The following is a 72089-nucleotide window of genomic DNA, read 5'->3' as shown; positions in this document are numbered from 1 at the left end:
AAGCTGTGGCAAATTGTGTCTGTTTTTGGCAGTATTCTATATGCTGAAAACGCAAGAGATGATAACTTAATGAAAGGGCTGTTCCTTCACTGTTGCTGGGCCAAAAACCTGGGATTCCCTCCCAAATAGCATTGTGGGTCAACCCATAGCAGGAGGAATGCAGCGGTTTAAGAAGATAGCTCACCACCACCTTCTCAAGGGCAACTAGGGATGGGCAAGAAATGCTGGCCAGCCAGTGACGCCCACATCCCACAAATGAATAAAAAAATGAAGGATCAACATATTTTTTCTTGCTGATTAATCTGCTGTACGTCTCCACTATTTCCTGGATTTATATATACAAAATATCTGACTTTTTTGGGGGGCAATATGTTGAAACTTTCTTTGGTAATGTTATTCAAGAGTCAGCCTAATACAGATTAACTATCAATCTGAAACCTTGTTAAACTTGACAGAAATGAAAACTCTACTTTCCATTTATAGAGTTTATGCCACTATGACAACTTGATGTCCCTAAATCTTGTAGATAATAAAGAATTACCAACCCATTCTATAATGGTCATTGTTTGGTTTGTCAAAGGCCCAAGGTCCCAAATCTGATTGAATCAACAACTGGATAGGCCTGTTCAGGTTGCATTAGTAGATCTTTAATTAATTCTGTCTGAAATATTTGATTGCACTGCAAGTATATTACATGAAGGCAAAACAGGTGGTTTCTACTATGTGCGGGGCTGAGGGTTCTTGTCAGGAATGTTGTTAACTTGTTGAATCCAACATTTTTTTGTCCAGTCCTCCAAAGACAGTTTCCCTGTTTAGCCCTTAATAAACATCACAAACAGAGAGATATAGCTGGGACTTTTTGGTCATGTGTTCTGGTAGTCCATGATGGCCTGGATTTACTGTAAAAATATCAGTGAAGCTAACAGTGGGCTAAATTTTCCCAGGCTTTCTGGACGATGTGGGCAGTGCTGGATCAGTTGGAAAAAATATGACAAGATTAGAAAGAAATACTTGGCTTTGAGAAAAAAAGTCCAGTTTTCCATCAAAGGTTTCAATGGTGAGAGATGAGTTTCACTCGTGTGCAGCAAAAGGCATTTGTGCGAGTATTTGGATCTCATGAGTATCTAACCTCACCTTGAGGTGAGGAATTAGACAGTGACAATTACTGACATGAAAGTCAGAGTGGATATTTGCCAGCTGTTGCAACTGCTTCTCTCGCCTCTATCTTGGCCAGCAATTGTCAACATCGCAGGGTCTGCTCTCGGGGAAGTGACTGCTGGCACCCGCGTGAAGACAGAGTTTGGCTTTGGACAAACCTTCTACTGATATGCCTTCGACTTGCCTGGATTCACTCCCAAATATTAGGTCCAGAACTGTGCACACCCCGCCCACCGACCCCCCGCTCTGAATGCAATGCAACGCGAGTATTTTGCTCCCTTCCTACCTTGCAAAATTAAACTATTCCAGTGAGTAGTTGGGTAGTTAAAGTCCCCTATTACGGCCTTATTATTCTTACCCTTGTCTGAAATTTAATTATATTTCAATCCTGTATCTCTCAGACTGTTCAGGAGCACACAACAGTAAGCTTGCCCTTTTTATGTTTGTTGCCTCCTTCCATAGAACTTTGCTTTGTGATCTTTCCAAGTTATAATCCTTCTTCATTGATTCCTTGATCAATAGTGTGACCCACCTTCTTTACATGGCCCACTCTTCTGTCTGTCCTGCTCTCGATCTGGTCTGAATACCTGAAAACGACAAGTGATGAGCTGCCAATCATGCCCATCTTTCAACCACGCCTCAGTTTTAGCTATGATATAATACTCCCACATGCCTATCTGTACACTCAGCTCATCCGTCTTATTCTATACACTGCCCACATTAATGAAATACATTCTATTTAACCATATCAAACTCACTTCTGTCTTACATGCCATTTGGTTCCTCACCCTTCCAGACTTAATCACTCACTCGCTGACTCAAACATTTTAACTTAGAATTCATCTCAAAATCTATCCCCTCTGAACTACTTGTCAGGATCCACCCTCCTTCCTTCAAATGACTAATATCTGTTGTAAACAGTTGTAGTCCCACCACCGATTCCTGTAGAACCCCACTGGTCATGGGTCACCAAACTGAAAAAGAACCCTTTATCTCCAATTGCTGTTTCTTGCCTATGAACCAATCTGTATCCATGCTAATATGCTACCTCCAACACTGTGGGCTCTCGTGTTATGACCTAACCTTTTGTCAAAATACAAAGCCCAAAGACAACACATCTATAGAACATCGAACATTACCGCACAGAACAGGCCCTTCGGCCCTCGATGTTGTGCCGACCTGTCGTACCAATCTGAAGCCCATCTAACCTACGCTATTCCATGTACGTCCATATGCTTGCCCAATGACGACTTAAATGTACTTAAAGTTGGCGAATGTACTACCGCTGCAGGCAATGCGTTCCATACCCTTACTACTCTCTGAGTGAAGAAACTACCTCTGACATCTGTCCTATATCTTTCACCCCTCAATTGAAAGCTATGCCCGCTTGTGCTCGCCGTCACCATCCTAGGAAAAAGGCTCTCCCTGTCCACCCTATCTAACCCTCTGATTATCTTATATGTTTCAATTAAGTCACCTCTCAACCGGCTTCTCTTGAATGAAAACAGCCTCAAGTCCCTCAGCCTTTCCTCGTAAGACCTTCCCTCCATACCAGGCAACATCCTAGTAAATCTCCTCTGCACCCTTTCCAAAGCTTCCACATCCTTCTTATAATGCGGTGACCAGAACTGTACACAATACTCCAAGTGCGGCCGCACCAGAGTTTTGTACAGCTTCACCATAACCTCTTGGTTCCGGAACTCGATTCCTCTATTAATAAAAGCTAAAACACTGTATGCTTTCTGAACAGCCCTGTCAACATGGGTGGCAACTTTCAAGGATCTGTGTACATGGACACCGAGATCTCTCTGCTGAGAGTATTAGCAGTCCTCTGGCACCTTAGCTGTGGCCAGAAATGACTTGAAAATCTTTGCCAGGACCTCTGATATCTCCTTTCCTGCTTCATAAAGTCATGCAGTACAGAAACAGGCTCACTTAATCAACATCAATGCCAACTAACAAACATCAAACTACTAATCCCATTTACCTGCACTGAGTCATTACCGACCATACCCTGGCCCTTTAAATGCTCATCTGTTGCTTCTTAAATATTGCAAGCGTACCTGCCTTCTGCACCTTGCCAGGCAGCATATTACATGTTTGTATCACTTTTGGTGAAAACACTTGCCTCAGATCCCCTCTTAATAGCTGACAGTTCACCTGAAATCTATGCCCTCTGACTTAAACTCATTTACTGGTTCTCACAATCAATCTATGCCTCTCATAATTTTGTATACGTCGATCAGCCTCCTCTGCTGCATGGAAAACGCACTTAGCCTATCAGTTTCTCCTCATAAAACTTGCATTCAATCACAAAACAACAACCTGAAACATATACTATCAACAAACCTGGCCAACACCTCTGTCTCCGGCTTGCTACAGTGTTCCAGTGAAGCCCAGCGCAAGCAGAAAGAGCAACACCTCATTTTCCACTTGGGGACCTGACAGCCCTCCAGACTCAATATTGAGGTCTGTAATTTTAGGGCCTAAACTCTCCCATATCCCAGCCCCCGCTACCCCACACACCAGGCTTTGTTACCACACAGCCTGCCACGACACATTCCCTGTTGTTAGTGACTAACAGTCCCCATTCACAACTGTTCACCCTCCCAGCCTGATGGTTTGCAACTCCTTTATCTGTCCACCTGTCTTTCTCTCTCTTTGGGCTCTATCCTATTGTTTACTCCCTACACCACCCTCCTCCCTATTTTCTGCAGAGAAACCGATGTTTTCCCAGCCACCATCAGTTCTGGGGAAGGGTCACCGGACCGGAAACCTAAACTCTGTTTTCTCCTCCAACATATGCTGCCACACCTGCTGAGCTTTTCCAGCAACGTTGTTTTTGTTCATCATTTACAGCATATGCAGTTCTTTTGGTTTTTATCAACAAACCTGTCAGACTCACCAATGCTTTGAAATGCTCCCACTTGTTGCTCAAGACCCTGGGCTCAAGTTGCTCCAATAAGAGACACCTGCTGTACACATGGTCATGCAGACCAGCAGGAGCACTCAGCAGTTGACATGTAGTGTAGGATGCACCAATCATGGGTCAGAGCTTAATTCCAGGCATACCTTAGCTGAACAGAACACTGATCTTTGCTTTTAATTTACTCATCTGCCTGCTCAGTTGGAGGGAACACAAACCAGTGTTCCCACTCAGGTCTCTGCTCGTATGCATGCTTTTCAGTGAGAGCCTTATCTCACCCACTCCTCTCAATAACATTCTCTGACTGTCACTGGGCCATCACCAGCTCGTCTCAGTAAAACTGACTGACTGTGTCACAGGGCCCTCCCCTCCTCCTCTCAGTAACACTGCCTGTCACAGGGCCTTCACCCGCTCCTCTGTAGCATTGACTGACTGTCACAGGGCCCTCACCCGCTCCTCTCAATAACATTGACTGACTGTCACAGGGCCCACACCTCCTCCTTTCAGTAACGTTGACTGACTGGACATGGCCCTCACGCCCTCGTCTCGGTAACACTGACTGACGTCACAGTTCCCTCACCCGCTCCTCTCAGTAATACTGAATGTCACAGGGCCCTCAGCCACTCCTCTCAGTAACACGGCCCGTCACAGAGCCCTCAACCGCCGCTCTCAGTAACACTGAGTGACTATCTCAGGGCCCTCACACCCTCCTTTCAGAAACACTGACTGACTGTCACAGGCCTCTCACTCCCTCCTCTCAGTAACACTGACTGCCCGTCACAGAGCCCTCATCCGCTGCTCTGAGTAACACTGGCTGACTGTCACAGTGCCCTTACCTTGCCCACTTATCTGAATTAGAGACAATATCAATGTGGTTGCTTTATGAAGTACAAATACAGTGAGAAATTAATGTCACAATCAAAGTGAACTTGATTAGTAAGAGATTGTGATAGACTGTCTTTATTTATTTAATATAAGTATGTTATTACTGATTTTATGACCTGAAGTCACAGCCGTATTAAATCAGCTTCCCTGCCTATATTCGCAACACGTTGATATGAAGTATTTGGTGACGTTCAAAATTGATCCCAATGTTTCCTAATCAGATTTTTTGAAAAGTCAGTGCCAGACTTTGTGCATAACAATACCAGACACCAGGTTTATAGCTTAAACAAAAGATTTGACAATTTATTAACAATATAGTATCTTTTAAAAAAAAGTTTAGCAAAAAGGTATTCTGATGAATGCCCATGACTTAAACATCATCTTCTCTGACTGTAGCCCCCATTCTAACAAAGACAGAAAGACAGACAAACAGATATAATTAAGGCATATATTAAAGGGAAAGAAATAAATCAAGTGTAACTAGCCAGTTTACTTAACCAGACTGCATGACCTTTAAAACGGAAAGCCCTGTGGATGCTGTAAATCAGGAACAAAAACAAAGCTGCTGGAAAAGCTCAGCGGGTCCAGCAGCATCTGTGAAGGAAACAAAGTAAAATTTCAGATCTGGCGACCCTTCCTCTGATCAGTTCTGAGGAAGGGTCACCAGATCTGACATCGTGCCTCTTTTTTACCTTCACAGACGTTTCCAGACCTGCTGAGCTTTTCCGGAAATTTTGTTTTTGTCCATCATCTAAAATCTCACAGTCAGATGAGATTGTATCTTAAAGCTAAAATCTGAACAATCTACAGATGCTGTAAACCAGAAACAAAAACAGAATTTGCTGTAAAAAACCAGCAGATCTGGCTGCATCTGTGGAGAGAAAACAGAGTTAACATTTTGGGTCGTATTACCCTTCCTCAGAATTCCTTATTTCTAAGTGTCACAGGATCGGAAACGTTAATTCTAACTTCTGTCCATAGAAGCTGCCAGACTCGCTGAGTGTTTCCAGTAATTTCTGAGCTTCTGTCTTGGTTTCTGAAAACACTAAGCTATGCAAATACCTTTCAGTAGGCTTTGGGGGATATTTAATTATTACTTGTAACAGAGGACCTCTTCACTTAGAATAAGTTGATAATGGGAGGACAACCAGTTGGCAATCAAACCTCTGCCCTGTAGCTTTTGCAGGGACAACCCTTCTGATTTAAAGACAGTTCAATATTGGTTTCTCTTTGTTAGTGACACATCAATAGAGTTTTCTTGAAAGAAGAATTGACCTGCAATTAACTTGCAGACCTAGCCTCAGAAACAAATATCAAATTGTTTCTTCTTTTTTCACATAAGCTGCTGCTCACAATCCAAAGGTCACTCTCAGTTCACAGTTCACAGCTCCAAACCAAAAATGATAATGAACTTAAGTACTAGGAGGAGTAAGCCAATTCAGCTCCTTGAACCCCGCTGTTTGATATGATTGTGGTTGATCTTATCTCTGCTGCAACTTCAGTTTCCTACCTGCTCTCCATAATTCTTGAACCCATTATGAACTCAAAAATTGTTCTATCTCCTCTTCAAATTTGCTCACTGTCACAGCCCTCCAATGCCCTCTCAGGGAGTGAATTCCAGAGATTCATGACCCTTCCAGTATAGAAATTTTTCATCATCCCTTTAAACCTTCTTCCCCTTATGCTAAAACTATGACCTCTTGTTCTATTGCCCGCATGAGGAACCATCCTTTCCATGTCAACTTTATCAATCTGCTTGAACATTTTATATCCCTCAATTAGATCCCTTCTCATCTTTCTGAACACCTGAGAATGTCGGCCAAAATTACTCTGTCTGTCTTAAGACAGGTTCTCGTCTCTGGAATCATCCTGGTGAACCTCCACTGGACTGCCTTCAATACAATGGCATCTCTCCTTAAGTAAGGAGACCAGAACTGTACACAGGGCTCCAGGTGTGGTCTCACTAATGCCTTGCATAGTTGCAGCAACCTTCTTTTGTATTTTTATACTCTCTTTCTTTAGCAACAAATGCCAAAATTCCATTTGCCTTCCTTAATACCTGCTGTACCTGCTTACTGGGTTTCTGTGGTTCATAAAACTAAAAAAAATGAAGGTTTCAATGCTGTTAAAATGAAATCCATCCAAGTAAAATTAAAATAACGATAAGAGAACATTAATGGAAAATGAAAACATTTTTCTCTCTCTGGAGAGCAATATGGAACAGCCTTCACATAATAATGTTATTTGTGAGCTTGGGTTCTATACTGGAGGAATGCTGCGCAAGTTTTAAGTTTGATTTGTACATCTATACCGTGTGTAGTGAGAAGGACAAGACGTGGGTTTTAATCTAATAATTTTCTGTGTTCTTCTGTTAAAAATATACATAGGCATCCACTTGTGAGCATATTCAGTAATTGAATACCACAGTAAAGAGAACGAAAATTTATCTCACCCTGGGATCGGAATTGTCCAGTATCACCATCAACTGGGATCATAACACTTATCATTTCAAAGGCCAAACCTGATATTACCACTCGATTCCTCAACTAAAATGGAATTTGATTCATTCAATTGTCATACATCAATGACCTTGATAGGGTGTTGTAAATTACAAAGTGAAACAAAATAGCCCTTCACCATTTTTCTTGTAAAGCAAATCCATCATATTCGATTGTTGTAGTGGTATAAAACACAAGTAAGTCACACATTGCAAAGTCCTCCTGAATGTGAGCCAGACATTTACATAGATCTGTGGTTAACCTCAAGAGGCAACCCAATCTTGTATTTGTTTCCTGTTTATGACTTTTTAGGCCACTTTTCTGACAAGAAAGACTTCACCAGTCTCCTTAAACAGCTGAGATCAGACTAAATACAAAGCTCTATTTTGTCCATAACCTACCCTTGATCAATGCTAAAGAAGATACGCTAGCATTTAAATAAAATTGTATTTATAGAGCCATAGAGTGATACAACACGAAACAGACTTTTCAGTCCAACTAGTTCATGCTGACCATAATCGCAAACTAAAGTAGTCCTGCCTGCCTCCTGCACTCGGCCATATCCCTCCAAACATTTCTTATTCATGTACTTATCTGGATGTCTTTTAAATAGTGAAACTGTACCCACATCCACCAATTCCTCTGGAAGTTCATTCCACATATGAACAATCCTCTGTGTAAAAAGATTGCCCCTCATTTCCTTTTTAAATCTTTCTCCTCTCATCTTAAAAATATGCCCCCTAGTTTTGAAATCCTCCACAGTAGGGAAAAGACATTTGGCGTTCACCTTATCTAGATCCCTCATTATTTTATAAACATTCATCGGGTGACCCCTCAACCTCCTATGTTCCAGTGAAAAAAGCCCCAGTCTATTCTCACCTTAAATCTCAAACCATCCATTTCTGGCAACATCCTGGTAAATCTTTTCTGAACCCTCTCCAGCTTAATAATATCCTTCCTTGAACACTGACCAGAATTGGACGCAACAGTGTAGAAGAGGCCTCACTAATATCCTGTACAACTTCAACATGGCATTCCAACTCTTCTCCTCGAAAGTCTGAGTAATGAAACACCTTCCTAACTACCGAAAGAACTACAGATGCTGTAAATCATGAACAAAAACAAAGTTGCTGTAAAAGCTCAGGAAGTCGGGCAGCATCTTTGAAGGAAAAAACAAGTTAATGTTTCAGGTCCGGTGACCTTTCCTCAAAACTGGCATTTCCCCTCTTCGCTGTCGACTGTACCACCGATTTTGGTATCATCTGCAAGCTTACTAACCAGGCCTTCTATATTCTCATCTAAATCATTTATATAAATGACAACCAAAAGCAGACCCAGCAATGATCCCTGTGGAACACCGCTGGCAACAGGTCTCCATGATGGAAATTTCCTTGCATCACCACTCTCCATCTCCTGCCTTTTATGCAATTTTGTTTAGTTTCTTCTCAATTAATATTCCAGTAATAAACATCCCTGATGAGTGGCAGAATGGTAACCGCACCCGAAGTGTTAATGCTGTTGTTTTTTCCATCACAGATGTTGCCAGACCTGGTGAGCTATTCCAGCAACTTTGTTTTTGTTCCTGATGAGCTGCGACTTTGTACTTGAGTGATTTCCAACATCAAAAGTTCTAAATGTTGGAAAAGATTGGTTGACCTTGACTTCCTAGCTTGAAAATGTGCCTTTTATGCAAAGAAACTGTACTCTGGGACAGTGGTTTTGCAGATTTACCTGCAGGTCCAGCTGTGAATCGGAGTTGAAGAAGTTGCATGCACTGATGAATAGGCAGCTGTTGGCCTCTGGATGGATTCCTGTGGAAGCGACGAGGATCTAGGTCATTGACTCGAGAACTGATGAGGGAATGGCTTGCCCCAACCATCTTCCCTTCAGGGGAACACCAGACTCAGGTCGCTGCCCTCAAGGGGTATGTCATCCTGACCTTGCTCTTCTCATGCGTCGGCAGCTACATCTTTCTCCCCTCTAGCACTTAATAGACCGGCGGCAGACCTGGTGGGATGTCACTTTCCATGAGCTGTTGGCTAATCAGAACCCAGCAGGTGTACTGAGCAGCAGTGTCACTTGGGAGGTGATGATCTCTGTTACCATGGCAACCAACCTACGATTATTGCTCGATCTCGGGCCAGGATTGAGTGAAACACCATTAGCACACCTCTTCCCCTTCTTGATGTTGCACATTGAATGCCTTTGAAGGCCTGTTACATTTCTTAATGGTGACACCCCTGCCCACTGTTGAGTCAATACCAGTTGTTGTGGGATGATGTATGTGAGCGTCAGTTGCTCAGTTAGGGACTTTAACTTGCAATGAGGTTGGGAAGTTATGTATAAGTCTTCTCACCATGGATTTAATCTGGCTCTAAGCAGAATTGTAGGTGGTACCATCCTTCCACCTGATTAAATGTCCTCTATTTCCAAACTTGCCACAAGGGAAAGTACAAAATCCCGCTGTTTTTGTTCTCAATTCATGGTTTAATTTTGCAATCAGTGTTGTAAGCAGCAGATTAGTTCAGTCCTTGTGAAATTGAAGGCAATGCAACACTTTAATTGGTCACTTTTTAACATGGTAGGTTCTCAGACTGAGGAAATGGTGAATGTTGTTGATCTTTAATCCAATATAATGGAGGAGAGAAAAATCTGGACCACAGAGCCCACAGGAAGAAAATTATAATCTGTCAGTGCTGCCTCCATTAGAACAATGCCAAGTAAATACCCGTCCCCATATCAAACAATAGAAGTTTCCTGCATATCAGAACATACCTATTGAGTGGGGAACTGACGAATAATGCAGGAGCACCATCGGATTGAAATACTTTTATTCTAAGGATTTCAGAACATGCTGGGATTTTTATTGCAAGCAATACTTGTGATGGAATATTCTTTTTATGTCAAAATGCTGCAACAGTTTGGAAGAACCAATATTAAATGGATATTATTGCAGATAATATATGTGAATGAAATAAAATTGTTTGCTTAAAGTATTTTGTAATTCTAATTGAATGTCGCATTTTTGTATCTTAGTTGTCTTCTGTTTCTTATTTTTCTTATTTTTATGGAGCAGGTATTGTCCTGGTCACTTGTAATGCTGCCAATTCAAGATTAACTGCATGGATGGTCTTTATCAGTTGCTTAATCCCCGATGTCAGTTTGTAATCCTGAATCCAATATTGTCACTTCATCTTTCAGTTCTGTTTATAATCAAAGTTTGAGATCAACAGCTTTCATTTTACTATCTGGAAGTCAATCAGTGCAGATTTTGTTTGTAAACCAGCATTCTGTATGTAAAACTGCCTTGTTTAATTAGATTAGTTAGTTGAGATTCATTTTAGTGAAATGAATCCGAACTAAGTTTCATCTCTTCCTCATTCTGAACACATGCTATGTCACACAATGGCTATTCAATTTTGCATTGGTGCCGGTTCAAACCATGTGTATTCCAACTACGCATTGATACAGATGAAATAGTACCATTTCCTTGTTAGTACCATTCTCACCGTACAGTGTTTCGGCATTTCATTATGTTTCTGTGTACAGTTCTGAACCAGTCCCCTTGCCCCTGAGCTTGCCAAATGTCTCAATGTTGTCGTGACATTGTCAAAGAATTCATTTCTTGGCAGATTCAGAGATAAATTAATGTAAACTAGTACGTATTAATGCCTCTGCTGTAATCAGGCGAAACACTCAGGCCATTGTCTTAATTTTTCTCTCTTGTATTCATTGAAATGTTGACCATGCCATTTGCTCCACTTACTGGGATTGGACTTGTTACAGAAGTGCTGAATGTCAACTTGCCAAATACAATTGGCTAAAAAGTCTGAGGCCAATCAGTCTCTTGAAACATTTTGCTGTGCAATCAACATTCCAACATTAATTGACAATGAAAAATTACGTACGTGCTTCAGAAGATTAGATTTGAAACAGAGATTTGTGAATATGAATGGAGCTATATATGTCTCCATCTCGGGCACCACCCTCAAGTCCACCTGGACTATTTCCAACACCTCCCTCACCTCCCTGGACCCCTCTATCTCCATCTCAGGCAACCACCTAGAAACCGATATCCATTTCAAGCCCACCGACTCCCACAGCGACCTAGAATATACCTCCTCCCACCCACCTCCTGCAAAAATTCTATCCCCTATTCCCAATTCCTTTGCCTTCGCCGCATCTGCTCCCAGGATGAGGCATTCCATTCCCGTACACCTCAGATGTCCTCGTTTTTCAAGGACCGCAACTCCTCCACCACCGCGCCCCCCCCCAAACCCCCCGCAGTGGTCAAGAACGCCCTCGACCGTGTCTCCCTCATTTCCTGCAACTCATCCCTCACACCCTGTCCCCGCAATAACCACCAAAAGAGAACCCCCTCATCCTCACATACCACCCTACCAACCTCCGGATACAATGCATCATCCTCCAACACTTCCACCAATTGTAATCTGACCTCACCACCACAGAACTTTTTCCTCTGACCCTTGTCTACTTTCTGGAGAGACCACTCCCTCCGTGACTCCCTTGTCCGCTCCACACTCCCCTCCAACCCCACCGCACCCGGCATTTTCCCTGCAACCACAGGAAGTGCAACACATGCCCCAATACCTCCTCCCTCACCCCGATCCAGGCTCCAAGAAGACTTTCCACATCAAGCAGATGTTCAAATGCACATCTACCAATGTGGTATACTGTATCCGCTGTACCCGTTGTGGACTCCTCAACATCGGGGAAACCAAGCAGAGACTTAGGTGTTCTGCAAAGCAGTCCCTATGCTTGGTTCACAATAAACAACTGCACCTCCCAGTCGCAAACAATTTCAACTTCCCTTCCTATTCCTTAGACGACATGTCCATCCTGGGCCTCCTGCAGTGCCACAACAATGCCACCCGAAGGTTGCAGGAACAGCAACTCATATTCTGCTTGGGAACCCTGCAGCCCAAAGGTATCAATGTGGATTTCACAAGCTTCAAAATCTTCCCTCCCCCTACTGCATCCCAAAACCAGCCCAACTCGTCCCCACCTCCCTCACCTGTTCTTCCTCTCACCTATCCCTTCCTCCCACGTCAAGCCACACCCCCATTTCCGACCTACTAACCTCACCTCTTGACCTGTCCGTCCTCCCTGGATTGACCTATCCCCTCCCTACCTCCCCACCTACACTCACCTCTACTAGCTCCAGCCCACCTCTTTAACTTGTCTGTCTCCTCTCCAACTAACTTCTCCTCTATCCATCTTCGATCCGCCTCCCCCTCTCTCCCTATTTATTTCAGAGGCCTCTCCCCCTCCCCCTCCCCCTCCCCCTTTTCTGATGAAGGGTCTAGGCCCAACATGTAAGCTTTTGTACTCCTAAGATGCTGCTTGGCCTGCTGTGTTCATCCAGCTGCACACTTTGTTATCCCTATATCTCTTAACAACCTCATTAAGTGAGTTCTCGGGTTAACTATGCAGGGTAGACTTAGAGTTTATCATTCTAACTTGCCAGCCCTAAAAGATGAAAGTTGGTTTATGTTGGATGCTTGTTTCATAGCTGTGATAGTTACCCTGAAAAGATTTTTCATGTGTTTTGTTGAGAATTTTACCTATTTAGTCACTCTAATCCTTTTCCTTTTTTAAAGTTTCCTTGGTAGTCATAAATTTTTAATTAATAAAATCTTTAGTCTGATACTATATGTTCCCAATTTCAGAAGAAAGTCCAGAGAGACCTTTTAAAGGAAAGGGCTTGAGAAAGAAAACTTAAGTTCCATTGATCAAAGTCATGAATAGTTGATAAATTATTTGCACTTCATATTTCCAGAACCTACCCCGGAAGAGAGATCCCAGAGAATTGCCAAAGCTGTCCGCAAACAGTCAATAGAAATGAAGGAAAATTGGGAGCAATTGAAAACCCGTGCGAGCAACTGGCAGAAACAAGTGGAAAAGGCGTTGGAGAAACTTCAAGAACTGCAGAAAGCTCTGGATGATCTTGAGGCTCATGTGATAACAGCTGAGGGGGTCCACACTGATTGGCAACCTGTGGGTGACCTGCATATTGACTCATTGCAGGGTCACATTGATAAAACCACAGTAAGTGCAATTACATTACACTTCACTTCTGAACAGATGTAACCGCAATGTTGTATCGAGACGATCAGTAATATGAATACGTCAGTAATATTGATTGAATGGTTGTTAACTTAATTTGCAAATTAAAACTTAGTTGAGCATGCCTTCTGATGATATCACATCGGTAATATTAGTATAATTGAGGATTCTATTAGTCAGTGACATCAGCTGAGTTACCTGCTTGTTGCCATGTTATCAAGATTAAAGGAAAAGCCTTACCACGCCATTTGGCAACTGCTTAGAGAGAGACAACTGGTTATGATTTAACCAGAAGATTACCATGCCTCAGGCAAGTAGAGGGTTTGAGGTGAAGATCCTTTGTGGTAAGCTCACTGGTGTGGCAATTGAGCCCTCTCTGCAGGGCATCACTCTGCATCACAAACCAACCGTTCAGTCAACTGAATTTGAATAGAGTTTAGGATTGGAGAGTAATCCATGCAATTGTATTTTTTTTAATGAATGTTTCTCACTGTCAAACTTTTTAAAAGCCAGCTCAGCCATACAGGCTAGATCAGTTCCTGATCTCAGCTGAATTTTTTGATCTCAGGTGAGTCAGCGTTAGGAGTTCAGTGATTGGAATGAATTCACATGAAGTTAGCGAGAGGGATACTACACGTGAATAGATCAATGTTTTGAAAAGAGGATGAGATATGAGCAAAAGTTTAATTGATGTGGAAGACGAGCCAAAATCATCATCAACGGTGGAGCAGGCTTGAGCGGCCATGCAACATTGTGCTGCCGCTATTTGACTTGTTCTGTGAAGAGGAAGGAAAATGGTCAAAGTTTCAAAAATGCTGAAGATCTCAGCATTCTACAACCTCAAAATTTTATTGTGTTCAGTATATTATCACGACTGGTACCCCTCTTTCCTGGTCTATCATCTCAGCAACTCTACTCTGCCCAAAAGCTGGTTACTTGTGACATTTTTGAAGGATCTTCCCAAGTCTGAAAATCATTTTTGTGTTTGTAGAATCAGAGTTGCCGTGTGGAAGGAGGTCTTCTGCATATCATAGCTCTTTGAAATAACTCCTCAATTCGTCCCCCTCTGCTGTGCAATGACTTCAACCACTTATATAATCTCTTTAATGGATGGAAACTTTTGAAGGCATCCGGAATGAGTATTAACGATCCCAGTTTACAACTGAGCCTTATTAAGTTCTTAGTTCTGATGATCAAGAGCTTGATCAAAGAGGATTGTTTTAAAAAGTGCCTTAAAACAGGAAAGGTACAGAGGCTAAGAGGTGGAGGAAGTCTCTTGTTGGGTTTGAAGCCTACAAAATTAAATGTTTGGCAACCAGTAGTGGGCCATTTAAAATCAAGAGTGGGCAAGAGGATATAATTAGACGAGTGCAGATATCCTGAAGTATGGTTGGACTGGTGGAGATTATCCAAATAGCGATAGGCATAGCCAAGGAACAATTTGGAAACAAAAATGAGAATTTAATAAAATTACTGTTAATACTATCAGTTAGGTAGAAAGTACAGAGAATAGGATTTGGTTCAAGGTGAGACTCGGGCAGTGGAGTTTTGACGACCTCAAGTGTTCAATGGGCAAATGTGGGACTCGAGCAGGGAATGCATTGGAATTGTCAGGTCCGGAAGTGAAGTAGTTCCACTTGAAGGTTTCACTGCGAATGAGCCAAGACAAGAGACAGCTTTAGGGATTGCATGAATGTGTGGTCGGACGTTCATCGTGGGATAAACAAGATGCCAAGGTTGTGCTGAGACAAGCGTAACATTACATTGTTGCCAAGTCGGAGTAATGCAATCAGTAGGTAGTGAATAGAGATTGGTGTGGGGACCACAAACAGTGGTCTTTCCAGTTTTAAATTGTTGTCTCTACACAGGTCCGCAACTTTATGTTCTGTTCAAAGGGCATTCGTGACAAGAAAACAGAAGTTAGCCATTTGTTTACTTGTCAATATATCTTGATTTTTCCACCATGTTGTCCAATTATTTCCAAAACCTGTGCAGTGTACTAAGTGAACCATTCAAACCTTAAAAGGAAATGTTAAAGTTGTGGAATATAAAGTTAAATTTATTTTATTGAAAATTTAAATAAATTACATGAGGGTTTGACCAAGACTGAAAGGAATTAGATGGGACACCAGATGAATAAAACAAGCAGTAGTAAGGTGGTATCAGCTGGATGTTCCGGAAGAAAGAGAACGCAGCCAACCTTTCTTCCATCAGGGGGATTAATTATGTGGTGTCAGACACAGTTGATTAAATCATTCCTTCTGTCTTTACTACCTGACTGTACGATGGTTGTAATATTTCCTTTTTTAAAGGCTCAAGGTTAGACATACTTGTCATTTTATAAATTTTAAGAAGTTGGCTTATTGTCAAGTCACGGTAGGATTGAAGACACATTCTATAAGTGTTTGAAGTCAGAAGTCACATGACACCAGCTCATAGTCCAACAGGTTCATTTGAAATCACACAAGCTTTTGGAGTGCAGCCCCTTCATCAGATGCAGTTAGTGAGGTGACCACGCAGACAAACAATTTATAAGCAGAGAGATCAAAAGATCATAGAATTGGCGTGAGTGCAGTCTCAGATAATAACTCTATACAGGTGACCAAGAGTGTCAGAGGCAAGCAAAGTGTTTATAAAGTCAATGTCAGTGCTGTGCTGTCATGATAATCAGGCAGCGCAACAGGAATGTACAAAAGGTGACATCTCAGGTCAGACTCTGACTTGTAGTTTAGAGGCTTGTGTTCAGAATCTGTCTTAGAGTTTTAACCTTTATTTCAAAAGCAAGAATTTATAAGATGCCACACTGACTGCAACTACAGGTTGTGTGTTTCTTCAACAAAATATCTGCAAATAAACAAGCATCCTGGATGAAGACTTATTATCTGACACTCCACTCACACCAGTTGTATGATCTTTTGATCTGTCTGCTTATAAATTGTGTGTCTGTGTGTTTTCCTCCCTGACCGCACCTGATGAAGGGACTGCACTCCGAAAGCTTGTGTGATTTCAAATAAACCTGTCAGATTATGACGTGATGCCATGTGACTTCTGACTTTGTCTGTCCTCGTCCAACACCAGCACCTCCACATTATAACTGTTTGGAACCAAGTCAGTGCAACAGGTATATGTCGAACATTTGACTTCGGAAGGATGCCTAGTGCTGACAAATTCATAAATACAAAGGATTTCTCCATTATGCCATCTATCGTAACATGCTGCGTCTCACAGTCATACTGAAAGGATGCCCACTTGAATTTAGCAGGGCCAAGAACAGTTATGGGCATCTTTAGCATGGAAGGAGGCCACTCAACCTATTTTATCTGTACCAGCTCTTTCCCAGAGCAACAAAATTAATCCGTCTCTCGAACTCATTCCACATATTTCACAGAATTGAAATATATCAGTACATGCTTCAGAGATTTTAACATCAAGTGAGCAGTTCTCGCACTTCACCTTGTCACTAAAAATTGAAAACGTGACTTACAAAGAGTGAGTCTTTATTTTGTTCTGTTGTGATGATGAAGCAGATGCAAGTCCAAGTGCTGGAACTGGCCTCTGGAACTTACAAACTTTTAAATGTGTATAAAATGAATTCTGTGCACATCTACTAAAAGCAGTTTTATGGAAGGAAAAGGTACCAAAGAAGATTTGGTGTATTGTGCTTGATGCTATTATACTCCAACCTGTGAAAACAGAACTCTACGGCTGTGAGTGTTGAGTTCTGAGAGGGTGCTATCTTGTTTGAATTTACATTGCTAAGTCCAGGCCTATTTTCCCAACAGCAAAATTGATAATCCAGAAAGAAATGGATATTTCTCGCATTTGTTAGCTGTAAGTGTCTGTTTAAAGTTTGAGTACAGTTTCCTCATATACAGGTGCTTAACCTGCTTTTACAGTTTGAACATTTGTTGTGCCAATGAAAATTTTTTGAATGATTTCACCTCCAGTTTTCCTCTTTATACATATTTGGTATTTTTTCATGGCAAGGACTGCCTGCAAAATCTGAGATTGGGTTTTGAAAGACATCAGCCTTTATTTTGGAGAGAAAATGGGAACTGCAGATGCTGGAGAATGCGAGATAACAACGTGTGGAGCTGGATGAAGACAGCAGGCCAAGCAGCATCTCACGAGCACAAAAGCTGACGTTTCGGGCCTAGACCCTTCATCAGAAAACTGGGAGGGAGAGAGGGTTCTGAAATAAATAGGGAGAGAGGGGGAGGCGGATTGAAGATGGATGGAGGAGAAGATAGGTGGAGAGGAAAGCATGGGTGGGGAGTAGGGAGGGGATAGGTCAGTCTGGGGAGGCCGGACAGGTCAAGGGAGCGGGATGAGGTTAGTAGGTAGGAAATGGGGGTGTGGCATGAGGTGGGAGAGGGGAATAGGTGAGAGGAAGAATAGGCTAGGGAGGCGGGGACGAGCTGGGCTGGTTTTGGGATGCAGTGGGAGGACAGGAGATTTGGAAGCTTGTGAAATCCACATTGATACCATTGAACTGCAGGGTTCCCAAGCAGAATATGAGTTGCTGTTCCTGCAACCTTCGGGTGGCGTCATTATGGCACTGCAGGAGGCCCAGGTTGGACGTGTCCTCTCAGGAATGGGAGGGGGAGTTGAAATGGTTCGTGTCTGGGAGGTGCAGTTGTTTATTGCAAACTGAGCGTAGGTGTTCTGAAAAGCGGTCACCAAACCTCCGCATCGTTTCCCCAATGTAGAGGAAGCCACAACGGGGACAGCAGATGTTTTGGATATTTCTTAAGCATTGATTTTCATTCAAAGTTGGTTGGATTTTGCTGAAGCAATAGACATAACTCACGATGACATAGACAATGTCAGAGTTAATGTTTCGAGTCCTTTGACCCTTCCTCAGAACTCATTCTTCACTGATGCTGCCAGACCTGCTGAGCTTTTCCAGCAACTTCTGCTTTTGTTGCTGATTTACAGTGCCCATAGTTCTGTTGTTTTTTACGACGCAGACAAAACTTGATCTCTGCAGGAAGCATGATGCTGCATTCTCCAACTTCCCTGCCTTTTTGTAATATAATATTGTCTTTTTAGGACAGAAGTGGCTTTTTTTTGGTTTGTTTTAACTTCTGCACATACTTTCTATGCAGGTTAAAAGTCTACACCTTTTCAGTTCACTGCAGTGCTGCATAACGAAGACTTGGAACAATTTTTTTTATCAAGTAGAAAATCAGTGTGGTTTGTTTTCCAAAATGTGATGTGTAAGTGCAACACTTAACAGTGTGTTCATCAAACTATTGTTTCCTTTGATCTTTGTGTTGCAGAAATTTCTAGAATCATTTCATATATATTTTTCTTGATATATTTTAGCAGCTTTCCTGGAGCAAGTCTGTTTTCCTTCGGATGAGACGACTTTCAGACATACTCCCTTTATTATGAGATATAATTGGGGTAAAATTAGGAGGATTTTTATTCACCGAGACACACATGACGATATGTTTAAAGCATTGGAAAATGCGTTCTGTTCGGACTATCATGTTATCTGGTGTTTGTACCAGGCTTTCCGATTAAATGCAAGTGATTAAGGATGCAAATGATGCCACATGTTATTACAAGAGGAAATGAACATCCAAGTAAGGATTTTATGCCACATTTATACATAGCATGGACCATGCAGCATGGATGCAGTGACTGAGTGAAATGGGATGCAATGACTGAGTGAAATGGGATGCAGTGACTGAGGGAAATGGGATGCCGTGGCTGTGGGAAATGGGATGCAGTGACTGAGTGAAATGGGACGCAGTGACCGAGTGAAATGGGATGTAGTGATTGAGGGAATAGGGATGCATTGACCGAAGTGGCTTGTGATGTAGTGACTGAGAGCAATCGGAAGCCGTCCCTGAGGGAAAGGGGATTCAGTGACTGTGAGTAATGGGATAGAGTTACTGAGGGAAATGCGATGCAGTGACTGAGGGAAATGCGATGCAGTGACTCAGTGAAATGCGATGCAGTGACTCAGTGAAATGCGATGCAGTGACGGAGGGAAATGGGATGCAGTGACTGAGGAAATAGGGATGCAGTGAATGAGGGAATTGGGATGCAGTGACCGAAGGGGTTTGTGATGCCGTGACTGAGACAAATGGGATGCACTGACAGAGGGAAATGGGATACAGTGCCTCAGTGAAATGCTCACAGCGAATTGCCCCCTCCATCCTGACCCGCTCACAGCAACTTGCCCCTCCAGTCCAGACCCGCTCTCAGCGACCTGCCCCCTCCGTCCTGACCCGCTCACAGCGACGTTCCACCTCCGTTCTGACCCACTCGCAGCGACCTGCCCCTGCAGTCCTGACCCGTTCACAGCGAATTGCCCCCAGCATCCTGACCTGCTCACAGCGACTTGCCCCCTCACTCCTGACCCGCTCACAGCGACTTACCCCTGCAGCCCTGACCCGCTCACAGTGACTAGACCCTGCAGTCCTGACCTGCTCACAGTGACTTCTCTCTGCAGACCTGACCCACTCACAGCGAATTACCCCTGCAGTCCTGACCCACTCACAGCGAATTACCCCTGCAGTCCTGACCCACTCATTGCGAATTGCCCCTGCAGTCCTGACCCGCTCACAGTGACTAGCCCCTGCAGTCCTGACCCCCTCACAGCGACTCGCCCCTTCAGTCCTGTCCCAATCACAAGGACTTGCCCTCTCCGTCCTTACCCGCTCACAGCGACTTGGCCCCTCAGTCCTCAGCCCCTCACAGCGACTTGCCACCTCAGTCTTGACCCACTCACAGCGACCTCCCCCTGCAGTCCTGACCCCCTCACAGTGACCTGCCCCCTCACTCCTGACCCGCTCTACACGGAGGAAACCAAGCAGAGGCTTGGGGACCGCTTTGCAGAACACCTCCGCTCGGTTCGCAACAAACAACTGCACCTCCCAGTCGCGAACCATTTTAACTCCCCCTCCCATTCCTTAGACGACATGTCCATCATGGGCCTCCTGCAGTGCCACAATAATGCCACCCGAAGGTTGAAAGGACAGCAACTCATAATCCGCTTGGGAACCCTGCAACCCAATGGTTTCAATGTGGACTTCACAAGCTTCAAAATCTCCCCCTCCCCAACTGCATCCCAAAACCAGCCCAGTTCTTCCCCTCCCGCAACTGCATCACAAAATCAGCCCAGCCTGTCTCCGCCTCCCTAACCTGTTGTTCCTCTCACCCATCCCTTCCTCCCACCTCAAGCCACACCTCCATTTCCTACCTACCACCTCATCCTGCCTCCTTGACCTGTCCATCTTCCTTGGACTGACCTATCCCCTCCCTACCTCCTCACCTGTACTCTCCTCTCTACCTATCTTGTTTTCTCTCCATCTTCGGTCCGCATCCCCTCCCCTCTCCCTATTTATTCCAGTTCCCTCTCCCATCCCCCTCTCTGATGAAGGGTCTAGGCCTGAAATGTCAGCTTCTGTGCTCCTGAGATGCTGCTTGGCCTGCTGTTTCATCCAGCTCCACACTTTGTTATCTTGGATTCTCCAGCATCTGCAGTTCCCATTATCAGTGGCATTTTCCTCTTCATCAAAGTTTGTGCAAAAGCAACACGATATGGGGGGGCACGGTGGCTCAGCGGTTAGCACTGCAGCCTCACAGCACTGGGGACCCAGGTTCAATTCCAGCCTCAGGCAACTGTCTGTGTGCAATTTGCACCTGTGCGTGGGTTTCCTCCAGCTGCTCTGGTCTCCTCCCACAGTCCAAAGATGTGCACGCTAGATGGATTGGCCATGCTAAATTGCCCATAGTGTTCAGGGGCGTGGGTCTGGGTGGGATGCTCCAAGGTTTGGTGTGCACTTGTTGGGCCAAAGGGCCTGTTTCCACACTGTAGGGAATCTAAACAATCCTGTTCCCACGCCTCCATCTTATAACCCTGCTGATCACTGCACACAGAGATGTTTGATAACAAAAGGATAACAATAATATTCAAACCCAGTGCTGGAGATGTATTTTAAATGAGTATTTTAAATACACTGAGGCCAGTGTCAATCTCCAATTCAACTTTTATTTACAAATGATCTGTCTTCAACTTTAGCACTGCCTCATTCAGAGATAGTTGCCAGGGTGTCAGCATCTCTGACCCTCACACTTCTTATCTGTCAGCCAGGGCTCCCTGATTTGGGCTGTTAATATGGACCAATTAGGCAACTCATATTCTGTGAGGTTCAACTGGCCGACCTGGTCACAAACCAGTGCGGTGTGTTCATCGAAAATCAAACATGTGCTAGAAAGGTACCATTACATACCAGTGTAAAGGAAGGCATGAGGCTAAACTGGGGAGGGAAGGGAACTGCTTATTGGGGGTGGCCCAGACAGTGGAAGAAAATCGAATGGGAAGAAGACCGTTTGAGACTGAGGGAGAGAGATGTAATTGCCTGAATGAGGCATTCCAATTGCGAAATGGATTTTTGTGTGTACACCATGTTCAGTTTCCCTGATCTTAATCTGTACTCCTCTTTAAATCATTAGTATCTGAAATTTCTGTATCATTTCCAAATGTTCTGTCTCTAATGTTGTGCTGTTGGAATTGGTTGAACTGCAGAGACATCATTTATTTGCACAAATGTGTTCAGTGAAATGAGTTGCATGCTATATATGTATTATTCTTCCTGATTCTATTATACGCGTACAAATTAAAGTTAGTTCCACTTTTGAACAACAAACTGCTTTTAGATGTATGACGTATCTCATTTGCCTGCCACTTACTCTTGTTGATGAGTTGTGTTTCTGTTTTGTGAAGAAATATGAATGAGCTGGAGCACTAATGGCAATGCCCAATGTGGTGATCTTCCAGCATTGCAGCTGGAAGGTGGGGCGGGGAGGGGGATGGGTTTCACAGAACTATTGCAGACAGAAATGGAGAGACAGGTGATGTATGTGGCAGCACCAAGACAGTGAGGAGAATGAAATGCAGCCTGAAGGGGAATCTGGCTGTAGTCTCAAAGGCACGGGCTGAATGGAAGAGGACAAGAAAGGATTCACTCAGAGGAACAGAAGATCAGACGAGACTGATTATGAAACAGGCAATAATCATTGGCAAGTTACTGATAGGAGGGTGAATCAATCGGGCTCACTTTAAGACTGTTTACAGTTACCATATGGTTCCTGGGAGATGTGTAGATCAGGCCAGGCTCATGCAGAAACGCTTCCCGGAGTAATTTACATGGAGGCCCCACTGGGAAAGAGTGAGGGGTTGGCCGTCCTGCTACCACTGCTGCTGGTGATGTCCAGGCCAGTCGCCAGAGACTGCAGCTGCATCATCGGCACGAATGAACAATATGGAGGGTATGACAGTGAACTGGACTCGACGTCCAGATTTCTGATGGAAACGGTTCAAGTTGCCAAGCTGCATAACATCTTCAGCACCCCTGCAGACTGAGCGTAGAGTAGAAACGCCTGGTCATAGCCAGACGGGTCTATACACCCATTGGATAGATTTCCTGTTTGCGCCCACACGTCCTCGATCATATCCATTGAAGTCAAGCCGGTGTTCTTCTCTGACTACTGCCTCCTGCTGGCTGACTGTCACCTACAGGATGACCAGGGGGCTGGCAAGGGGACATGGAAGCTGAATGTGAAACTGTTGACCTCAGATAAATCATTAAGAAGCTCAAAAGAGAGCACACAGGTTGGAGAACGATGAAGACCCTTTTTGCACTTGGTGGGAGGCAGTCAAAGGGAACACCAAGAAGTTCTTTGTCCTGACAAGTGTTCAGAAGGTGAGAGAGAGTTGGGCAAAACTGTTCAAACTCCAGAAACCCGTGCAAAACCTACTCTTACTACAGACAATCGGGACAGCGTCACGGAGGAGCCCCAGGAGGTGTCGAGGCAGCAAGCCTCACTCTCTGCCTTGGAGGCCTCCAAGATAATCTTGCGGTTCAGGGTCTGCACTGTGGAGCAAGATAGAATAACAGTCAGAGACAGACAGCACTGAAACAGACCGTTTGGTCCAACTTGTCCATGCTGACTCGATATCCTAAATAAATGTAGTCCCATTTGCCAGCATTTGGCCCATATCCCTCTGAACTCTTCCTATTCATTTTCCCATCCAGATGGCTTTTAAATGTTGAAATTGAACCAGCTTCCAGTCCCCTCTCTTGCAGCTCATTTCATACATGCACCACCCTCTGCATAAAAATAATGTACCTTAAATCCCTTTTAGATCTTTCCCCTGTCACTTTAAACCTATGCCCTCCAGTTATGGATTCTCCCACCCCAGGGAAAAGACAATGTCTATAAACCCTATCCATGCCTCTCATGCTGTTACTAATCTCTATCAGGTTATCCCTCAGCCTTTGATGCTCCAGGGAAAATAGCCCCAGTCTATTCAGCCTCATCCTTTAGCTTTAACCCTCCAACCCAGTCACCATCCTTGTAAATCTTGTCTGAACCCTTTCCGGTTTCACAACATCCTTCCTACAGAAGGGAGACTGGAATTAGATACAGTATTCCAATGGAGGCCTAATCAGTGTCCTTCAAAGCTGCATGTGACCTAATGAGATGTGTTCACATTCCTCCTTCTTGAAGATGCTAAAGGAGAGCTCTGAGCTCAGCAGCCTCAAGGATGAACATAGCTCGATAAGTTTGTCTCAATCTGACACCCTGAAGCTCAGCAAATCCTTTCAAGCCAGTCCGTATGACACTCTGACCACAGCCAGCGCAATGACACCCAGTCATTCCTGTCCTCGATCCTGGGGGTCTTCGACAGCACCAAGCAGGAGAGCCTGGACCGACCATTATCTCTGGATGAGCTGGAGAAGGCCTTCGAGTCCTTAGAAAAGAATAAAACTCTGGGAAGTGATGCCTTTCCAGCTGAGTTGTATTCAGCTCTTTGGGGGTTGACTGGCCAGGGCCTGCTGGAGCTGTACGACAGTATGCTTCTGTCAGGTACTATGAGCGAATCCATGAGGAATGGTATCATCACCCTGACCTGCAAGTGGAAGGGATTGAGGGAGGAAGTTAGAAAGCAGCGACCAATATAATTGGCGAATGTAACCTGCAAAATCCTGTCTCAGTCATTTGTAACTGGGTCAGGTCTGCTCTGCGATTGGTGATTGACCCTGACCAAACCTGTGCTGCAGGGGACAGGACGATCTCTGAGAGCCTCGCGCTCCTAGGGATACGGTCACCGACAGGCAGAACAGAGGGCTGGATACCTGCCTCATCAGCCTGGACCAAGAGAAGGCCTTTGGCAGGATATTGCACACCAACATGTGGGATGTGCTTTATAAAATGGGCTTTGGGGAGAGAATCTGCAATTGGGCCCGACAGATCTACACCGACATCATAAGCGCAGTCTCAATCTGCGTATGGGAATCACACAGCTTACCCATCAGATCCAGGGTCTGGCAGGGCTGCTCACTCTCTCGTGCCTTTTTGTGTGCTCTATTTAGCCCTTTGTTGAGTCCATCAGTAAGGATGTGAGCCTGAGAAGTGTGATTATTCCAGGTAGAGCGGGCCTGCAGGTCAAAGCGTCCCTGTACGATAACGATGTCACCAATCTCTGCTCAGCCCCAGTGTCAGTGCGCAGGTTCATGAGCATCTGTGACCCTTTCAAACTGGCCTCGGGAGCCACGGTAAATCGAGACAAGAGTGAGGCCATGTTCTTTGGGATCTGGCCTGAATGACCCTTCATTCCCTTCACCGTCAGGGCAGATTACCCAAAAGTGCTGGGCACACAGTTCAGAGAGCCTGGGGCGTGCAGAAAGCCTTGGGAGGTGCACATTGTGGGTAAAATCCTGGTCATCAGGTTTTGTAAATTAGTGTTATAGTTGATTTAAAGTGAATCAAATTACTTTTGAGTTTGTTTATGGATTTTGATGAATGGATGGTCCCCCTGAGATTGAAATTGGAGAAAGATTTCAGGATTTTTTCATGTTCCTGTCTTTCTGTTATGGCCCTAGGGAAAAAAGCCTTGAAAGTGCCGTTAATTTTTTGCACAGCGAGCTGCTGAATACGAACCAGTCTCACACCATTGCCATCACCTTGCCCTTGTGAAGGCAGATATGGATAAAGTTTTCAAAGCTGATAGAAAATTGAAAGCACTCACATCCTGTGACGATGGTAAGTTTCCTTTCTTTAAAAAAATGCTTGCAGCTTAATAGCATAATATAGAGCACAGTGGCTCTGGTTAACACCGCTGTCTCAATTGCACCCTTTGGTGGCTTTCTGTGTGGAGTTTGCACATTCTCCATGTGCCCGCATGGGTTTTCTCCGGGTGCTCGAGTTTCCTCCCACAGTCAAAAGATGTGCAAGGTCGGTGGATTGGCCATGCTAAATTTCCCAAGGTGTTCAGTGATGTGTAGGTTAGGTGAGTTATAGGTGGATGGGTCTGGGTGGGATGCTGTGAGGGGCAGTGTGGACATGTTGGGCTGACCGACCTGTTTCCACACTGTAAGGGCTCTCTGATTCATGATTCTATGATTTTACTGAACGCAAAGGTACAATATTAACTCGTCATATTTGTCTCACCTCTTTACACATTGACAAGAAAGCTTTAATGTCAGTTTCTATGCATTTTCAACGTGTCTGCTGTCCACAAGAAGGCTGACTATATCTCCTTCTCGAATACACATCTCCTGTCCCCTAACACTGAGAGGTGACACTTGCTTTTCATTCAGTACAATCAATAAAACAATATCCTCCATATTACATCCAGCGGCTTCTCTTAACGCTCACACACTGTTTTTTTTTCCTCCAGGTATTGACCACTCATCATTTCTAATTCCTCATCTCATCTCTCTCTCACTCTCTCTCTCTCTCTCACACACTCACTCACTCTCTCTCTCTCTCTCTCACACACACACACACACACACACACACACTCTCTCTCTCGCACACACACTATCCCTCTCTCTCTCACGCACAGACTCTCTTCTCTCTCTCTCTCTCACACAGACACACACACACACACACACACACACACACACACACACACACACACTCTCCCTCTCACACAGACACACACACACACACACTCTCTCTCACTCTCTCCCTCTCACACAGACACACACACACACTCTCTCTCACTCTCTCCCTCTCACACAGACACACACACACACACACACTCTCTCTCACTCTCTCCCTCTCACACAGACACGCACACACACTCACTCTCTCCCTCTCACACAGACACGCACACACACACTCTCTCTCACTCTCTCCCTCTCACACAGACACACAAACACATACACTCTCTCTCACTCTCTCCCTCTCACACAGACACGCACACACACTCACTCTCTCCCTCTCACACAGACACGCACACACACTCTCTCTCACTCTCTCCCTCTCACACAGACACGCACACACACACTCTCTCTCACTCTCTCCCTCTCACACAGACACGCACACACACACTCTCTCTCTCATACACACACACACACTCTGTCTCTCTCTCTCTCTCACACACACACTCTCTCTCTCTGTCTCTCACACGCACACACTCTCTGTCTTTCTGTCTCTCACACGCACACACTCTCTGTCTCTCTCTCTCTCACACACACACACACACACACACACACACACACACACACACACACACACACACACACACACACACACACACACACACACATATACACGCACACACCAGCTTATTGCTCAGTATTCCATGGTATCTGAATTGTTTGAACAATTAACTTTCACTCAGCATGGATTTTCTCCCAAATTAGTCATGACCAAGGAGAACTAATTCTGCCTGGGCGAAGGAAGGCAGGAGACAGAATGATTAGGGATTGTTTAGCTAGCGGAACCGTGCTGTGATGAGCATCCAGATAAGATGCTTTCTATGGTACATCAATGAACGTTGTCCGTGTGGACACACCGAATTGCCTTAGCCTCCTGGGAAGTAGAGACATTGGTGTGCCTTTTTGCCCATTGCCACAATCTGTTTGGACAAGATTTTTCACGGTAACAGATGTGACCTCGTAATGGCGTATTAACCAGGTCAACACTGTCATTCAGGGTATCCTGAAGGAGGAGGTCCGTAAGACACAGCTAGATGTACACCTTGGTAAGATGAGTGATGGGGTCTTGCATCGAGTGTTCCGAGAGCTAGGCAGTGGATTACATAGCAGGACCTCTAAAGATGTAATCTCTGGATTATTCCTGGTGCCACATGCTGAGAAGGCAAGAAAAAGGGGAAGAAAACACATGAATGCTTTGCTCAAGTGTTTGTGTTCGGGGAAGGATTTAGACTCCCGGATCTGAAGGCAAATTTGCGGGGATGGTGTATCCTCTACAAGCGGGCTGGTCTGCAGCTGAACCGGAAAGGAGCCAAAATCTTTGCACAAGGGTTTGCTAATGTTGTGAGGGATTTCAGCTATGGACCTCCAAGCAGTGGGCAATTGCAGGTAGTTCACTGAGAGGTGAGAACTAATAAAATAAAAAATATATCAGGGGATTTCAACTGCACAACATGAATTGAGATAACATAAAAAGTTGACTTGAGAAATAATTCTTGAAATACATTTGAGAGATCATTTAACATCAACACGCAGATGAGCTTGTAAGGGACAGTGCAATGCTGGACACCAAGCCAGTGTTCAAGGTGACAGTGGCTAAGTGCTTTAGTGATAGTGACCATGACAACAGACTTTTCAACATATGTTACGGGAAAGGAGAACGTCAGTCTGTTTAAAAAAAACCAAGTGTCTTTGGTTTGGGAAGAGGCATATTTAATTGAAACAAGGCAGGATCTGGGTAAAATATTTTGGGAAGTTACTTGAGGGCGAATCTGCAGCAGAATAGTCAGATACGTCCAGGAAAGGAACTGGGAGAGTAAAGGCCAGTTATATTCCATTTTGGGTGGAATTTATAATCGACAAGCCTGGAAAACCCTGGATCTTGAGGAATGTTCAGGACATGTTTACGACAAGGGCGAAGGAAGCAAATGAATGGATGACTAGTGGCGTATAAAAACTAAGTGTGAAGAAACGGTGGTGGCCATTATTGGAGAGAATATCAAGATATTCCACAGGAATATCAAACAGGAGAATAACCAGGGAAAGAGTAGCGCCAATTAGAAACGGGGGTGTACACGGGGTGAGGGAGCAATCTGTGTTCGGAACTGAAGGGCATTGATACAGTAGACAAGTCCCTCCCATCTGCTCTCCCTTCAAGGAGGAGCATTCACGTCTATAAAGCGGGAAGATGCAGTGTGAAACTGAAATTTTTGGCTGGTTTAGAAGTGAACAAATCCCCACGCCCAGATGAGTTGTTTCCAAGACTGCTGTGGGAGAAGAGAAAGAAAATCTCTTCAGAGATAGTAGGAACTGCAGATGCCGGAGAATCTGAGGAAACAAGGTGCAGAGCTGGATGAGCGCAGCAGGCCAAGCAGCATAGAGGAACAGGATGGCTGATGTTTTGAATCTGGACCCTTCTTCAGAAATGGGGCAGGGGAAGGGGATTCTGAAATAAATAGGGAGAGAAGGGGAGGCGGATCGAAGATAGGTGGAGAGGAGACAGACCGTTCAAAGAGGCGGGGATGGAACCACTGAAGAAGAATGCAGGTGGGGAGATAGAACATAGAACAATACAGTGCAGAACAGGCCCTTCGGTCCTTGATGTTGTGCTGACCTGTGAACTAATCGAAGCCCATCCCCCGACAGTATCCCTTCATCATCCATATGCTTATCCAAGGACTGTTTAAATGCCCCTAATGTGGCTGATTTAACTACATTGGCAGGCAGGGCGTTCCATGCCCTTACCACTCTCTGAGGAAAGAACCTGCCTCTGACATCTGTCTTAAATCTGTCACCCCTCAATTTGTAGCTATGCCCCCTCGCACCAGCTGATGTCGTCATCCTCGGAAAAAGACTCTCACTGTCCACCCTATCTAATCCTCTGATCATCTTGTATGTATCTATTAAATCCCCTCTTAGCCTTCTTCTCTCCAATGAGAACTGACCAAGCCCCTCAGCCTTTCTTCATAAGGCCTTTGCTCCAGACCAGGCAACATCCTGGTAAATTTACTCTGCACCTTTTTCCAATGCTTCCACATCCTTCCTGCAATGGGGCGACCAGAACTGCACGCACTAGTCCAAAATGAGACCGCACTGGCATTTTGTACAGTTGCAGCATGACATCTCGGCTCCGGAACTCATTCCCTCTACCAATGAAACCTAACGCACTGAAAGGCCTCTAAACAGCACCATCAACCTGGGTGGCAACTTTCAGGGATCTATGTAAATGGACACCAAGATCCCTCTGCACATCGACACTGCCAAGAATCTTTCCGTTGACCCGGTGTTCTGCCTTCCTATTATTCTTCCCAAAGTGAATCACCTCACATTTATCCGCATTGAACTCCATTTGCCACCTTTCAGCCCAATTCTGCAGTTTATCCAAGTCTCCCTGCAACCTGTGACATTCTTCCACACTGCCCACGACTCCGCCAACTTTAGTGTCACCTGCAAACTGAGTAATCCATCCACCTGTGCCTGCATCCAAATCATTTATAAAAATGACAAACAGCAGTGGTCCCAAAACAAATCCTTGTGCACACCACGAGCGAATTGATCCCAGGCTGAATATTTTCCATCAACCACCACTAGTTGCCTTCTTACAGAAAGCCAGTTTCTAATCCAAACCTCTAAATGTCCCTCAATCCCATGCGTCCATATTTGGTCGAATGGCCGACCACGTGGAACCTTATCAAAGGCTTTACTGAAGTCCATGTACACCACGTCAACGGCCCTTCCCTCGTCCACATGCTTGGTCACCTTCTGAAAACTCACTGAGGTTTGTGCGACACGACCTGCCCTTGACGAATCCATTCTGACGATCTCCAATCAAATTGGTGCTTGCTTGATGTTTATAAATCCTATCTCTTCTCATCCTTTACAAAACTTTTCCAACTACAGACATAAGGCTCACTGGTCTATAATCACCTGGGTTATCTCTCCTGCCCTTCTTGAACAAGGGCACAACATTTGCAACCCTCCAGCCCTCGGGTACTAAATCTGTAGAAAATGAGGACTCAAAGATCAAGGCCAAAGATCAAGAGGTAGGAGATGGTGGTGGAGCTTGATGTGGGAGGAGGGGATAGGAGGGAGAAAAGACAGGTTCGGGAGGCGGGCGTGAGCTGGGCTGGTTTTGGGATGCAGTTGTGGGGAGGGGTGATTTTGAAGCTTGTGAAGTCCATATTGATAGCATTGGACTGCAGGGTTCCCAAGCAGAATATGAGGTGCCCTTCCTGCAACCTTCGGGTGGCATCATTGCGGCACTGCAGGAGGCTCAGCATTGACATGTCATCTGAGGACTGCGAGGGGAAGTTGCTTCGTGTGAAGTGAGCAAAGGTGATGTGCAAAGCGGTCCCCAAGCCTCCGCTTGGTTTCCCTGATGTTGAGGAGGCCACAATGGGAACAGCGGATGCAGCGTACCACATTAGTGGCGCCGATACAGTCATCAATGTAACGGAGGAAGAGGTGGGGTTTAGGGCCAGTGTAGGTACGGAAGAGGGATCGTTCCATGTAACCTACAAAGAGGCAGGCATAGCTTGGGCCCATGTGGATACCCTGGCCACCCGCTTTGTCTGTAGGAGGTGGGAGGATTTGAAAGAGAAGTTTTAGTTTTCAAGGACCGCAACTCCACCCCCCGGCAGTGGTCGAAAACACCCTCGACCGGGTCACCCGCATTTCCCACAACTCACCCCTCACACCCGCTCCCCATAATAACAACCAAAACAGAGACCCCCTCGCCCTCATGTACCACCCCACCAACCTTCGGATTCAATGCATCATCGCCGACACTTCTGCCATCTGCACTCTGACCCCACCACCAAAGACATTTTTTTCCCTCCCCACCCTTAGGTGACTCCCTTATGCGCTCCACACTCCCCTCCAGCACCCCATACACGCAGGACTTTGCCCTGCAACTGCAGGAAGTGCTTCACCTGTCTCGATACCTCCCCCATCAGCCCCATCCCAGGCCCCAAGAAGAAATTCCACATCAAGCAGATGTTCACCTGCACATCTGCTAATGTGATATACTGTATTCGCTGTTCCCATTGTGGCCCCATCTACATCGGGGAAACCAAGCGGAGGCTTGGGGACCTTTGCAAGTCACCGATGCACGAAAGAACTGCACCTACCAGTCGCGAACTGTTTCACCTCTCCCTCCCAATCCTCAGATTATATGTCCATCCTGGGTCTCCTGCAGTGCCACCTGAAGATTGCAGGAGCAGCACCTCATATTCTGCTTGGGAACCCCGCAGCTCAGTGGTATCAATGTGGACTTCACAAGCTTCAAAATCTCGCCTCCTGCTCCCGCAACCCAAAACCAACCCACCTATTCCATCCTGCCACCTCAAGCCCCACCCCCACCTCCTACCTACTAACCTCTTCCCGCCCCCTTGACCTGTTCATCCTATCTGGACTGACCTGTCTGCTCCCTAACTTCCCACCTGCACTCCATCCCTGCCTCTTTGACCTGTCTGTGTCCTGTCCACCTATCTTTTCCTTTATCCAACTTCTATCCACCTCCCGCTCTCTCCCTATTTATTTCAGAACCCCCTCTCCCTCCCCCATTTCTGAAGAAGTGTCTAGACCTGAAACGTCAGCCTTCCTGTTTCTCTGATGCTGCTTGGCCGGCTGTTTTCATCCAGCTCTGCACCTTGTTACCTCAGAAAGAAAATCTCAGTGGCCCTGACCAGTTTTTCAATTCCTCTCACAAGGGAAGTACCAGAGGGTTGGAGAACAGAATGTGGTTTCACTTATCAAGGTAAATGCAAAACTATTCAATTCCAGTGGAGGTTTGAGATGCAGTGTTGATGTTTGTTCTATGTAGTAGCCTGGCCTTAAATTGTCCTGTGGTGAGATGTTATTTGAAGGGGATGCTCTGCTTTTTTTTCTCATTTTGGTACGGTATGTGTTACTTGACCTTGTCAGCCTATTTTCTAGAGTCATAGTCGTACAGCGTGGAAATGGGCCCTTAGGCCCAACATAATCCCAAACTAAACTAGTCCCAACTGCCTCTTCCTGGCCCATATCCCTCCAGCCCTGTCCTGTTTATAAACCTCGATCAGGTCACCTTTCATCCCCCTTTGCTCCAGTGAAAAAAGTTCCAGCTGACCCAACCTTCCTTTATCACTGAAACCTTCCATGCTCAGCAACAATCTGGTAAATTTCTTCTGTGCCCACTCTTGCTTCATAATATCCTTCTAAAATAGGGCAACTGTAAATTTGTACTGGAGAAATCTTCAAGACTAGAAAAACATAAAAGCATACAAACCAGGAAATGAAGGGAAAAAATTGTAGTTCCGGAAGTGGAAAAATGGAAGTGGCTTGAGTGCAGCATGTTCTGGACTAACGTGCACTGTAGTTCTGAAAGGGCATTGCACCGGTGTGGGTGGAAAGTTGTAGATGAAATAGTGACTTGAATCTTCATATACGCTCTCTCTCCAATTGATGTTGGAAACTCCTTCATGTTTCTAATGACGAATCCCAGGGTTCGCTGCTGTTGTCTAGCTGATAGCCAGCCTTCAAACTGTTTCAAAGAGCAAAAGAACAAAGAAAATTACAGCACAGGAACAGGCCCTTTGGCCCTCCAAGCTTGCGCCGTTCCAGATCCTTTATGTAAACCTGTCGCCTATTTTCCAAGGATCTGTTCCCGTTGCTCCCTGCCCATTCATGTTTCTGTCTAGATACATCTTAAATGACGCTATTGTGCCCGCCTCTACCACCTACGTTGGCAACGCGTTTCAGGCACCCACGACTCTCTGCATAAAGAACTTTCCACGCATATGCCTTAAACTTTTTCCCTCTCACCTTGAAATTGTGACGTCCAGTAATTGAGTCCCCCGACTCTGGGATAGAAAGCTTCTTGCTATCCACCCTGTCTATACCTCTCATGATTTTGTCGACATCAATCAGGTCCTCCCCTTCAATCTCCGTCTTTCTCATGTAAATAATCCCAATCTACTCAACCTGTCTTCATAGCTAGTGCCCTCCATACCAGGTAACGTCCTGGTGAACCTCCTCTGCACCATCTCCAAAGCATTCACATCCTATTGGTAATGTGGCGACCAGAACTGTACGCCGTATTCCAAATGTGAACCAAAGTCCTATAAAACTGTAACATGACGTGCCAACTCTTATACTTGATACCCCGTCTGATGAATGAAAGCATGCCGTATGCCTTCTTGACCACTCTATTGACCTGCGTTGCCACCGTCTGGGTGCAATGGACCTGAACACCCAGATCTCTCTGTGCATCAATTTTCCCCAGGGCTTTTCCATTCACCGTCCAGTTTGCTCTTGAATTGGATTTTCCAAAATGCATCACCTCGCATTTGCCCGGATTGAACTCCATCTGCCATTTCTCCACCTAACTCTCCAATCTGTCTATATCGTACATTCTCCAACAGTCCCCTTCGCTATCCGCTACTATCTGTTTCGCATCGGTTTTGCACAAAACGAGATTTCTGTTCTATTTTTGCAAGTTAATTGTTTCAAATTAGTTGCTGTTCTTTGTAAATCACAATCATTAATGCACATCAAAGCAGTGGGGAGAGGGGAGAATGGGTTTGAGACGTCATGAAGTCTGGGATTTGTTATAATCCATAAATATTGTCATGATAATTTTAAAAATTCACGAGCATGTCATTGATGTTGGGCTGCCTTTGCTATCCATCCAGAATTGCTGTTGAGAAGGTTGTGGAGAATTGGCCTGTTGAATAGCTGCAATGCACGTGGTATGAATATATAAATGAACTGCTGAGGACAGGAGATTAATTGCTTTTACTCAGTGGAAATGAAGTAACAGTCATACAGTTCCACATCAGGATTCTGCTGATTTTGACAGGGAACATGCAGATTCTGGAGCTGCTCTTTAAATATTTTTGGGTGGTAGGGTTCACACAATTATCAGGTACTGTGGAAGGAGTTTGATGAATTGGTGCATTGTCTCATTGTAACTCTCCATCTCAAACAACAGTTCATTCTAGATCCATTGTTAATTGTAAATTTTCAGTTCGACCAAAAGGAAAAACAGTATTGAGGGATATGGACCAAAGGCAATATGGAGGTAGGTCACAATTAAGTTATAATCTCATTGGATGGTAGAAAGTATTTGAAGGGTTGAATGGCCTACTTGTTTTCCTATATCCTTATGTAAGAAGGGGGATCAATCAATGGGATGATTTGACTGCATTGCCTTGCTGTCGTTTATCGATTGTGTTGTCGGAGTCGCACTCGTTGAGCTGAGTGAAGAGTATTTCATTGACACCCGGATTTGGAGTTTATAGGCAGTGGACAGATGTTGAGAAGTCCAAAGTGAGTTACTTGCTGTAGAATCTATTGTCTCTGATCTACGGTTCCAGTCACATTGATTAACATAGATCCAAGAACACTTCAGCAGAGGAACAGGCCCTTTGGCATGCAATGTTGTGCCAAACATGGTGCCAAATTTAGCTAAACCCTTCTGAATGTCCTTGATTCATATCCCTACATTCCTTTCAGACCCCTACCACTCTCTGTATATAAGAATTGTCTCTGACATCTCCTTTGAACTTTCCCCCTCTCACATGCCCCCAGTTTTAGACGTTTCAAATCTGGGAGAAGAGTTACAGTCAGAATCTGTCTATGCATGTCATAAATTTGTAAACCTCAATCAAGTCTTCCCTCAACCTCTGCCACTGCAGAGAAAACAGCCTGAGTCTTTCCAGCCTAATAAAATGTGAGGCTGGATGAACACAGCAGGCCAAGCAGCATCTCAGGAGCACAAAAGCTGACGTTTCGGGCCTGGACCCTTCATCAGAGAGAGGGATGGGGAGAGGGAACTGGAATAAATAGGGAGAGAGGGGGAGGCGGACCGAAGATGGAGAGTAAAGAAGATAGGTGGAGAGAGTATAGGTGGGGAGGTAGGGAGGCGATAGGTCAGTCCAGGGAAGACGGACAGGTCAAGGAGGTGGGATGAGGTTAGTAGGGAGATGGGGGTGCGGCTTGGGGTGGGAGGAAGGGATGGGTGAGAGGAAGAACAGGTTAGGGAGGCAGAGACAGGTTGGTGTGGTTTTGGGATGCAGTGGGTCGGGGGGAAGAGCTGGGCTGGTTGTGTGGTGCAGTGGGGGGAGGGGACGAACTGGGCTGGTTTAGGGATGTAGTAGGGGAAGGGGAGATTTTGAAACTGGTGAAGTCCACATTGATACCATTAGGCTGCAGGGTTCCCAGGCGGAATATGAGTTGCTGTTCCTGCAACCTTCGGGTGGCATCATTGTGGCAGTGCAGGAGGCCCATGTTGGACATGTCATCTAGAGAATGGGAGGGGGAGTGGAAATGGTTTGCGACTGGGAGGTGCAGTTGTTTGTTGCGAACTGAGCGGAGGTGTTCTGCAAAGCGGTCTCCAAGCCTCCGCTTGGTTTCCCCAATGTAGAGGAAGCCACATCGGGTACAGTGGATGCAGTATACCACATTGGCAGATGTGCAGGTGAACCTCTGCTTAATGTGGAATGTCATCTTAGGGCCTGGGATAGGGGTGAGGGAGGAGGTGTGGGGGCAAGTGTAGCATTTCCTGCGGTTGCAGGGGAAGGTGCCGGGTGTGGTGGGGTTGGAGGGCAGTGTGGAGCGAACAAGGGAGTCACGGAGAGAGTGGTCTCTCCAGAAAGCAGACAGGGGTGTGGATGGAAAAATGTCATGGGTGGTGGGGTCGGATTGTAAATGGCGCAAGTGTTGGAGAATGATGCGTTGTATCCGGAGGTTGGTAGGGTGGTGTGTGAGAACGAGGGGGATCATCTTAGGGCGGTTGTGGCAGGGGTGGGGTGTGAAGGATGTGTTGCGGGAAATACGGGAGACGCGGTCAAGGGCGTTCTCGATCACTGTGGGGGGAAAGTTGCGGTCCTTGAAGAATTTGGACATCTGGGATGTGCGGGAGTGGAATGTCTTATCGTGGGAGCAGATGCGGCAGAGGCGGAGGAATTGGGAATAGGGAATGGAATTTTTGCAGGAGGGTGGGTGGGAGGAGGTGTATTCTAGGTAGCTGTGGGGAGTCGGTGGGCTTCAAATGGACATCAGATACAAGCTGGTTGCCTGAGATGGAGACTGAGAGGTCCAGGAAGGTGAGGGATGTGCTGGAGATGGCCCAGGTGAACTGAAGGTTGGGGTGGAAGGTGTTGGTGAAGTGGATGAACTGTTCGAGCTCCTCTGGGGAGCAAGAGGCGGCGCCGATACAGTCATCAATGTACCGGAGGAAGAGGTGGGGTTTGGGGCCTGTGTAGGTGCGGAAGAGGGACTGTTCCACGTAACCTACAAAGAGGCAGGCATAGCTGGGGCCCATGCGGGTGCCCATGGCCACCCCCTTAGTCTGTAGGAAGTGGGAGGAGTCAAAAGACAAGTTGTTGAGGGTGAGGACGAGTTCAGCTAGGCGGATGAGAGTGTCGGTGGAGGGCGACTGGTCGGGCCTGCGGGACATTAAGAAGTGGAGGGCCTTGAGGCCATCTGCATGCGGAATGCAGGTGTATAGGGACTGGACATCCATGGTGAAAATGAGGTGTTGGGGGCCAGGGAATTGGAAGCCCTGGAGGAGGTGGAGGGCGTGGGTGGTGTCACGGACGTAGGTGGGGAGTTCCTGGACCAAAGGGGAGAAAATGGAGTCCAGATAGGTGGAGATGAGTTCGGTGGGGCAGGAGCAGGCTGAGACGATGGGTCGACCAGGGCAGGCCGATTTGTGGATTTTGGGAAGGAGATAGAAACGGGCCGTGCGGGGTTGGGGAACAATGAGGTTGGAGGCTGTGGGTGGGAGGTCCCCTGAGGTGATGAGGTCGTGAATGGTGTTGGAGATGATGGTTTGGTGCTCGGGTGTGGGGTCATGATCGAGGGGGCGGTAGGAGGTGGTGTCGGAGAGTTGGCGTCTGGCCTCGGCGATGTAGAGGTCAGTGCGCCATACTACCACTGCGCCACCCTTGTCTGCGGATTTGATGGTGAGGTTGGGGTGGGAGCGGAGGGCTACAGGTTCTGCAGGGGAGAGGTTGGAGTGGGTGAGAGGGGTGGAGAGGTTGAGGCGGTTAATGTCTCGACAGCAGTTGGAGATGAAGAGGTCGAGGGAGGGTGGGAGGCCTGGGGGTGGTGTCCAGGAGGAGGACTTGTGTTGGAAGCGGGTGAAGGGGTCAGTGGAGGGAGGGTTAGGTTCCCGGTTGAAGAAGTAGGCATGGAGGCGAAGACAGAGGAAAAACTGCTCTATGTCCAACCGTGACTGGTATTCGTTGATGTGTGGTTGTAGGGGGACAAGGATGAGCCCCGTACTAAGGACTGACTGTTCGTCCTCAGTCAGTGGGAGGTCTGGGGGGATGGTGAAGATGCGGCAGGGCTCAGTGTGGCTGTCTTCTCTGGGGTTGCTGGTTGTGGAGGTTGTGGGTGGAGCGATGAGGTCGCCTGCCTCTTTGTAGGTTACGTGGAACAGCCGCTCTTCCGCACCTACACAGGCCCCAAACCCCACCTCTTCCTCCGGTACATTGATGACTGTATCGGCGCCGCCTCTTGCTCCCCAGAGGAGCTCGAACAGTTCATCCACTTCACCAACACCTTCCACCCCAACCTTCAGTTCACCTGGGCCATCTCCAGCACATCCCTCACCTTCCTGGACCTCTCAGTCTCCATCTCAGGCACCCAGCTTGTAACTGATGTCCGTTGCAAGCCCACCGACTCCCACAGCTACCTAGAATACACCTCCTCCCACCCACCCTCCTGCAAAAATTCCATTCCCTATTCCCAATTTGTCCACCTCTGCCGCATCTGCTCCCACGATAAGACATTCCACTCCCGCACATCCCAGATGTCCAAGTTCTTCAAGGCCCCGCAACACATCCCTCACACCCCGCCCCCGCCACACCCGCCCTAAGAGGATCCCCCTCGTTCTCACACACCACCCTACCAACCTCCGGATACAACGCATCATCCTCCGACACTTCCGCCATTTACAATCCGACCCCACCACCCAAGACATTTTTCCATCTGCACCCTTGTCTGCTTTCCGGAGAGACCACTCTCTCCGTGACTCCCTTGTTCGCTCCACACTGCCCTCCAACCCCACCACACCCGGCACCGTCCCCTGCAACCGCAGGAAATGCTACACTTGCCCCCACACCTCCTCCCTCACCCCTATCCCAGGCCCCAAGATGACATTCCACATTAAGCAGAGGTTCACCTGCACATCTGCCAATGTGGTATACTGCATCCACTGTACCCGCGGAGGCTTGGAGACCGCTTTGCAGAACACCTCCGCTCAGTTCGCAACAAACAACTGCACCTCCCAGTCGCAAACCATTTCCACTCCCCCTCCCATTCTCTAGATGACATGTCCAACATGGGCCTCCTGCACTGCCACAATGATGCCACCCGAAGGTTGCAGGAACAGCAACTCATATTCCGCCTGGGAACCCTGCAGCCTAATGGTATCAATGTGGACTTCACCAGTTTCAAAATCTCCCCTTCCCCAACGACATCCCTAAACCAGCCCAGTTCATCCCCTCCCCCCACTGCACCACACAACCAGCCCAGCTCTTCCCCCCGACCCACTGCATCCCAAAACCACTCCAACCTGTCTCTGCCTCCCTAACCTGTTCTTCCTCTCACCCATCCCTTCCTCCCACCCCAAGCCACACCCCCATCTACCTACTAACCTCATCCCACCTCCTTGACCTGTCCGTCTTCCCTGGACTGACCTATCGCCTCCCTACCTCCCCACCTATACTCTCTCCACCTATCTTATTTACTGTCCATCTTCGGTCCGCCTCCCCCTCTCTCCCTATTTAATCCAGAATCCTCACCCCATCCCCCTCTCTGATGAAGGGTCCAGGCCCGAAACGTCAGCTTTTGTGCTCCTGAGATGCTGCTTGGCCTGCTGTGTTCATCCAGCCTCACATTTTATTATCTTGGAATTCTCCAGCATCTGCAGTTCCCATTATCTCTGAGTCTTTCCAGCCTCTCCTTTCTAGCTCAAGCCCTCAAATCCAGGCAACCTCTTTTGCACACTATTCAAAACCTCCACGTCCTTCCTGTAACATGACGACCAGAATTGGATACAATTCTTAAGAGTACAATACTGAAGGCCGAACCAAAGTCTTCTAAAGCTGGAACATGACATCCTGATTCTTGCACTCGATTCCCCAACTAATAAAGGCAAGCATGCCATGCGTCTTCTTTACCATTCTATCAACTTGTGTGGCCACTTTCGGGGAGCTATGAACTGAATCCCAAGATCCCTGTATACACAAATGCTGTTCAGGGTCCTGCCATTAACTGTATATTTTTCCTTAACATTTAATTTCCCAAAGTGGAGCACTTCACACTTAACGGATTAAAATTCACTTGCCATTTCTGCAACGGATCTGTATCCTTTTATGACTTTCTCCCCGAACTACCACTCTACCAATCATTCTATCGTCTACAAACTTACTAACCCAACCATCTATATTTTCACCTCGGTCATTTTAAAAATACCACAACAGCAGAGGTCCCAGTACATATCCCTGCAGAACAGAATAGTCCTGGATCTGCAGCCTGAAAAGCACCTTTCCATCACCACCCTCTGTCTTCTCTGGGCAAGCCAGTTGTGAATCCAAGCAGCTAAGTGACCACGGACCCCATGGATCTTAATCTTCTGGATGATCCTACCGTGAGGCACCTTGTTGAAAGCCTTGCTAACATCAATGTCAACAATATCCACTACTCTACCTTCAATGATCACATTCGTTACCTCCTCAAAAAATTCGATCAAGTTAGTAAGACATGACCTGCCCTGCACAAAGCCATGCTGACTGTCCCTAATTGGGCCATGCTGTTCCAAATACAGATAAATACAATCCCTAAGAATTCTCTCCAATAGCTTCCCAATGAACGATGAGAGACTCGCTAGTCTATAGTTTCCTGGATTGACCTTATTTCCCTTCTTGAACAGAAGAACAACATTTAGCTACTTGCTCGTCCTCCAGTACCTCTCCAGTGGCTACCAAGGATACAAAGATATTGCTGAATGCCCCGACAATCTCCTCTCTCAACTCGCTCAAAAACCTTGAGGAGATATCATTGGGTCCTGAGGACTTATCCACCTTAATGCTCTTTCTTGATTTCAAAATGCAGTTATCATATGAGCATGCTCCACACAAATCCCACTATCCTCCATACCCTTCGCCGGAGTGAATTTTGATGCACGGTACTCATTTCGGATCTTGCCCATATCCGCTGCTTCCAAACACAAGTTCCCTCCTTTATCCTGAATGGTCGTACCTTCTTGCTATTTATCCCCTTGTTTTAGATGTATGCACAGAATGCCTTGGGATTTCCTTCAACCCTCCTTGCCAAGGTCATTTTATCGCCTTCTTTTTCTGCTTTCTTTATGTCGGCCCTGTTCGATTTTAGCTTCCTAAACCTGACATATTTTTGTTTTTCCCTTTTGACTAACTTCACAACCTCCCCAATTATCCAAGGGTCTTTTACCTTGCCATCCTTGTCCTTCCTCCTTCCTGGTCCTAAACTCATAAGCAGGCTTTAAAACAATTCCCATATGGCAAATGTGACAGCTCCTCCCAATTAACACTCCCCAGCTCCTACCTAAAATTGATATAATTTACTCTCCCCCAAGGTCCTGACTTATCCTTCTTCATAGCAATCTTAAAACTGAAGGAGTTGTGATCACTATTTCCAACATGCTTTCCCACCCTTCTCACCAGTTACCTGACCAGGACAAAGTCCAGTATGGCCCATCTTCTATCCATATACTGTGTCAAGAAACTCTCTTGGATAGACTTAACAAATTCAGCCTCATTTAAACTCTTGTTGTAAAGGAGTCCCAGTCAATACAGTGGAGGTGAAATTCACTGACTGTGACAACTCTGAGTTCGTGCATCGTTTCACAAGCTGCCTACATATTTGTTCCTCAGTGTGTCAGTGGCAACAGGGGAGCTGGCTATTAGTTTAAGCTGATCAGAGTGATTGTGTCCATCTTATTTTTGAACGCAACTTCTATTGCCTCAGTGGGCAAGCCCTCCAGAATGTCCTTTCGAGGTGCAGATGTAACATTTCCCACAGGTTAGGAGTGCACCTCCTTCTTTTATCTTCCCCTCTATCTTGTCGAAAACAATGAAACCCTGGAACATTGAGCACCCAGTCCTGTCTCTGTCTCAACCAAGCTTCTGTAATGGCCTCAACATCAGAGTCCCATGTACTGATCCAGGCTCTATGCTCATCTGCCTTACGTGTAATACTCCTGGCAGTGAAATAAACATATTTCAGCTTGTTTGTGCCATCATGTTCATGTACCTGTCTCTGACTGCCATTCTTTTCTGATTTATTGGTCCTAACATGTACCTGCCATCAATTCATCTACTTGCTGACCTGCTGCTCTGGTTCCCAGCTGCCTGCCAGTCTTTAAATCCTCCCAAGTAGCACGAGCAAACCTCCCTGTGAGGGTATTTGTTCCCGTTCAGTTTAGGTGCAACCCATCCCTCTTACACAGGTCACTCCTTGCCCAAGAAGCAGTCGCAATTATCCATGAACCTGAAAGCCTGCCCCCGGTACCAACTCCTTAACCATGCATTCATCTCACCTATCTTTCTCTGACTTACCTCACTAACATGTGGCACTCGTGGCAACCCATAAATTATTACCCTCTAGGTCCTGCCTTTCAGCCTCTTTGCTAACTCCTTGTACACAGTCCGCAGGATCTCATCCCTCTTTCTACCTACGTCATTGGTACCAATGTGCACATTGGCCTCTGGCTGCTCACCCTCCCCCGCAAGATTTTCTTGCAACCACTCAGAGATGTCCTTGACTTTGGCACCAGGGAAGCAACACACAGCCCTGGTGTCTCAAATGTGGCTCCAGAAACTATTCCCCCAACGAATGAGTCTCCAACCACGATCACTCACTTGGATTTGCCTGACCCTGTCTCACAGCAGGGTGGTTTGTACCACAGACCTGGCTACTGCTGATTATATAACTGACCCAGTTTAGTCTTAGATCAGTGTTAACCTTGATGAAGTGGATAGCCAAGCACCTCAGTAGTCTACAATACAGGAGAATTAAATTCTTAAGCTCACGGATTCTGTGACAGTCAAAGACAAGCACTGAATTTTTCTTACCTCATTTCCAACACCTGGCTCATAGCCCTGCATGGCTTGGATAACACTTGCACATTTAAAAATAAATGTTAGGATGATATGAGGGTAAGGACATGGAATTTTGTGATGTGGTCATATTCTCTCTTGTTGGAGCTGATTGCTGCTTCACATTTGTATGGTGCGAATGTTACTTATCCTTTATCAGGCCAAGCCTGATCGTTGTCCAAGTCTCACTGTATTTTCTCATCGTTGACTTCACTGTTGGAAAAGTCATGAATTCTGCTGGACACCTGGACAATATTCAATGAACATTCATGTCTCCACTTTGGCTCAAGTGAAGACATGACTTCAACCAGTGCAGATATCCCGTGAATGCCACTGACTCAGTTTTCTATTCCTCTGCTTAACACCACATTCAATCAGAAGTTGCCTTGGTGGAAATGACAGATTGCAGTTTCCTTCCTTTTCAAGCTCAGGATCACTGATCATATTTGTGGTAAATCCTGAATGAGGTTCCGAGAAGTGTGGGCATGATGTAAAGTAAACTGAGCCTAAGTGTGCAACTGTGACAACACTGTCATCCACATGTTGCATGACTTGGCTGATGATTGAGAAGACATTGAGGCCATAATTGGCCAGGACAATTTGTCTGACGATTGCGTGATAGGTCATCTTTCTCTGAAATGTGAGTGTTGCAAGTGTTTAAAAATGTACTGGAAAACATTTACTGTTGGTGTGGTGACCTTGGGGCACATTATTCCAAAACAGTTTGTGGGATGCTGCCAGGTGCCATGGCATTTGCAGGATCCAGAACGTTCAGTCTTATTGCGTGAAATAACTTGAATTGCGTGTAAGTTAAGATCTATGATGCCTCCTCAGGATGAGGGCAAGAAGATCATCCAGACTGATGCTATGAATGGTTTCATCTGCCTCTTCACCTTTTGTTCATAACATCTTATAATAACTGCCACGTAGCCTGATGAGAAACTAAAGCTCATCTTGATTCATTTGCATTCGAAGGTGCCTATTTTTCCCAAACAAAAGGACCCATCACTGAGCGGGAAGTTTGGAGAATGTTATAGACATCAGTGGTGAGATAATGGTGTATCTTGACCAGCAAAACCACTGTTGTGTTGTTGAAATGCAAACAAAAATCTATATGATGTAAACTTTATTCTCAGCTAATCCCTTTGTCAAATGACAGATTCTGATGTCGGTAACTGGAAAGCCTCCATTGTTGGAGGACGAGAAGCCGTATCCAATTGAAGCAGCACAGGCTTTTGCAATGACTGTGGAAACCACTGCTTATGCCTTGCTTCAAGCATTGTCAAGGAATGATATTGACTATGCAACACCGATTGCGAGGTGGCTAACGATGCAACAGAACTATGGTGGTGGATTTCACTCGACGCAGGTAAATGCTTGAGATCACAACAACAGGCATTCAGATATTTCCATGGATCATGTTACTAACTGGTGGTTGTTGCAGTTTGCAATCAAACTGGACACTGCATTTTCATCTGCAGGTTTGGTGCATTGGCACAAATTCCAGTTCTTCAGTGGTGTTAATCCTTGGTTAAATTCTTACATGCACTTTGCCTGTGCATCACTTTTCCTTTTGGCATTGTCCTTTAAAAGTTCCTGTTTCTGTAAACCATCACTTAGTTGTCATCGGATCATTGAGGGACAGCGTAATAGAGTGCTATGGCAATGGAACAGACCCTTCAGCAAATTGTATGTGCCCTCACAAGATGCAAGTCCCGAACTATTCTCATCACATTTCCCAGCACTCGACCCAGAGCCTTGTATGCCTTGGCATCGCAAATGCCCAATCAAAGACCTGTTAAATGTTATCATGTTTTTTGCCTCTACCACCCACACAGTCGGTGCGTTCCACATTCTCACCACAGTTTGGGTGCAAAAACAAGTAAGTTTCCTCAAGAGATAGTAGGAACTTGCCAATGCTGGAGAATCTGAGAGAACAAGGTGTGGAACTGGATGAACACAGCGGGCCGAGCAGCATCAGAGAAGGAAGAAAGCTGACGTTTCGGGTCGACACCCTTCTTCAAAAATGGGGGAGGAGAAGGGGATTCTGCAAAAAAAAGGGAGAAGTGAGGAGGCAGAGAGAAGATGGATAAAGGAGAAGATAGGTGAACTGTCCTGTGCTGTCCCCTCACTGTCGCCTGCTCCAGAATCAGAGAATTCTCCAGAATTGGACAGGCACTTCATTCCATTGTGTCTGTCACCACTGAAGCCACACTAAGTTGACATTCGGCTCATGTTCTAGCAATTTGCCCATTGCCTTGAATGTTATTTAATTTTAAGTGCTGTACCACCCTTTTCCTTTAATGTGAAAAGATTATCCACCTCAACTGAAGTCCCAGACAATGAATTCCAACCCCCCAGCACCTTCTGGGTGTCTTTGCTTTCCTGAAATTCCCTCTGAGCTTTTAGCTTAAATGTATGTATCTCTGCCTCTGCCACCACCACCCCCCGACCGACCCCATTATGGACCATCTTTTTACCTCGCCTATACCCATAATAATCCAAACAATTTTTTCAGGACCTCCTTCAACCTTCTGTACTTGAAAGAAAACAATCCAATCTTATCCAGATAAAACAGTGATGCTAGAGACAATGGGAACTGCAGATGCTGGAGAATCCAAGAGATCAAAGTGTGGAGCTGGCTGAACACAGCAGGCCAAGCAGCATCTCAGGAGCACAAAAGCTGATGTTTCAGGCCTAGACCCTTAATCAGAGATCAGCAACAGTGATGCTGCCTGGCCTGCAGTGTTCCTCCAGCTCCACACTGTGTGATCTCAGACTCCAGCATTGGCAGTTATTGCTAACGCAAACTTTTCCAGACTCTCCATCGAGTTAAAATGCGTCACCCGCTCAGATCATCCTGATGAATGTCCTCCACACATGCTCAAATGCAAACACCTCCTTTCTGTAATGGAGAGAGCAGAACTGCACTGAGCACTTCAGCTGGGGCCTAACCAAAGTCCTGTATAGCTCTTGAGCCATATGCTTTCTGAACTGTCCTTTTAAGCTGCCATTCCATGTTCAGGAATCTGTGGACAAGCACCCCAAGATCACACCATTCCTCTGATCTTCCTAGTGTCCTGGCATTTCTTTGAATGATTCCTTGCCTTGTTAGTTTGTCCAAATTGCCTTACTGATCAGGGTTAACATTCCATCTACCGTTGACCTGCCCATTTGACCAATCTGTAACTTTGGATTCAACTTGCTGTATTTTCCTGGACCCCACAAGCTTTACCTTCTTTGCCACGCTCCCATTTGGGACCCTGTCCAAGTCTTTGCTGAAATCTATTTTCATTACATCAACTCCCATCTGCACACTCTGTCACCTCTTTGAAAGAATCATCCAAGTTTGTGAGGCGTGACCTCCCTCTGACAAAGCTATGCTGACGGTCGCTGATCAGACCCCACTTCTTGAAATGGAAATTAAGTCTGCCGTTCAGAATTTTCTGCAATATTTTCCTATCTACTGATGTGATACTCACCGGTCTGTAATACTCTGCTTTATGTTTGTCACGCATTTTGATAAGTGGAACTATGTTTCCTGTTCTCCAGTCCCTTGGTACTTTTGAAAGCTCTGTATGAGGGCGAGTGGAATTTTTTCTCTCATCTCCCTGGGCATCAATGCATACACCTCATCCAAACCTGGGATTTGTCCAATTTTAAATTCACCAAAACACCTAACATCTCCCCAGTCTCTGTTAATTCTGTTCGAGAATTGTGGGCTCCTTCTCACATGTAAAAGCTGATGTGAAATTCTCGTTTAACACCTGACAATTGCTCTCTAGTTCAAACCATTGATTTGCGTCTTCAACCCTAATGAGACCTGGTTTTCCCTGGGTTTTCTCTTTCCCTCTGAGCCACTTGTAGAAGATTTTGAGATTCTCCCTAATCCTAATCTTGGTCACCAGCGTTCTGTTGCCCTGTATTTGTTCTCTGAATTGCTATGACAAGATCCCCCTGCACACTATACATCATCATCATGGTGGTTTCTCGCAGATATGGATGACACTCTCCCACTCTCAGGCTGAATTGATCGCCGGCTGTACAGACCGATGCAGCTACCGTCGGCTCTGTCGCACTCGGGGCAGAAGGCAGTTGTGGGAAGGGGTGAGGGAGGTGTTGGTGTGGCTGCATGGCTTCCGCTGCTTCCAAAGGCAAGCCTCGAGGTGTTTGATGCCTTCCCAGGTGCTCTTCAGGCTTTGGACCGTCTTAGGCCGGCGATTTCCAGGTGTCTGCAGGAATGTTGCACTTCACCTTTGAGGCCTTGAGTTTATCACCGAGTGCTTCCTCTGCACATCTGGGTCTCGCCTGCTGTTTTGAAGCAGGGATGAGAACGTGGGGAGAGTCTTGTGTCAGTCATACAGATGAAGTGTCCAGCCCATTGTAGCTGAGCGAGGATGGTCAGTGCCTCAGTGCTGGGGATGTTGGCCTGGTTGACGTTAGTGCATCTCCAGGGACTCTTGTTCCCTTGATGACTGTTATACACCTCTGTTTTCCTTTTTATGTGGTCAAAGAACAAAGAAAATTACAGCGCAGGAACAGGCCCTTGGGCCCTCCAAGCCTGCGCCAGATCCTATTGAAAGTAGTCGTGGTCGGCACAACATTGTGGGCTGAAGGGCCTGTTCTGTGCTGTACTGTTCTATGTTCTATGTTCTATGTTCTAGTGTGTTGATGCATTTGTGTAATGATTGTGTTTTGTTTGAGCCCTAACATTCAAAGCAGTGTAAGAATGTCTTTGTGCAGCACGCAAGGTGTCATGAGACTGAGCCTTCATACACTTGCAAGATGTTGAAAATTTGCCATTATTTATTAAAACACTGATAAATTTCCATGATCAACATTTCTGTTACGCTGCAATGATTATCCCGTGGCATGTAAAATCAGAAAGATACGATAAAATGAGATTAGGTCATGCCCGAGTCTTGCAGACTTGGGTCAGCATGCAGGGAGAATGTTTGCCTTTCATGTATATGGAAGTACTGAAATATTTCCATGAATCTAAAAGTCACTTTTCCCTTCATTGAAGGACACAATCATTGCCTTGGAAGCTTCATGACGATGCGACATTGCATTTCTGAAGAGGGAAGAAGAAATCAATATGCAAGTTCAATTCCATGTTTTTGCAAGTCCCATTGAGAACACGATTCATTTGTGCCAGCGTAATGCTCTGACTGAGAAAGAATTGAAGGTGAGTTTGTAGTTTGGAAGATCACAGCAATTTATGCATCAACTTCTTCATCAATAATGTTCCATTGCTTTCAAACTGCATTTTCCACTCTGCAAGTTAATAACTGTTAGAACAAGCAACAGTATTGGTAGATGGTCTATGTGGGATGAAATGGCACAAAACCCAATCCATTCAACAACATATTTCAGATATGTCAACAAATTAAATATTCCAGCACAGGATAAAACAAGGAAGATGAGAGTGAGGAGGCAATAGCTCTGATGACAAAAGAACACCAACTTACCTTGATCCATTTGAGCAATAAAGCAGGCACACAAACAAATAATCAGCTAACAATGCACATGTGCAACGGAGGCTACAGGGGGACTAAAAATGCCGAATTGTCATGCGTATTGCTGAAAGGGTGATTGAAACAGATTCTGTGGTAGATTTGAAGAAATGCTGATCATGCATCTCAGGATGTTGGAGAAAGAACATTATGGACTGAGGCAAATTGTATTGCCCTTTTCAGGAGTTATTAGGGTCATAATGAATTGAAAGACTTGCTTCTGTGCTGAAAGCTTTAGTTTAGTTGCAACTGGATCACAATTTCTGTTCCTGGTAGTATTTAGCAAACTATTAAAAGTGAATGTCACTGCACAGAATTCCAAACATGACTCCAATCAGTAGAGAAAATATCCAAGGGGTATGATGAGTTGTATCCTCTCATGTTGAACAATGCAGCTACAGATAGAATGGATGCACTGATGATAATCTTGCAAAAATCCTTAGATTGTGGAAAATTCTCAGAGGATTGAAAGATTGTGAACATAACACCATTATCAGTAAGATACTTCGACAAAATAGCAAGCAAGTATTGCCAATTTAGGTCAACCTGGGTAGATGTTCGTGTCTGCAATGAAAGATGAAATAACAGGGTACTGAGTGTGCTATAACATCCTACAGAGTTAACATCCTTTTATAAAGGGGAAATAATACTTGACAAACTTGCTACAGTGCTTTGAGAAGGAAACAAACATTACTGATGAAGGACCACCAGTTGATGTCGTACATTGAGATTTCTAAAAAGCATTTGATAAGGTACAGCTCGTAAGGTGTCTCAAAAGAAAAGAGCCCATGTGTTCAAGGGTAGTATGTTCAGATGGACAGAGGACTGCATTGTAAATAGAAGTCGAGAAGTAGCAGCAAGATGGTAACTTACAAGTCGTCTATGGCCACAGAGTGAATGCTGCGGAGGCCTTCATCTAATGTTGACTGGGTTGATTTCGGAATTGGCGGAGGGGATTGCTATGCTTAGGAATGTTGGGCAGGCTGGGACGACATTCATTGGAGTTTATAAGATTGAAAAAAATCTTATTTTTTCAACATTTAAGATTCTTAAGAGGCTTGATAGTGTATATCCGTAGAGATTACTCCCATTTGTGAAAGATTTTGCGACCAGAGGCCACATTTTCAAATTGGTTGCCTATTAATTTAGGGGAAGAATTACTTCTTTCAGGTTGTAGCAATCTATTGAACACTTGAGCAGAGAAGTTTTTAGAGGTAATGCCATTAATTATATGCTCGGCTGAGATGGCCAGGTTAATTTTTAAATCAAGGAACAACGACAATGAGAAAAGGGTAGTCTTTACAGTGGAAGATACTTCAAGGATCCCCTTATTACTAAAGAATACAGGGAGGAATTAAACACATCACTACCACACCATCACTACCATGAGAGAAGTTGTAGTAGACAATCTACTGGAGTGAAAGCAAATTGGACTCTTTGCCGTGATGGTTTACTTTCTAAGATTCTCAACAATGAGCTTCAGAGTCGGTGTATGCATTGACTGTAATTTGCCAAAAAGGTTCAGATTCTCGAGAAGCATCTGAGGGCTGGAAAAATGCTGATGTGACGTCTCTATTTAAAAAGGAGAGAGGCAAAAAGAAGATAACTACAACCGAACCAGCCTAACATCTATTGTTGGAAATATGTGGCAATCAACTATGAAGAAAATAATAGCAGGACATTTGGAAAATCATAATCTAATCAAACAGAATCACCATAGCCTGATCAAAGAGAAATTATGTCTGGCTAATTTGTTTGGGTTTTTGGAGGAAGTTTTGGGAGGAGAATTAAGAGATGAAAACCAGAAAATGTGTTGTGTTTGGACTTGGAGAAAGCATTGAGAATGTACTCAAAAGTAATAAGCTAAGAGCTGAGGTTTTGAAGGTAGTATATTGCTATGGATCAGTATGCTTTGCACGTTCTGGAAGGAGAGATCACATCTCGAGTGAAATGCACCAAATGAATATATATTTTGGGGAATTTGGTGGCAATGCGGTAAGTCAGTGCAGAGGGTAAGAGGTGCCATTTGCTTGCTTTTTTTGCCTGATAGTTCGTAAGCATTTTTTTTGAGACAGGGTGAATTGAAGCCAGAATCAGGGACCTAGAGGGTGAACCAGGTTCGTTGTTTGGTGATCGCTACTGGTTTAAGAATCTATTATCGGTAGCTTTCAGATTGAAAGTAAATCGGAGAAATATTTACAGGCTACAAACTAAAAGACCAGAATGTTTTCAAATCAAATTAAGATCGAAGTAATTGAAAAGGAGATGCCAGGCCAGATGATGATTTATACCTACATGACGGGGGAGTGGTCAGGCCCCATACTCCAGCTCAGGGTTGATGAACTGGAATCTCAGTTTCGACCAATCAACAAATCATGTGGGGGACAGTTACTGGGGAATGCTGTGCTTCAGGAGGCAGTCACACACCTTCGATTAACTAGCTGAAACTCGGTCAGTGGCCAGAGACGTGAGACTGTGACAAAGAACAGGGCAGGTGGAAGGATCCAGGATGTAGTGCAGAAGGAACCTTGGCCTTTGATCTTATCTAACAGGTTTGAGATTCTTTCTTCCTGTGTGGATGAGAGTGCAGGGTTTCGGGAAGATGAGTAAACTGACGATAGCACTGTGGTACAGATGGACATTCAGGAGGGGATAAAAAGTGAAATGTAGTTATAATCAGAGGTAGTATAGTTAGGGGAATGAACACTGTTCGTTGTGACTAGGATCGAGAGTCTCGAAAGTTGTGTTGCCTGCCTGGTGCCCAGGTTCAGGATATTCCATCTCGGCTACAAAGGAACTTGAAGTGGGAAGAGTAGAAATCCAGCTATCGTGGTCCACACAGGTACCATTGATATGGAAGAAAGAGGTAAGAGGTTCTGCTGAGAGATTATGAGCACCGAGGTGCTGAATGAGAAAGCAGAACCAGAATGGTAATAATCTCTGGATTATTATCTGAGCAATTTGGCAGGGTGTGAGCATAATTATAGACGCAAATGCATTGTTCAAATGGTGGCATGGCAGAAATGTGTTAGAATTCATGGGACATTGGCATCGGTATGGGGAAGGAGGGAGTCATTCTGGTGTTATAGGCTCGACGAGAATCATTTTGGGACAAGTATCCTGGCAAAACACAGAGCTCGGTCTTGGGGTAGGGCGTTAAAATAAAAAGTGTGGAGCGTGTGAGCTCAGTTGCATGGAAAATTGTGCAAAGAGTTAGAAGCTGGTAAGTGCTCAGCAAAGTTTCCAGAGCAAGTAACAGGACAAAAAGTATGGAAATGGTCAGGAGTCTCACTTCAGCTGCAGCAGATAAGAAGGGTGGCTGTAAATGCCAGACTTAAGATCTTGTATTGAATTGCAGGGAGTGTGTGAAACAAAGTGAATGAGTTTGTGGAGCAGATTGAAACAGACAGATACATCACTCTGGGTATCACAGAGAGGTGGTTGTTAGGGGATAAGTGTTGGGAACGAAATAGCCAATGATTCATGTCCGATAGAAAGAACAGGCAAATGGACAGAGATAACAAAGTGTGGAGCTGGATGAGCACAGCAGGCCAAGCAGCATCTCAGGACCGTAAAAGCTGACGTTTCGTGCCGAGACCCTTCTACTTCTGTGTGTTCATCCAGCTCCACACTTTGTTATCTTGTATTCTGAAGCATCTGCAATTCCCATTATCTCCGATACAAATGGACAGAGATGCCAGGGTTGGCTTGTCAGTAAGAAATGAGGTCGCGCTGAAGGAACCACAGCTCTTGTGCTTGTTTATTAATGACTTGGAGGAAAGAGGTGCATGTGCTAAATTTGTAGATGACTGAAAAAATATTTAGAAAGACAAGGCATGGCACACAAACAGAGATTTACCAGGATGTTACTTGGATCGGAATGTATTAGCTATAAGGAGGGTTTGGTGGAAATGTTGTGTCGTGATAAATGTAATGAGATCAACCATGATCTCACCGAATGATGGAGGAAATTCAGTGGGCCAAATGACTTTTTTTGTGAGTCTTCTTGTTTGACAATGCATTCATGAAGGTGTTTTTTTTTCTCTCTTGGATAAGATGTGAAAATTAAATGTATACACTTCCTTTTCATCTGGGAATAAATAATTGTTCTGAACGATTTCCATTGACTAATAGCAATCTGACAAGCATCACAATGTAAAGAGATTTTTAGCTTCTTTTTAATTGTAAAGGTATTCTTTGGAATTAATTCGGCATATATTATTTGCGTCTCAAGAAGTATGCTCATCACTGCATCTCAAAAAGTGGTGTGTTGCATGACAACAGCTTTTTAAAGATCACTTCAATGGTTGTAACACGCATAAATTACACTGTTGGCCAATCTGTCCATGATTATTTCATTATCTTATGTTTCAAACAGACAAGGAAATATTGGTGATGCAATGAAGTGTTTGACTGTCAAATATAATTGTTGTCATACCTTCCGCTTGGAAGAAAGATTCACATCAAATTGACTGGTCAAGGAAATGGGACACTGACTGTGAGAACTTTGAATGTTCGAGTTATTCCTAAAATGAAAGTTATGACCTTGATAATTTCTCTTTCATGCAGATATGAAGAGACTCTTTTAAATATCCTCTAGGTTAGTGGTTCAGGCATAAAAGTGTGATATGTATATTTATGTATATACATGTACATGCGTAATCTGAAAAGAAAATGAGTATAAATCACTTGTGACAAGGTGAGAATGAGTTATCCAGATAGTAAGAACTGCCAATGTTAGTGTCTGAGATAACACATTGTGGAGCTGGAGGAACACAGCAGGGCAGGCAGCATCAGAGGCTGAGGAAAGTTGAGGTTTTGGGTCAGGACCCTTCCTGAGAAATGGAGGGTGGAAGGGAGCTCAGAAACAAATAGTGTGGAGGGGGAGGAGGTGCTGGGGAAGATAGGTGGATGGTAAGAAGTGAGTACTATCCAGATTGGAACAGATTTTCCCCAGCGGGTATTGAGTACGAATTCCAAATCACTCTCAAAATCTTAGTGACTGTTAACATTGATGTTTTTTGTCTGTGTGTTTCAGTAATTGCATGACAGTTTGACTGGTTCGTTGAGAGTGAGGAACCTATGGACTCTCATACACCAAGATGGAATTTAGTTCGAAGAGTGACTTCAAAATGGTAACTTGCTTTTAAAATCTTGACCGTTTTTGCTGTCCAGTTGAATGAATTTGGCTTCATGCTGCTTCAATAGGAATTAATGTTTAATAGGAACATATTTGTGAAACTTACAGTTCCGCAAGTTTTAGAGTAAACTGGTGGAGACTTTCGGTGGTTGCAAAAAACCTCACCTCTCCGTTAATACCGAAGGAAAATTGGAGTTTAAAAGTAAGTTCACCCGCTGTCAGGGAATGAAATGTTAATGTTGACTCAAATATAATTTTTAAAAAAGTAATATATGTTTGAAACACTGAACTCAAATTAAAATTTGGATATGCTTGTTTTACAGATGGTTGGATATAGGATTCATTTTAAATGAGGGTGAAGATCAGTTTAAATCCAGCATATTTGTGAAGAAAAGAAATAGCATGTCAAATAAAATCAACTGCATGACTCTACATCGCCCGATATGTAGAATTTCGTTCTGAACTATGAGACAGTTATGATCCCATACTACCTCAGTGCTCATGGCAAGAGTAAGACTCCTGTTTGACGTGCTAAGCAGTGCATGGAATGGCGGCGACATCAGATTCATTGATGCTTGAGAATCAAAAGAATATGACGATAAGATTTAAAATCAAAATCTCATTGAACACTTCAAGGAATGTATTACAGGAAGGTGGGGAAAGGATGTATGACGAATAGAAGGTGGTGGCACAGATCAAATAGACCTGTGTGCTAAAACTTATCACAAATTTCACATTGAATGGAACAGTTTAAACAGGCTGGAGGAAGCAAACATGCCAGCTCAAACTTGTTGAATTTGTGCATTCTGTTCGTAAACATCAGCAAAATTGTGGAAAACATGTTTATTCTTTCTCTTTTATTGCACAGAACCATACGCTTCGACTGTTTTGATGAGGAATTTAAAGATTACGAGCCCTGTCCGTTTGACTCACAGTTTGGTAACATAGGTTGCTACGATCTTCGTTCGAGAAGGAAAAGGGATGTTCCAGATACAGAAAATCGTCAAACCATTTACTACAAAGTCCGTTTCTGGTTAGTATTAATTAATGCAGTTAACATTTTTAGATCGACATGATTGCACAATGGAGTCAATAAGAAAATGCCATCTGATATTCCACATAAATTTTAACCGGATATTAAAGCCGCTGATTTCTTTTTCATGCTGTCTGCTGCTTTTAAGAGTGGTTGTCTTACTGTCAAAATGTTTAGCTTTGACTCCATGGCTTCTTCCATTAGCTCACATTGAAACACATGTTTCTTCAGCCATTAATGTACATTTACCCGGTGTAGCTCGACCAACCTTCCCCTGTGGTCGTTCCCCTGAAATCCCCTGCGGTTGCTCCCCTGAAAAACAAGTATACCGTTTTGGATACTGTTCCGGGGGACTACTTACCAGGGGCATGCAGTAGGTTGCAGGTCTCTGGCACCGAGTCTGTCCCTCTTGCACAGAAGGGACGGCGGGGGAGAGGAAGAGAGTGATAGTCATTGGGGACACAATAGTTAGAGGGACTGATAGAAGATTTGCCGGGAACGAAAGAGACTCACGATTGGTGTGTTGCCTACCAGGTGCCAGGGTCCGTGATGTCTCGGATCGTCTCTTTCGGGTCCTGAGGGGAGAGGGTGACCAGCCCCAAGTCGTGGTCCACATAGGCACCAACGGCATATGTAGAAAGAGTGATAGGGATGTCAGGCAGGATTTGAGGGAACTAGGGTGGAAGCCGAGAGCTAGAACAAGCAGAGTGGTCATCTCTGGTTTGTCACCCGTACCACGTGATAGCGAGGCAAAGAACAGGGAGAGATTTCAGCTGAACACGTGGCTGCAGGGATGGTGCAGGTGGGAGGTCTTCAGGTACATGGACAATTGGAGCTCATTCTGGGGAAGGTGGGACCTGTACAAACAGGATGGTCTCCACTTGAACCAGAGGGGCACGAATATCCTGGGTGGGAAATTGGCTAGTACCATTCGGGTGGATTTAAACGAGCTCAGAAGCGGGATGGGAAACTGAGGTGTAGTCCTCGTACACAGGAGGATGAGCGTAGGGAGGACATGGTCAGGACCTCACTGTCACAGGAGTGTGCTGGCAGACAGCAAGCTGGATTGAAGTGTGACGACTTTAATGCCAGGAGTATCCGGAATAAGTTAGGTGAGGTTGCAGCTTGGATAGGTACCTGGGACTTCGATGTTGTGGCCATTTCGGAGACATGGATAGAGCAGAGTCAGGAATGGATGTTGCAGGTTCCAGGGTTTAGATCTTTGATTAAGGTCAGGGAAGGTGGTAAAAGAGGGGGAGGTGTGGCTTTGTTGGTCAAGGACAGTATAACGGCGGCTGAAAGAACCTTTGAGGACTCGTCTACTGAGGTGGTATGGGCTGATGTTGCCAAGGAAGGTTTGTCGACTGAGTCAGTATGGGTGGACGTTCGGAACAGCAAGGCAGCAGTCACCTCACTGGGGGTTTTCTACGGACCCCAAATAGCAGTCGTGAGATCAAAGGACTCATTAGCCGGCAGATAGTTGAAAAGTGCAAACGTAGCAGGGTTGTTGTTATGGGTGACTTCAACTTTTCCAATATAGATTGAAACCTCCTGAGTGCAGATGGTTTGGATGGAGCCGTTTTTGTCAGGTGTGTTCAGGAGGGTTTCCTGACTCAATATGTGGACAGGCCGAGGGGGGAGGCCATTTTGGATTTGGTGCTCGGCAATGAGCCAGGACAGGTGTCAGATATCGTGGTGGGAGACCACTTTGGCGACAGTGACCACAACAGCCTCACATTTACCATAGCCATGGAAAGGGAAAGGAGCAGTTACCAGGGGAAGATATTTCACTGGGGTCAAGGAAACTTTGGTGCTAACAGACAGGAGTTGGGAAGTGCAGATTGGGAGCAATTGTTCCACAGAAAGGGCACAGCAGACATGTGGAGCTGTTCAAGGAGCAGTTGTTGCGAGTGATGTATAAATTTGTTCCTCTGAGACAGGTAAGAAGGGGTAAGATTAAGGACCCTTGGATGACGGGTACAGAGGTGCTTCTTGTCGAAAAGAAAAAGGCAGCGTACGTAAGGTGGAGTCAGTGAGGGTCTAGCACAGTTTTAGAGTATTACAGGCCTGCTCGGAAGGAGCTCAAAAGACATTGCCTGTACAATTGTTACCTGTTACAACCTTAGCGTCCACGCTTGCTCATTCAATGGTGTCAAGATGCCAGCAGTGAGTGTACCTTCTCCATCCCCCAATTCCGTCTGCTCACACAAGACATAGTCCTTACTTAAAATCTTCTGATCAAACAAAGTTCATTGTTTTGGACATTTTAGTTATCTGTCATGAAACGAAAACTGCTTCTGACTGGCGTGAACTGTCGTGCAAATGAATATAATCTGTGAAACGAGATTCCTTATGGGCTTGCATCCGCTAGAAATGATTGCTTTTCAAAGACGTTGCATACATACATTTATTTCTCCTGTCACCTTAGATTATATTTTTGTTTATGCATGTTGTGTGGGTTTCCAGTCAGGCCCATAAACACAGGTTGATGCAGTCACTGTTATAACACGGTATTGAAGGAGAATTTGTGATCTTTGGAGTTTCATTGCAGTGTATGGAGGAGTGCATCATCAAGCCACTCCAGATCTCTACTGGTGACTATATTGTTGCAAGTTTTCAAGTGTTACCGATGGTCACATAAAATATGGCCTTTTTGTTGTTGCGCTATTCATCTTAACTGCACCATATCTTGTATTTAGGCTTGGAAACGATTTCAATTTTTTTGATTTACTTATTCAAAATCATTTATGATTGTTGTCGTGATATCTACAATATGTTATTTTGATTGGACGTAGAGGATTGGATCTGTCTTAATGGAAATAATGTATGCGCTTATAAAACCCCTTCTGGGCAAGGTAGTTGCTCAGTGGTTCGAGCTGCTCATGCACTGGGGAGCCAATTGAGATTCCAGTCTTGGGTAACTATCTGTGTGGAATTGACACGTCCTCCCCGCGTCTGCGAGGGGCTTCTGCCAGGTGCCGCAGTTTCCTCCCATTGTTCAAAGACGTGCAGGTCCTTATATGTGATTTGTGAAGCATTTCTTAAATGTTTCAATCCTGCCAGCATCCAGTGCCTTGGACAAAATAACTGGAGATGAATAAAAGATACAGTGCCTTTTGACACCATTTCCTGCTAGATTTTCATCAATCCTGCTTTATATCGGTGACAACTTCCATGACCTTTTTTGATGCTATGTCTGAATTGACAGTCGAGTTCCAAATATTTGTCATGCAGTATTTCAAGGTCTCTGTTACAGCATACCCATGAATGTCCACTTCAAAAGATACTTCCATATCATAGAATCCCTACAGTGTGGAAACAAGCCCCTTTTGACCCAACAAGTCCACAGCCACCCTCCAAAGAGCATCTCACCCTGACTCATCCCCCGACCCTTTCCTCAGTAACCCTACATTTCCCATGACTAACACACCTAATCTACACATCCCGAAACACAATGGGCAAGTTTGGCATGGCCCATACACCTAGCGTGCACATCTTTGGACAGTGGGAGGAAACCAGAGCACCCAGCAGGAACCCATGCAGGCATGGGCAGAATGTACAAACTCCGCACAGAAAATCACGCAAAGGTGGGTACAAACCTGGGCCCCTGGCGCTGTGAGTCAGCAGTGCTAACCACTGAGCCACCGTGCTGCCCTTGGAGTTAGACAGAGCTTGCTTGTTCCTGGGTGGCCTCAAACTGCCAACCTCCACTTAGTGGCAAAAGTGCTGACCAACTGCACTCATCTTCACTGGTTTTTGCTTTGTATCATTGAATTCAATCCTTCAAACTCTATGATAAATATTTAAATTTCCATTGATATGTGAGGGTTGTTTTTAGTGCGCAGTATTGGTTTATTATGTTTCATTGGTACATAATGAATATTGTATGTATATGCAAATGGGCAAGTTGGTAATGATGCAGTCCACAGACCTGGAGGATAATAACACTGTCCTTCAATCGCCCATGATGCTCTCTGCAAATTGGTAGAAAACAAAAATTTCTATAAAAGTCATCTCTCCTCCTGTCAGTCGATCAAAATTAATTCAGGATTTTGTACAGGCCAATAACCGTAAGATTACACGAGCCTAAACAAAACTACTGGCTCATATTAGTTCAGTAAAGTGAAAGGGCAACAATAGAGGTAGTAGGAACTGCAGATGCTGGAAAATCTGAGATAAGAAGGTGTAAAGCTGGATGAACACAGCAGGTCAAGCAGTATCATCTGGCTTTACACCTTGTTATCTCAGATTCTCCAGCGCCAATTTTCTGAAGTAGGGTCTCGTCCCGAAACATCAGCTTTCTTGCTCCTCTGATGCTGCTTGTCCTGCTGTGTTCATCCAGCTCTCCACCTTGGGCAACAATAGAGTATGCTTTAAGTCACTAGGTATGTTATGTGGGTTTGTCTTCCTTAGGGTGGAGTTAGTGGAACTGAAAAAGATGTCTCCCTCACAGCGTTTGTGACAAAAGAATTGCATCGTTCCTTGGCGGCCTTTCAACAGAAGAATATTCAGAGACTTCCCGAGTGGTAAGAATGTAACTTCTTTTACTTCTCTTTATCTCACTTTTTCCAACAATTGGAAAATAGATTTTAGAAATAACATCGAGCTGATGAAGTGTGAAAAGAATAATAATTCCAAGCAGTGGTGGGAGTTGGTCAGTGAGATGGGAGGAGTGGATAGGTGGGAGAGAAGGCGGACAGGTCATGGAGGCAGGGATGAGGGGAGGATCTAGTCTTGGGATGAGGCTCGCGGGTGGGGAGATTTTGAGGGTGGCAAAGTCCATATTGAGGCTATTGAGTTGGAAGCTCCCGAGGCGGAATATGAGGTGCTGCTCCTCTAGTTTCTGGGTGGTGTGGTTGTGACACTGGAAGAGGCCCAGGATGGACATGTCGTCCAGGGAGTGGGAGGGGGAGTTGAAGTGATGCAATGATTTGGATATGAAAATAGAAGGTGTGGTTAGTAAGTTTCCCAATGATTGAAGGTGTAGTAGCCAGCCAAGAAGGTCACCTCAGAATGCAATGGGACATTGACAAGGGCCAATAAATTGAGGAGTGGCAGATGGAGTTGAGGTTAGAAAAATGTGAGATGCTCTATTTTCGAAAGGCAAATCAGAGCAGCACGTAGACACTGAAGGTTGTGGGGAGTGTTGCTTAATAAAGAGACGCTGGAGTGCAGTTTCGTAGTTCCATCAAAGTACAGCCACCGGTAGAAAGGATATGAAGGAGACATTTGGTGTGCTCGCCTTTATCGGTCAGTGCATTGAGTATAGGAGTTGGGAGATCACTTAGCAGCCATATAGGACGTTGGTTCGGCTGCTTTTGGAATACTGCAATCGATTTTGGTCTCCTTGCGAGAGGAAGGTTGTCGGCGCAACATTGAGGGCCGAAGGGCCTATTCTGTGCTGTATTGTTGTATGTTGTAAACTTGAAAGGGTTCAGAGAAGATCTACAAGGATGTTAGCAGCATCGGAGGTTGGAGGTATACCGTGGGCTTGAACAGGCAGCTATTTCTTGGAACTTTGGAGTTCAGGGCTGACCATATAGAAGTTTATACAATTACGAGGGACGTGGATAGTGCGAACAGCCAAGATCTTTTCCCCGGGTTGCTGGAATCCAAAACTGGAGGGAATAGGTTAAAAATGAGAGAGGGAAGATTTAAAATGGACCGGATTTTTTTCATACTCGTGCATGTATGGAATGAGCTGCCAGAGGAAGTGGTGGAGTCTTGTACGTTTAAAAGGCATCTGGATGGGTATATGAATAGGACGGGTTGAGAGGAATATGGGCCAAATGCTGGCAAATGGGACTAAATTAATTTAGGATATCTGGTCAACATAGACAAATTGGGCCAAAGGATCTGTTTCCCGACTGTACATCTGTCTGATTCGAAGTGTCATTTTTCTTCACCACGTGGCCCATAATTAGAAGAACTTGAATCAGGATTTGGGAATGTGACAATTCTAATTGGATCTGTTTGATGAAATTAACTCTGTAGGTAATGGTGGTTGAATTATGATTTGTCAAATTTGAGTTTATCGCAGCATCTTATAGAATAGAGGAAACACATGTAATCAAAATTGAAAATCAAAACTTGGTAAAATTTTGCATTGGAAATACATGACAAGCCATTGGAGGAGATTCATGACCATTGCATTCAAGTGAGAACAACAAATGCGATTCAGTGACTCAGTGAAACGGGATGCAGTGACTCAGTGAAACGGGATGCAGTGACTCAGTGAAACGGGATGCAGTGACTGTGTGAACTGGGATGCAGTGATTGAGGGTAATAGGATGCAGTGACGTACGGAAATGGGATGCAGTGATTTACGGAAATGGGATGCAGTGACTGACGGTGATGGGATGCACTGACTAAGGGAAATGGGATGTAGTGTCTGAGTGAAATGGGATGTAGTGTCTGAGTGGAATGGGATGCATTGACTGAGGGAAAGGAGATTCAGTGACTGTGGGAAATGGGATGCAGTGACTGAGGGAAATGGGATGCAGTGGCTGAGTGAAATGGGGTGCAGTAGCTGAGTGAAATGGGATGCAGTGGCTGAGTGAAATGGGATGCAGTGACTGTGGGAAATGTGATGCTATGACTGCGTGCAATGGGATGCAGACACTGAGGGGAATGCAATGCAGTGACTGAGTGAAATGGGGTGCAGTGGCTGAGTGAAATGGGATGGAGTGGCTGAGTGAAATGGGGTGCTGTGACTGGGGGAAATGGGATGCAGGGAGTGAGTGAAATGGGATGCTGTGAATGAGTGAAATGAGCTGCAGTGACTGAGTGAAATGGGATGCAGTGACTGAGTGAACTGGGATGTAGTAACTGAGAGAGTTGTGAGAGCATGGAATGCGTTGCCAGCAGCAGTTGTGGAAGCAAGGTCATTGGGGTCATTTAAGAGACTGCTGGACATGCATATGGTCACAGAAATTTGAGGGTGCATCCATGAGGATCAATGGTCGGCACAACATTGTGGGCTGAAGGGCCTGTTCTGTGCTGTACTGTTCTATGTTCTATGTTCTATGAATGAACTGGGATGCAGTGACTGAGTGAACTGGGATGCAGTGGCTGAGTGAAGTGGGATGCAGTGACTGAGTGAAATGGGATGCAGTGACTGAGTGAAATGGGGTGCTGTGACTGGGGGAAATGGGATGCAGTGACTATGAAATGGGGTGCAGTGACTGAGGGAAATGGGATACAGTGACTGAGATACATGGGTTGAAGTGACTGATGGAAATGGGATGCAGTGACTGAGTGAAATGGGATGCAGTGACTCAGTGAAATGTGACGCATTGACTGAGGGAAAGGAGATTCAGTGACTGTGGGAAATGGGAGGCAGTGACTGAGGGGAATGGGATGCAGTGACTGATTGAAATGGGATGCAGTGTCTGAAATGTGATGCTGTGATTGATGGTCATGGGTTGCGGTGACTGAGGGAAATTGGATGCGGTGACTGAGGGAAATGGCATGCAGTGACTGAGGGAAAGGAGATGCAGGGACTGTGGGAAATGGCATGCAGTGACTGAGGGTAATGGGATGCAGTGACAGGGGAATGGGGTGCAGTGACTGAGTGAAAGGGGGTGCAGTGACTGAGTGAAATGGGATGCAGTGGCTGAGTGAAATGGGATGCAGTGGCTGAGATAAATGGGATGCAGTGACTGAGATAAATGGGATGCAGTGACTGAGTGAAATGGGATGCAGTGACTGAGTGTAATGGGAGGCACTGACTGAGTGTAATGGGATGCAGTGACTGAGGGTAATGGGATGCAGTCACTGAGGGTAATGGGTTTGCAGTGACTGAGATAAATGGGATGCAGTGACTGACGGTAATGGGACACACTGACTGAGTGGACTGGGACGCAGTGGCTGAGTGAAGTGGAATGCAGTGAATTAGTGAAATGAGCTGCAGTGACTCTGTGAAGTGGGATGCAGTGACTCTGTGAAGTGGGATGCAGTGACTCTGTGAAGTGGGATGCAGTGAGTCTGTGAAATGGGATGCAGTGAGTCTGTGAAATGGTCTGCAGTGACTGAGGGAAATGGCCTGCAGTGACTGAGGGAAATGGGCTGCAGTGACTGAGTGAAATCGGCTGCACTGACTGAGGGAAATGGGACACACTGACTGAGTGGACTGGGACGCAGTGGCTGAGTGAAGTGGGATGCAGTGAATTAGTGAAATGAGCTGCAGTGACTCTGTGAAATGGGATGCAGTGAGTCTGTGAAATGGGATGCAGTGAGTCTGTGAAATGGGCTGCAGTGACTGAGTGAAATGGTCTGCAGTGACTGAGGGAAATGGCCTGCAGTGACTGAGGGAAATGGGCTGCAGTGACTGAGTGAAATCGGCTGCACTGACTGAGGGAAATGGGACACACTGTCTGAGTGGACTGGGACGCAGTGGCTGAGTGAAATGGATGCGCTGTGTCGGTTAAACGGGATTCACTGTCTCCGTTAATTGGGATGCAGTGACTGACGGAAATGGGATGCAGTGACTGAGTGAAATGGGATGCAGTGACTGAGTGAAATGGGATTCACTGTGTCCATTAAATGGGAGGCTGCGACAGAAATTAATGGGATGCAGTGACTGAGGGAAATGGGATGCAGTGACTGAGGGAAATGGGATGCAGTGACTGTGTGAAATGGGATGCAGTGACTGAGTGAAATGGGATGCAGTGACTGAGTGAAATGGGATGCAGTCACTGATGGACATGGGACGCAGTGACTGAGGGAAAGGAGACGCCGTGAATGATGGAAGTGGGATGCAGTGACTGATGGAAGTGGCATGCTGTGACTGAGTGAAATGGGATGCAGAGACTGAGGGAGATGGGATGCATTGAATGATGTAAATGGGATGCAGTGACTGTGGGAAATGGGATGCAGTCACTGATGGAAATGTGACGCAGTGACTGAGGGAAAGGAGACGCCGTGAATGATGGAAGTGGGATGCAGTGACTGATGGAAGTGGGATGCAGTGACTGAGGGAGATGGGATGCAGTGACTGAGTGAAGTGGGATGCAGTGAATGATGGAAATGGGATGCAGTATCTGAGTGAAATGGGATGCTGTGTCTGAGTGAAATGGGATGCAGTGGCTGTGTGAAATGGGATGCAGTGGCTGTGTGAAATGGGATGCAGTGACTGAGGTTAATGCGATGCAGTGACTGAGGGTAATGGGATGCAGTATCTGAGTGAAATGGGATGCTGTGTCTGAGTGAAATGGGATGCAGTGGCTGTGTGAAATGGGATGCAGTGGCTGTGCGAAATGGGATGCAGTGGCTGTGTGAAATGGGATGCAGTGACTCAGGGAAAGGAGATGCAGTGTCTGTTTGAAATGGGATCCTGCGACTGAAATTAATGGGATGCAGTGACTAATGGTAATGGGATGCAGTGACTGAGCATAATGGGATGCAGTGACTGAGCGTAATGGGATGCAGTGACTGAGGATAATGGGATGCAGTGACTGAGGGTAATGGGATGCAATGACTGTGGGAAATGGGATGCAATGACTGTGGGAAATGGGATGCAGTGGCTGATGGAAAGGAGATGCAGTGACTGTGGAAATGTGATGCTGTGACTGAGTATAATGGGTTGCAGGGACTGAGGGAAATGGGATGCAGTGACTGAGTGAAATGGGATACAGTGAATGAGTGAAATGGGACGCAGTGACTGAGGGAAATGGGATGCAGTGACTGAGGGAAATGGGATGCAGTGACTGATGTTAATGGGATGCAGTGTCTCAGTGAAATGGGATGCTGTGACTGAGTAAAATGGGATGCTGTGACTGAGTGAAATGGTATGCAGTGACTGAGTGAAATGGTATGCAGTGACTGAGGGCAATGGGATGCAGTGTCTGAGGGCAATGGGATGCAGTGACTGAGGGCAATGGGATGCAGTGACTCTGTGAAATGGGATGCAGTGACACTGTGAAATGGGATACAGTGACTGTTAAATGGGATGGAGTGACTGACTGAAATGGGATGCAGTGACTGTGGAAAGTAGATGCAGTGACTGAGGGAAATGGGATGCAGTGACTGACTGAAATGGGATGCAGTGACTGTGGAAAGTAGATGCAGTGACTGAGGGAAATGGGATGCAGTGACTGAGGGAAATGGGATGCAGTGACTGAGGAAAGTAGATGCAGTGGCTGTGTGAAATGGGATGCAGTGACTCAGGGAAAGGAGATGCAGTGTCTGTTTGAAATGGGATCCTGCGACTGAAATTAATGGGATGCAGTGACTAATGGTAATGGGATGCAGTGACTGAGCATAATGGGATGCAGTGACTGAGCGTAATGGGATGCAGTGACTGAGGATAATGGGATGCAGTGACTGAGGGTAATGGGATGCAATGACTGTGGGAAATGGGATGCAATGACTGTGGGAAATGGGATGCAGTGGCTGATGGAAAGGAGATGCAGTGACTGTGGAAATGTGATGCTGTGACTGAGTATAATGGGTTGCAGGGACTGAGGGAAATGGGATGCAGTGACTGAGTGAAATGGGATACAGTGAATGAGTGAAATGGGATGCAGTAACTGAGGGAAATGGGATGCAGTGACTGAGGGAAATGTGATGCAGTGACTGACTGAAATGGGATGCAGTGACTGTGGAAAGTAGATGCAGTGACTGAGGGAAATGGGATGCAGTGACTGAGGGAAATGGGATGCAGTGACTGAGTGAAATGGGATGCTGCGACTGACGTTAATGGGATGCGGTGACTGTGGGGAATGGGAGCAGTGAATGAGGGAAATGGGATTCAGTGACTGAGATGAATGGGATGCAGTGACTAAGTGAAATGGTATGCAGTGACTGAGGGCAATGGGATGCAGTGTCTGAGGGCAATGGGATGCAGTGACTGAGGGCAATGGGATGCAGTGACTCTGTGAAATGGGATGCAGTGACACTGTGAAATGGGATACAGTGACTGTTAAATGGGATGGAGTGACTGACTGAAATGGGATGCAGTGACTGTGGAAAGTAGATGCAGTGACTGAGGGAAATGGGATGCAGTGACTGACTGAAATGGGATGCAGTGACTGTGGAAAGTAGATGCAGTGACTGAGGGAAATGGGATGCAGTGACTGAGGGAAATGGGATGCAGTGACTGAGTGAAATGGGATGCTGCGACTGACGTTAATGGGATGCGGTGACTGTGGGGAATGGGAGCAGTGAATGAGGGAAATGGGATTCAGTGACTGAAATGAATGGGATGCAGTGACTGATGGAAATGAGATGCTGTGACTGAGGGTAATGGGTTGCAGGCACTGAGTGAAATGGGATGCTGTGACTGAGTGAAATGAGCTGCAGTGACTGAGTGAAATGAGCTGCAGTGAATGAGTGAAATGGGATGCAGTGGCTGTGCGAAATGGGATGCAGTGGCTGTTCGAAATGGGATGCAATGACTGAGGGAAAGGAGATGCAGTGTCTGTTTGAAATGGGATACAGTGACTGAGGGCAATGGGATGCAGTGACTGAGGGCAATGGGATGCAGTAACTGTGGGAAGTGGGATGCAGTGACTAAGGGTAATGTGATGCAGTGACTGAGGGTAACGCGATGCAGTGACTGTGGGTAATGGGATGCAGTGAATGAGGGATAGGAGATGCAGTGACTGAGTGAAGTGGGATGCAGTGAATGATGGAAATGGGATGCAGTGACTGAGGGAAATGGGATGCAGTGACTGTTAAATGGGATGCAGTGACTGAGTGAAATGGGATGCAGTGACTGAGGAAAGTAGATGCAGTGACTGCAGGAAATGCGCTGCAATGACTGAGTGAAATGGGATGCCGTGACTGAGTGAAATGGGATGCCGTGACTGTGGGAAATGGGCTGCAGTAACTCAGTGAAACGTGATGCATTGACTGAGGGAAAGGAGATTCAGTGACTGTGGGAAATGGTGTGCTGTGACTGAAGCAAATAGGATGCAGTGACTGAGTGAAATGGTCTGCAGTGACTGAGGGAAATGGCCTGCAGTGACTGAGGGAAATGGCCTGCATTGACTGAGGGAAATGGGCTGCAGTGACTGAGTGAAATCGGCTGCACTGACTGAGGGAAATGGGACACACTGACTGAGTGGACTGGGACGCAGTGGCTGAGTGAAATGGATGTGCTGTGTCGGTTAAATGGGATTCACTGTCTCCGTTAATTGGGATGCAGTGACTGACGGAAATGGGATGCAGTGACTGAGTGAAATGGGATGCAGTGACTGAGGGTAATGGGATGCAGTCACTGAGGGTAATGGGTTTGCAGTGACTGAGATAAATGGGATGCAGTGACTGACGGTAATGGGACACACTGACTGAGTGGACTGGGACGCAGTGGCTGAGTGAAGTGGGATGCAGCGAATTAATGAAATGAGCTGCAGTGACTCTGTGAAATGGGATGCAGTGAGTCTGTGAAATGGGATGCAGTGAGTCTGTGAAATGGGCTGCAGTGACTGAGTGAAATGGTCTGCAGTGACTGAGTGAAATGGCCTGCAGTGACTGAGGGAAATGGGCTGCAGTGACTGAGTGAAATCGGCTGCACTGACTGAGGGAAATGAGACACACTGTCTGAGTGGACTGGGACGCAGTGGCTGAGTGAAATGGATGAGCTGTGTCGGTTAAACGGGATTCACTGTCTCCGTTAATTGGGATGCAGTGACTGACGGAAATGGGATGCAGTGACTGAGTGAAATGGGATGCAGTGGCTGTGTGAAATGGGATGCAGTGACTGAGGGAAAGGAGATGCAGTGTCTGTTTGAAATGGGATCCTGCGACTGAAATTAATGGGATGCAGTGACTAATGGTAATGGGATGCAGTGACTGAGCGTAATGGGATGCAGTGACTGAGCGTAATGGGATGCAGTGACTGTGGGAAATGGGATGCAGTGACTGAGGGTAATGGGATGCAGTGACTGTGTGAAATGGGATGCAGTGACTGAGGGCATTGGGATGCAGTGACTGAGTGAAATGGGATGCAGTGACTGAGTGAAATGGGATGCAGTGACTGTGGCAAATGGGATGCAGTGACTGTGGCAAATGGGATGCACTGACTGTGTGGAAATGGAATGCACTGACTGTGTGGAAATGGAATGCAATGACTGATGAAAGTTCGTTGCAGTGTCTGTTTGAAATGGGATCCTGCGACTGAAGTTAATGTGATGCAGTGACTGAGTGAAATGAGCTGCAGTGACTGAGTGAAATGGGATGCAGTGACTGAGGGCAATGGGATGCAGTGACTGAGTGAAATGGGATGCAGTTGCTGTGTGAAATGGGATGCAGTGACTGAGGGCAATGGGATGCAGTGGCTGTGTGAACTGGGATGCAGTGGCTGTGTGAACTGGGATGCAGTGACTGCGGGAAAGGAGATGCAGTGTCTGTTTGAAATGGGCTCCTGGAACTGAAGTTAATGGGATGCAGTGACTGAGGATAATGGGATGCAGTGACTGAGGGTAATGGGATGCAATGACTGTGGGAAATGGGATGCAATGACTGTGGGAAATGGGATGCAGTGGCTGATGGAAAGGAGATGCAGTGACTGTGGAAATGTGATGCTGTGACTGAGTATAATGGGTTGCAGGGACTGAGGGAAATGGGATGCAGTGACTGAGTGAAATGGGATACAGTGAATGAGTGAAATGGGATGCAGTGACTGAGGGAAATGGGATGCAGTGACTGATGTTAATGGGATGCAGTGCCTCAGTGAAATGGGATGCTGTGACTGAGTAAAATGGGATGCTGTGACTGAGTGAAATGGTATGCAGTGACTGAGGGCAATGGGATGCAGTGGCTGTGTGAACTGGGATGCAGTGGCTGTGTGAACTGGGATGCAGTGACTGAGGGCAATGGGATGCAGTGACTGAAGGCAATGGGATGCAGTGACTGAGGGCAATGGGATGCAGTGACTGAGTGAAATGGGATGCAGTGACACTGTGAAATGGGATACAGTGACTGTTAAATGGGATGGAGTGACTGACTGAAATGGGATGCAGTGACTGTGGAAAGTAGATGTAGTGACTGAGGGAAATGGGATGCAGTGACTGAGGGAAATGGGATGCAGTGACTGAGTGAATTGGGATGCTGCGACTGACGTTAATGGGATGCGGTGACTGTGGGGAATGGGAGCAGTGAATGAGGGAAATGGGATTCAGTGACTGAGATGAATGGGATGCAGTGACTGAGGATAATGGGATGCAGTGACTGAGGGTAATGGGATGCAATGACTGTGGGAAATGGGATGCAATGACTGTGGGAAATGGGATGAAGGGGCTGATGGAAAGGAGATGCAGTGACTGTGGAAATGTGATGCTGTGACTGAGTATAATGGGTTGCAGGGACTGAGGGAAATGGGATGCAGTGACTGAGTGAAATGGGATACAGTGAATGAGTGAAATGGGATGCAGTGACTGAATGTTAATGGGATGCAGTGCCTCAGTGAAATGGGATGCTGTGACTGAGTAAAATGGGATGCTGTGACTGAGTGAAATGGTATGCAGTGACTGAGGGCAATGGGATGCAGTGGCTGTGTGAACTGGGATGCAGTGGCTGTGTGAACTGGGATGCAGTGACTGAGGGCAATGGGATGCAGTGACTGAGGGCAATGGGATGCAGTGACTGAGGGCAATGGGATGCAGTGACTCTGTGAAATGGGATGCAGTGACACTGTGAAATGGGATACAGTGACTGTTAAATGGGATGGAGTGACTGACTGAAATGGGATGCAGTGACTGTGGAAAGTAGATGCAGTGACTGAGGGAAATGGGATGCAGTGACTGAGTGAAATGGGATGCAGTGACTGTGTGAAATGGGATGCTGCGACTGACGTTAATGGGATGCGGTGACTGTGGGGAATGGGAGCAGTGAATGAGGGAAATGGGATTCAGTGACTGAGATGAATGGGATGCAGTGACTGATGGAAATGGGATGCTGTGACTGAGGGTAATGGGTTACAGGCACTGAGTGAAATGGGATGCTGTGACTGAGTGAAATGAGCTGCAGTGACTGAGTGAAATGAGCTGCAGTGAATGAGTGAAATGGGATGCAGTGGCTGTGCGAAATGGGATGCAGTGGCTGTTCGAAATGGGATGCAATGACTGAGGGAAAGGAGATGCAGTGTTTGTTTGAAATGGGATGCAGTGACTGAGGGCAATGGGATGCAGTGACTGAGGGCAATGGGATGCAGTGACTGTGGGAAGTGGGATGCCGTGACTGAGGGTAATGTGATGCAGTGACTGAGGGTAACGCGATGCAGTGACTGTGGGTAATGGGATGCAGTGAATGAGGGAGAGGAGATGCAGTGACTGAGTGAAATGGGATGCAGTGACTGAGGGCAATGGGATGCAGTGACTAAGTGAAATGGGATGCAGTGAATGATGGAAATGGGATGAAGTGACTGAGCGAAATGGGATGCAGTGACTGTTAAATGGGATGCAGTGACTGAGTGAAATGGGATGCAGTGACTGAGGAAAGTAGATGCAGTGACTGCAGGAAATGGGCTGCAATGACTGAGTGAAATGGGATGCCGTGACTGAGGGCAAAGGGATGCAGTGGCTGTGTGAACTGGGATGCAGTGGCTGTGTGAACTGGGATGCAGTGACTGCGGGAAAGGAGATGCAGTGTCTGTTTGAAATGGGATCCTGGAACTGAAGTTAATGGGATGCAGTGACTGTGGATAATGGGATGCAGTGACTGAGGGTAATGGGATGCAATGACTGTGGGAAATGGGATGCAATGACTGTGGGAAATGGGATGCAGTGGCTGATGGAAAGGAGATGCAGTGACTGTGGAAATGTGATGCTGTGACTGAGTTTAATGGGTTGCAGGGACTGAGGGAAATGGGATGCAGTGACTGAGTGAAATGGGATACAGTGAATGAGTGAAATGGGATGCAGTGACTGAGGGAAATGGGATGCAGTGACTGATGTTAATGGGATGCAGTGCCTCAGTGAAATGGGATGCTGTGACTGAGTAAAATGGGATGCTGTGACTGAGTGAAATGGTATGGAGGGACTGAGGGCAATGGGATGCAGTGGCTGTGTGAACTGGGATGCAGTGGCTGTGTGAACTGGGATGCAGTGACTGAGGGCAATGGGATGCAGTGACTGAGGGCAATGGGATGCGGTGACTCTGTGAAATGGGATGCAGTGACACTGTGAAATGGGATACAGTGACTGTTAAATGGGATGGAGTGACTGACTGAAATGGGATGCAGTGACTGTGGAAAGTAGATGCACTGACTGAGGGAAATGGGATGCAGTGACTGAGTGAAATGGGATGCAGTGACTGAGTGAAATGGGATGCTGCGACTGACGTTAATGGGATGCGGTGACTGTGGGGAATGGGAGCAGTGAATGAGGGAAATGGGATTCAGTGACTGAGATGAATGGGATGCAGTGACTGATGGAAATGGGATGCTGTGACTGAGGGTAATGGGTTGCAGGCACTGAGTGAAATGGGATGCAGTGACTGAGTGAAATGAGCTGCAGTGACTGAGTGAAATGAGCTGCAGTGAATGAGTGAAATGGGATGCAGTGGCTGTGCGAAATGGGTGCAGTGGCTGTTCGAAATGGGATGCAATGACTGAGGGAAAGGAGATGCAGTGTCTGTTTGAAATGGGATACAGTGACTGAGGGCAATGGGATGCAGTGACTGAGGGCAATGGGATGCAGTGACTGTGGGAAGTGGGATGCCGTGACTGAGGGTAATGTGATGCAGTGACTGAGGGTAACGCGATGCAGTGACTGTGGGTAATGGGATGCAGTGAATGAGGGATAGGAGATGCAGTGACTGAGTGAAATGGGATGCAGTGACTGAGGGCAATGGGATGCAGTGACTAAGTGAAATGGGATGCAGTGAATGATGGAAATGGGATGAAGTGACTGAGGGAAATGGGATGCAGTGACTGTTAAATGGGATGCAGTGACTGAGTGAAATGGGATGCAGTGACTGAGGAAAGTAGATGCAGTGACTGCAGGAAATGGGCTTTAATGACTGAGTGAAATGGGATGCCGTGACTCAGTGAAATGGGATGCCGTGACTGTGGGAAATGGGCTGCAGTGACTCAGTGAAACGTGATGCATTGACTGAGGGAAAGGAGTTTCAGTGACTGTGGGAAATGGTGTGCTGTGACTGAAGCAAATGGGATGCAGTGACTGAGTGAAATGGTCTGCAGTGACTGAGGGAAATGGCCTGCAGTGACTGAGGGAAATGGCCTGCAGTGACTGAGGGAAATGGCCTTCATTGACTGAGGGAAATGGGCTGCAGTGACTGAGTGAAATCGGCTGCACTGACTGAGGGAAATGGGACACACTGACTGAGTGGACTGGGACGCAGTGGCTGAGTGAAATGGATGTGCTGTGTCGGTTAAATAGGATTCGCTGTCTCCGTTAATTGGGATGCAGTGACTGACGGAAATGGGATGCAGTGACTGAGTGAAATGGGATGCAGTGACTGAGGGTAATGGGATGCAGTCACTGAGGGTAATGGGTTTGCAGTGACTGAGATAAATGGGATGCAGTGACTGACGGTAATGGGACACACTGACTGAGTGGACTGGGACGCAGTGGCTGAGTGAAATGGATGCAGTGACTCTGTGAAATGGGATGCAGTGAGTCTGTGAAATGGGCTGCAGTGACTGAGTGAAATGGTCTGCAGTGACTGAGGGAAATGGCCTGCAGTGACTGAGGGAAATGGGCTGCAGTGACTGAGTGAAATCGGCTGCACTGACTGAGGGAAATGGGACACACTGTCTGAGTGGACTGGGACGCAGTGGCTGAG

Source organism: Stegostoma tigrinum, chromosome 14 (assembly GCF_030684315.1).
Source record: "Stegostoma tigrinum isolate sSteTig4 chromosome 14, sSteTig4.hap1, whole genome shotgun sequence".
Classification (NCBI taxonomy): domain Eukaryota; kingdom Metazoa; phylum Chordata; class Chondrichthyes; order Orectolobiformes; family Stegostomatidae; genus Stegostoma; species Stegostoma tigrinum.
This window is presented reverse-complemented; position numbering follows the sequence as displayed.